This window comes from Pelobates fuscus, chromosome 1, assembly GCF_036172605.1.
Source record: "Pelobates fuscus isolate aPelFus1 chromosome 1, aPelFus1.pri, whole genome shotgun sequence".
NCBI lineage: Eukaryota > Metazoa > Chordata > Amphibia > Anura > Pelobatidae > Pelobates > Pelobates fuscus.
The window spans coordinates 136,935,677-137,007,765 of record NC_086317.1 but is presented as its reverse complement, the minus strand read 5'-3'; the positions used below and the strand labels follow the sequence as shown (position 1 = coordinate 137,007,765).

The 72,089-nt window shown below is 41.6% G+C and overlaps 1 protein-coding gene across 1 annotated transcript; it reads left to right on the top strand.

Annotated features, from left to right (window-relative positions):
• The first annotated feature begins 18,046 nt into the window (after positions 1-18,046).
• On the top strand, positions 18,047-46,592 carry LOC134589275 (ras and Rab interactor 3-like). Its single transcript, XM_063444327.1, has 6 exons — positions 18,047-18,110; positions 22,233-22,502; positions 23,871-24,701; positions 40,912-41,226; positions 44,954-45,082; positions 45,428-46,592. The coding sequence occupies exons 2-6, from the start codon at positions 22,283-22,285 to the stop codon at positions 45,664-45,666; spliced, it is 1,734 nt and encodes a 577-aa protein (XP_063300397.1). The 5' UTR covers positions 18,047-18,110; positions 22,233-22,282; the 3' UTR covers positions 45,667-46,592.
• Positions 46,593-72,089: the final 25,497 nt, after the last annotated feature.

Below are 72,089 nucleotides of genomic sequence, written 5' to 3'. Positions count from 1 at the left end.
TGGAGAATAATTGGTATCAGTTAGAAGATGGAAGAATAGTCATTCCAGCATCACTAGCTGTAGAAATTGTCCAGAATTATCATAACGGGACACATTCTGGAAGAGATAGTATGGAAGAATCTCTCAGGAAACATTTCTACATACCAAGATTGTCCAACTTGACTCAAGCCATTGTACGAAGATGTGTGATATGTGCCAAGAATAACGCAAGGCAAGGACCAGTGAAACCACTGGGAGTCCAGTATATGGGGGGACTCCCTATGTTCGATCTTCAAATAGACTATACGGTAATGCCTAAATCCGGTGGACATCACTACCTACTAGTAGTTGTGTGTACCTACTCAGGTTGGGTAGAAGCATGTCCTACTCGTACAGAGAAAGCAGGAGAAGTTGTGCGATTCCTGTTGCGAGAAATAATACCCCGATATGGACTACCATGCTCTATAGGATCGGATAATGGTCCAGCCTTTGTTCACCAGTGCCTACAACAACTGACTCATATGCTTGGTATTAAGTGGAAGCTTCATACGGCAAATAGACCTCAGAGCTCTGGGAAAGTAGAAAGGATGAACAGAACTATTAAGAACCAATTGGCAAAGATGTGTCAAGAGACTCAGCTTAAGTGGAATGTTCTTTTGCCCATAGCTCTGTTGCGTATTCGTAGTACACCTACCAGAAGGATGGGTCTCTCACCTTTTGAAATCATGTATGGGCGTCCACCTCCTGTACTTGGTAACTTAAGGGGGGATTTGAGTCAGTTGGGAGAAGGAATTACCCGGCAGCAGGTTGTAGAGTTGGGTAAAACTATGGAGGAGGTACAGAAATGGGTACAAGATAGATTACCTGTGAATATTTATCCCCCTGTTCATAGTTATCATCCAGGAGATCAAGTATGGATAAAAGAGTGGAACAGTGTACCGTTGGGGCCTAAGTGGAGGGGTCCTTATGTTGTTATTTTGTCTACCCCTACAGCTATAAAGGTGGCTGAAGTGACTCCGTGGATTCATCACTCCAGGGTTAAACCAGCATCAGTAGATTCTTGGCAAGCTACACCAGATCCAGAGAATCCCTGCAAGATCCGGTTAAAGCGCACAACTCAGTCGGAGTGACGAGGAGATATTGGGGTTTCAAGTGTAATTAAAGAGATCAGCAAGTAAGTGTTTTCACGGCCATAATAAAGCCTGACCACTTACCCACGTGACATAGCCAGAGTGTCTTGAAGGGACCTCTGTGAAGGGAAGAGAGGACTTGAAGAACTCCATTCCTTGCAGCCCTTACATCCTGGAAGCTGAGGTGCCATCGCACGGACGAAGAATGAGGATGAAGACGTCAAGAGAAATGCAATTGATAATGTATATATTTGTGTTTTTTATTATTCAGGAAGGTAGAGGTACCGACACACCTGGCTGTGAGGTTTGCATTAAGGCTACTAAAACAGGTAATCATATTTCCCAGACCCTTATTTGGCATTCACAATATGAGTGTAAAGGATATGTATCTAGGTGTAGATACTTAGGTATAGATTATAGTGTATGCCATTTAGGAGTAGGAGAACCTAAGTGCTTCAATCCAGAGTATCAACCCCATACAATTTGGTTGACCCTCCGGAATGGAGACTCACAGGGGACCCTAATAAATAAGACAGTATTAGAAACCGTACATTCTTCGGGTGTTCTGCTATTTGATGCATGTAAGGCGATATCAAGTGGTAGAAAACCGTGGAATGTCTGTGGGGATCTTAAGTGGGAGAGTACGTATGGGTCTAATGATAAGTATATTTGCCCCAGTAGTAAAAACAAGTATGTAAATCCAAAATGCCCAAATAAGGATTATAATTATTGTCCATATTGGTCTTGTGTAGGGTGGGCAACTTGGGGACAGACAGTAGATAAGGATATGATTGTTACTAAGTTGCCTACCAGACCATATTGTAAGTCTATGGAATGTAATCCAGTCCATATACTTATCAATAATCCTGAACAATTTATAGATAGGTTCGGAAACTTATTTGGGTTCCAGATATATGGGACGGGTTTGGATCCTGGGACAATATTATTTATAGGGATAGAGACCGATACTGTAGCATCCCAAACTCATCAGGTTTTCCATTCTTTTTACGAAGAGATGAGTGTAGAAAATAAGATCCCCCATAATGCTAAGAACCTGTTTATTGATTTAGCTGAAAGTATTGCTGGTAGTCTTAATGTGACCAACTGCTATGTGTGTGGAGGTACTAATATGGGAGACCAATGGCCCTGGGAAGCAAAGGAGGTAATGTATTCTGGTTCTGAGACAATTGAACAAATAATATCTTCTCAAGCCGATTATCAAATGAGTGTTAGAGGTAAATCTGAGTGGCGATTAAAGACCTCCATTATAGGTTATGTTTGCATAGCAAGGAAAGGAATAATGTTTAACACATCTGTAGGAGAATTGACTTGTCTAGGGCAAAAAGCTTATGATGATAATACAAAGAATACAACTTGGTGGTCGGCTTCAAATGTCTCAGAACCACCTAACCCGTTTGCAAGTTATACCAATTTAAAGGACGTGTGGTTTGATCTATCTATTACATCTAGTTGGAAAGCCCCAGCAAGTTTCTACTGGATCTGTGGTAAGAAAGCCTATTCGGAATTACCACAGGACTGGGAAGGGGCATGTGTGTTATGTATGTTCAAACCATCCTTCTTCTTGTTGCCTATTGAAACAGGAGAGACTTTGGGAGTTAAGGTATATGATGTGAATCATAGGAAGAAAAGGGGACCCCTAGAGATAGGTACCTGGGAAGATAATGAATGACCTCCCCAGCGTATTATAGATTACTATGGGCCAGCTACATGGGCAGAGGATGGTACTTTTGGATATAGAACCCCAATATATATGCTCAATCGTATTATAAGGTTACAGGCAGTGGTTGAGATAATTACCAATGAGACATCGCAAGCGCTCAATCTCCTAGCGAAGCATAATACTAGGATGAGGACAGCCGTTTACCAAAATAGATTAGCTTTGGATTACCTATTGGCAGTAGAGGGAGGTGTATGTGGGAAGTTTAACCTAAGCAATTGCTGTCTTCAAATAGATGATAAAGGGCAAGCAATAGCTGAGCTTACTAGCCATATGGTTAAACTAGCGCATGTGCCTACTCAGGTATGGAAAGGGTATAATCCAAGTAGTTGGTTTGGTAACTGGTATGAGCAGTTTGGAGGGCTTAAGGCATTGGTAGGTGGAGTCATGCTAATTTTAATGCTGTGTCTTCTCCTACCATGTCTTGTTCCTTTGGTAGTTAGGTCTGTGCAGGGCATCATAGAAAATATAGCAGAGAGAAAGGCTGCTGCACAGATAATGGCTATATATAGATATGAGGCTCTAAATCAGGGAGAACAAGTACAGGAAGAGGAATGTTGAGGGATTCATGTCTTTAGGGAGTCGCAGGGTCTGGTCTGGTTCATGGCAACCTGAGGTATATGCAAACTATGGTTAAAGGAACACTATAGTCACCTAAATTACTTTAGCTAAATAAAGCAGTTTTAGTGTATAGATCATTCCCCTGCAATTTCACTGCTCAATTCACTGTCATTTAGGAGTTAAATCACCTTGTTTCTGTTTATGCAGCCCTAGGCACACCTCCCCTGGCTATGATTGACAGAGCCTGCATGAAAAAAAAACTGGTTTCACTTTCAAACAGATGTAATTTACCTTTAAATAATTGTATCTCAATCTCTAAATTTAACTTTAATCACATACAGGAGGCTTTTGCAGGGTCTAGCAAGCTATGAACATAGCAGGGGATAAGAACATCTTAATTAAACAGAACTTGCAATAAAGAAAGCCTAAATAGGGCTATCTTTTTACAGGAAGTGTTTATGGAAGGCTGTGCAAGTCACATGCAGGGAGGTGTGACTAGGGTTCATAAATAAAGGCATTTAACTCCTAAATGGCAGAGGATTGAGCAGTGAGGCTGCAGGGGCATGTTCTATACACCAAAACTGCTTCATTAAGCTATAGTTGTTCAGGTGACTATAGTGTCCCTTTAAGTGATGCCTCTGGAATTGTGAAAATATCAGAAGCATCAAAGGGGGGAATGTGGTGGAAATAAATTTAGTAGGCCGAGATTACCACGTGGCATGTGTACGTGCATATACTGGTGTATCGGTCGGTTGGTTGCACGTGGCAAAGATACAATCAGTAGTGTACGGAGCATGTGCGAGAATACAGGATGTAGTATACCCCTCCTCCATTGTGCTGGGCAAGCCATGTGGTCAAACAGGAAGTTAGTTCTTGTTCGATTGATTGGGTAAGAGTATGTGTGGGTGGAGCTTCTTATGGGAGGAGTTACATGCCTATATAAGGAGCCTACACTATTGTTCAGGGCTCAGATCTTGTTGTATTTTGGTGACATTAGTCCCTCTGAGTCCCGGTCGGTGAATCGAATAAAGAATCTCTTCCTTCCTGAACTAACCTGTGTCCATCTCTCTGTGCTTGGCTTCCGTCAGTTTCTCCGGTATCATTATAGGTTGCATGTACGTGCTGCATGTATACAGATTGCATAGGGCTATGTAAACAGCTGCAGGATCAAAATGAAGAAAAGCCCTTTTAAGAATTTTGCTCTTTAAAGCGGCACTGTTGTCCTCCCCCAAATTGCCAAATTCAGATGAAATGTATTAAGCAAGTAAACGAATTAGCCACAAGTTCCTCTTTCTGATAAAGTGTATTGGTCTTTCTGAAATGCATGGACTATCAGGGTTATTCACTGAAGTGAGAAATCAAAGTGATTATTAAGTTTAAGGTCTAAGTACCCAAACTGGAAGAATAGATGAGTGAGATAATTTTTCCAGTTTGCCTATTTAGACCTTTAGTAAATAACCCTGCATATGTTTTAACAAATAGTGCTTTCCCATTGAAGTTGAGCTTTGGTGTGTGTGTGTGGATGATGATAATAATAATAATACCGTAAGAGGGAGAATTATTTAAAGTCAAATAGCCAAAACATAAACGTTCTCTAAGTCAGCTATGCTTATTGCTTCCATTTTGGCCCTGAACTTGAAATTCACCTTGAATGCTTACTTTATTGAATAACCCTGTAAGTGATTCCTAACCTCATGGAATGGACCTCGATAATGGGGGGTTAGTCAGTATAGGGGTGAGTTAATCACTCGCTCATGTAGCAGAGGATTGAGTCATCCCCTGTTCTGAACACATATACATGCTGTGTATATTCTATATACAGGCAGCACATACATTCTATATACAGGCAGCACATTCTATAAGTGGGATTGTGATATTTAAGGACAGGGACGGACTGGGAAAAAAATGAGGCCCGGGCATTTTTCAATCAGAGCGGCCCGTAAGAAGTGGGCAGAGCCCAGAGAGGGTGTGTTTTGTCATCACTGGTGATAAGCACGCCCCCTCTCAAAGTGAGCATGTTGGTTCAATGCGCAGAGCCCCGCTGAAGAGCTCTGACATTAGAAAAAGGCCCTGTATTTGTTCTGCGCAGCGCAAGCAAATGTAATAACATGCTTACGCTGTGTTTGCTTTTAAATTGTCTCTGGTGTCTCCACAAGTGGGATACCAAAGGACAAAAGGGCCAGGAAAGCGTATGGTGCATGTGTTTGGAGCCTGCTTGTGGGATTGCGTGTGTGTAGAGTGTGGTGTGGTATTGTGTAAATAGGTCAATTTCATTCGTGTTTGTGGTGTTATATGTGTGGCTAGGGGCTGTAGAGAGTGTGTGTATAGGGGGCATAGTGTTATAGGGGATGTAGCGAGTGTGTGCATACGGGCTGTAGTGTGTGTGTATAGGTGACGTAGTGTGTGTAGGGGTTGTAGAGAGGGTTTATTTAGAGAATGTTGTATGTGTTTGCTGACAAGGAATGTAGTGTGTGTGTGTGTAGGTGGTGCAGTGTGTGTGTGTGTGTGTGTAGGAGATCTAGTGTGTAAAGGGACCCAGAGTGTGTATAGGAGATTGTGTGTGTGTGTGTGTGTAGGATTAAGAGTGCCTATAGGGTAAGGCATCTAGCGTGTATCTGGAGCGTAATGTGTGTGTGTGTATATATATATATACTGCGCCCCTCACACATACAATATATATATATATATATATATATATATATATTGTATGTGTGAGGGGCGCAGTGTGTGTGTATGTAAGAGCGGTGCTGTGTGTGAGGGTGTTTTTATCTGCCGTCACATTCTAGGTTTCTAATTTTCTTTGTCTGTTAACTCCCCGAGGTTTTTTTTAATATATTTTATATATATATATATATATGTGTGTGTGTGCTGTATATGTGTGTGAGGGTGCTATGTGTGTCTAAAGATGCTGTGTGTGTCTGAGGGTGCTGTGTGTGTCTGGGGGTGCTGTGTGTGTGTGTGAGGGGGCTGTTAGTGTGAATGTATTTTTTATTTAAATAATATTTTTCACTTCAGATTAGAGGCAGTGCTTTTACCAATGGGATTTCTAATCTAAAGGGAAAAAACAGGCAGGCAATTCTCCAAATTTTTAACACCCTCCCCCTAATTAAATCCTTTCCATTAAATAGCATCTCATCTTGAACATACCCAGTTCTTTGCCTGCCTTCGGCAGGGGAGGTTAGACAGGAGGTTCTCCAAGGAAGCAGGTGAGAAGGGCTGAGGCTCGGGAGGCTCTGCTGCCTTTATGGGGTAAGTAGAAATTAAAACGCCAGACGGCGTGGTCTCCCTTCATTTATGCCATCTCGTTCCGTGCCAGGTGCCGGTCTGACGAAGGACGCAGGCGTGCGTAGGCTGGGAGGTCCTGTCGGTGGAACGCACGCACAGGTTGCGTTGTGTTCCACCGGGGGTTTGCAGAGCGCTATGCACATGCGCAATGCAAACCTGGATTCAGGCGCCAAATCTGAACTCTGCATTTTTTGGGTTCAGTGGCTTACAGGACTTAAAGGAGCAACTTACCAGCAGCAACCTCTGTTTGCCAGGAGCTCTCAGAACTGTTGCAAGTGTGTTTCTCACCTGCCCTCAAACACACTGTGAGGCCATTTAAGGTAAGACATCTTAGCTTTTATTTTAAATGGATTCAGCCTGAATCTTAACCCCTTAAGGACCAAACTTCTGGAATAAAAGGGAATCATGACGTGTCACACACGTCATGTGTCCTTAAGGGGTTAAAGGGAAAAAAACATATTATGTAAAAAAAAAAAAAAAAAATTATTTTAATTTTTCCCTTTCTTTTCTTGTCTTTCCTCAGTATGTCTAATCCTGAGATTCTGGATAAATCGTCAGAAAAGGGGAAATGTACATCAAAAGCCAAGCATTTAAGTTGCTCTGTGTGTTGCCAACCTATGCCAGATGGCTATAAAAAGAAGCTTTGCTCACTATGTTCTAAAGAAGCTTCAGAGGAAGCGAAAAGAGCAGAAATGTCCACATTTCTCTGCTGGTTACAACAGAGTATGCGGCAAACTTTTGTGGATATGTAGTCGGCAGCTATGCAGACAGCCCAGGCTTCGGTTGCCCAAGATTCACAGATAGTGAAACATTCAAAGAAAAGACAGAGATCGTGGGAAGATTCAGATACGAGTTCAGGTACTTGTGGTTCTGATTCTGGCGAAGATTCCGTTAGTGACTCATCGGATGAGGAATTTGCATTTCCAGAAGAAGCTATTGGGAAACTTATAAAAGAAGTGCAGTGCATTTTTGAGAATGGGGGATCAGGAAAAAAGTCTAAAGTGTTCCCTTTTCACCCACAGCTTAAGGAGTTGGCTTTAAAAGAATGGAAGTTCCCAAGCCACAAACCTTTTATTTCAAAGCATTTTAAAACACTTTTTTCCATAGAAGCGGACCAGGACTGTAAGCTGGATACGGTCCCTGTAGTGGACGTTCCTATTGCACAAATAGGAAAGAAGACTACATTACCTATTGGGGACTCGAGCGGTCTAAAGGATGTCATGGAAAAATGCATGGACTCATCCTTAAAGAAGATGTTTGTCTCCTCTGCGGCCCAAGCAAGAGCTCTGATTACTGGAACATCCGTGACCAAGGCCCTAAAACTTTGGCTGGAAGAGCTAGAAAAGATCTATACAGGAGAATCAAAGGAAGATCCAGTAAAGCTGTTAAATTTTTTTTTAAATGGCAGCTGATTTTTAGTAGATGCCTCTTCGGAAAGCCTGAAACTATCTGCCAAGAACTTGGGTCTATCAACAGTTACTAGAAGAGCTCTTTGGCTTAGAAACTGGTCAGTTGACGCAGCATCTAAAAATTCATTATGTGAATTTGCCTTTGAACCAGGAAGACTGTTCGGCTCTAAATTGGATGATCTGTTAAAACAGATGAAGGAAGGAAGGAAGGCTTTGCCGGAATCCCATAGGAAGCAGTTTTGGAACCGTAAATCGGAGACTCATGCCTCATTTAGAAGTTCCTTTTGCAGGAACAACTACAGGGGTCAACAAAAAAGGGTTTTCGATTATAGGAAGAAAGAAAGATTCACAGACAAGAGAAATAAAAGATTGTGACGCCAGGCCAGTGGGAGGAAGGTTGAGGCACTTCCTAAATCACTGGAAAAGGACAACATCAGATCGCTGGGTTCTCTCAGTAATAAGGGGCGGGTACGCTCTGAAATTGTCAAATACCCCAAAGAAAATGTTCTTATGTTCCAAGGTTTATTCTCAAGAAATGGAATTTACTCTGATGCAAGAAGTATCAAGTCTCCTACAGAAGAGAGTTGTGGAAGAGGTTCCTCTAAGGGAAAGATATCAAGGCACGTATTCAAGGCTATTTTTGGTGCCAAAACCAGATGACTCGTTCAGACCCATTTTAGACCTAAAAAACGTAAACAGGTGTATTATAAAAAAGAAGTTCCGGATGGAAACAATAAAATCAGCTGCTCTTCTTATTCAACCGAAAAATTGGTTTGCGTCCCTGGATTTAAAAGACGCCTATCTTCATGTGCCCATAGCAGAATCCAGCAAAAGGCTTCTAAGATTTGCGGTGTGCATCCAATCGGTAACCAGACATTACCAATTCAGGGCCCTGCCATTCGGCCTGTCATATGCACCCAGGGTATTCACAAAGCTTCTAGTAGTCATCTCAGCATTTCTAAGAGGTTTGGGGATTTATGTCATCCCTTATTTGGACGACTGGCTGTTGATTGCAGAGTCACAAAATCAGCTAAAAGTAGACCTTTGTACAGCTATACAAACTCTTCAAACGCATGGCTGGCTAATAAATTTCAACAAATCGGAATTAGTGCCGGTTCAAAGGATTCAGTTCTTGGGTCTAATTTTTGACTCAATCACAATGAAGATTTTCCTGCCAGAAGAGAAGAAGCTCAGGGAAAAAGGTGTGTTTTCAATCAGAGAAGCAATGAGTTTACTGGGTCTGTTTACACCTTCAATCCCGGCAGTCGGTTGGGGAAAAGCCAGTATGAGGCCTCTTCAGAGAAACATTCTGCAAGTCTGGAATCGACAGACAGACGGCCTGGAAGGGCTGATGAAGTTCAACAATCTAACATTGAGGAGTCTGCATTGGTGGACCTCGTCTCGATTCCTGCAAGCAGGTCTTTCATTCCAAATGAAGTCCTTCAGAATAATAACTACAGACGCCTCTGCACTAGGCTGGGGGCCCATTTGGGGGACCTAAAGAAGCATGGGTGTTGGCAAGAGAAGGATACGAGAAATTCCTCAAATTTCAAGGAATTGAAGGCCGTATGGATGGTGCTCTTGGCATTTCAGTTCCTCATCAAAGATCAGCATATTCAGATTCATTCAGACAATCGAATGACAGTGGCGTTTTTGAACAAACAAGGAGGTACAAGATCGACAAAGTTGGAAAGTCTATGTTCAAAGATCATGCTGTGGTCAGAAGTTCACCTTCTATCGATCTCAGCGGTTCACATCTTAGGAAAATTCAACGTGTTAGCAGACTCCCTGAGCCGTCATCATTTAAAGCAAACAGATTGGTCCCTGTCATGCAGAATTTTCAAGCTCATTACAGACCACTTCGGTTGTCCGGATATAGACCTGATGGCCTCCAGGACAAACAGGAAGACAAGACGTTTTGCATCTCTGAATCCAGCAGACAATCCGGATATCATAGATGCTCTGTCAGTACCGTGGAAGTTCAGCCTTGCATATATCTTCCCACCAGTAGTTCTTATTCCCAGAATACTTCAAAAGATCAAGTTGGAAAAAGTAAGGATTATCTTAATCAGGGCCGCCATCAGGGGGTGACAACCATGACGGTTGTCACGGGCCCGGCGGCCCTGGGTGGCCCGGACTGCTCTGGCAGTCCTGGGCCCCACTTTCCCTCCCTGCACACATAGATAGCGAATATCGCGATCTATGTGTGCAGCCGCGGGCCCCCGGCTTCCCTGTTACCGCAGAGGGGGCCCAGGCAGCACACAGACTCTTCTCCTCTCGTTTCTGCTAATAACTCTCGCGAGACCCGGTTGCCATGGCAACGCTCCGCGGGTCTCGCGAGAGTTATTGGAGGAGAGAGAAGAGGAGAAGCTGTGTGCTGCCTGGGCCCCCTCTGCGGTAACAGGGAAGCTGGGGGGCCCCACCATGCCACCGGACCACCAGGGATGGAAACTCCCCCCTCCCTAGACACAGGTAAGCAGGGAGGGGGGAGAAACAATTTAAATAAATGTAATTTTTTTTTTATTATTATGTTAAAATGCCCCTCCTCCCCCTCACCCCAGATTGCAAATTTACACACATACACTGACACAACACACACACTGCATACACTGACACAACACACACACTGCATACACTGACACAACACACACACACTGCATACACTGACACAACACATACACTGACACAACACACACACTGCATACACTGACACAACACACACACTGCATACACTGACACAACACACACACACACACACTGCATACACTGACACAACACATACACTGACACAACACACACACACACACTGCATACACTGACACAACACATACACTGACACAACACACACACTGCATACACTGACACAACACACACACACTGCATACACTGACACAACACATACACTGACACAACACACACACTGCATACACTGACACAACACACACACACACACTACATACACTGACACAACAAACACACACTGCATACACTGACACAACACACACACACTACATACACTGACACAACACACACACTGCATACACTGACACAACACACACACTGCATACACTGACACAACACACACTGCATACACTGACACAACACACACACTGCATACACTGACACAACACACACACTGCATACACTGACACTGCATACACTGACACAACACACTCTGCATACACTGACACAACACACACACACACTACATACACTGACACAACACACACTGCATACATTGACACAACACACACACTGCATACACTGACACAACACACACACACTGCATACACTGACACAACACATACACTGACACAACACACACACTGCATACACTGACACAACACACACACTGCATACACTGACACAACACACACACTGCATACACTGACACAACACATACACTGACACAAAACACATACACTGCATACACTGACACAACACACACACACACACTACATACACTGACACAACACACACACTGCATACACTGACACAACACGCACACACACTACATACACTGACACAACACACACACTGCATACACTGACACAACACACACACTGCATACACTGACACAACACACACTGCATACACTGACACAACACACACACTGCATACACGGACACAACACACACACTGCATACACTGACACAACACACACACTGCATACACTGACACTGCATACACTGACACAACACACTCTGCATACACTGACACAACACACACACACACTACATACACTGACACAACACACACACTGCATACACTGACACAACACACACACTGCATACACTGATACAACACACACACTGCATACACTGACACACCACACACACACACTACATACACTGACACAACACACACACTGCATACACTGACACAACACACACACTATACACACACTATATACACTAACACAACACACACACACTATATACACTAACACAACACACACACACTACATACACTGACACAACACACACACTGCATACACTGACACAACACACACACTGCATACACTGACACAACACATACACTGACACAACACACACACTGCATACACTGACACAACACACACACACACACTACATACACTGACACAACACACACACTGCATACACTGACACAACACACACACACACACTGCATATACTGACACAACACACACACACACTATATACAGTAACACAACACACACACACACTACATACACTAACACAACACACACACACACTGCTTACACTGGCACAACACACACACACACACACACTGCTTACACTGGCACAACACACACACACACTACATACACTGACACAACACACACACTGCATACACTGACACAACACACACACACTGCATACACTTACACAACACACACACACTACATACACTGACACAACACACACACTACATACACTGACACAACACACACACTGCATACACTGACACAACACACACTCTGCATACACTGACACAACACACACTCTGCATACACTAACACAACACACACTGCATACACTAACACAACACACACTGCATACACTAACACAACACACACTCTGCATACACTAATACTGCATACACTAATACAACACACACTGCATACACTAACACACACACTGCATACACTAACACAACATACATACTGCATACACTAACACAACACACACACACACACTGCGTACACTAACACACACAGTGCATACACTAATACAATACACACACTGTATTCACTAATACAACATGCACTCTGCATACACTACACACTAACCCACTCACTGCATCCACTATACTGACACACACTCTGCATTCGCTACATATTAACACACTCTGCATTCACTACACTAGCACACTCTCTGCATCCGCTACACACTAACACACTCTCTGCATTCACTACACATTAACACACTGCATCCGCTACACACTAACACACACTCTGCATCCGCTACACACTAACACACTCTCTGCATTCACTACACATTTACACACACTCTGCATTCACTACACATTTACACACACACTCTGCATTCACTACACATTTACACACACTCTGCATTCACTGCACTAACACACACACACTAAATGCATTACACTGACACACTCTGCATTCACTACACACTAACACACACTCTGCATTCACTAAACTATGCACACACTCTGCATTCACTAAACTATGCACACACTCTGCATTCACTATACTGACACACACTATGCATTAACTGTACACACAGCATCCACTACACAAACATCCTGTATTCACAGTACACACACTACATCCACCACAAATTGAAACACTCTGCATTCACTATACACAGACACTGCGTCTAATACACACACTGCATCCACTACAGACACTGCATCCACTAAACACATTTCATCTAGTACATACAAACACACACTACATCACTGTACACACACTACATCCACTACTCAAACACACTTTGCGTTCACTATACACACTGCATCCGCTACACAAACACACCCTCTGCATTCACTACACATTAACACACTGCATCCGCTACACACTAACACACACTCTGCATCCGCTACACACTAACACACTCTCTGCATTAACTACACATTAACACACACTCTGCATTCACTACACATTAACACACACTCTGCATTCACTACACATTTACACACACTCTGCATTCACTACACATTTACACACACTCTGCATTCACTGCACTAACACACACACACACTAAATGCATTACACTGACACACTCTGCATTCATTACACACTAACACACACTCTGCATTCACTAAACTATGCACACACTCTGGATTCACTATACTGACACACACTCTGCATTAACTGTACACACAGCATCCACTACACAAACATCCTGTATTCACAGTACACACACTACATCCACCACAAATTGAAACACTCTGCATTCACTATACACAGACACTGTGTCTAATACACACACTGCATCCACTACAGACACTGCATCCACTAAACACATTTCATCTAGTACATACAAACACTACATCCACTACACAAACACACACTACATCACTGTACACACACTACATCCACTACTCAAACACACTTTGCGTTCACTATACACACTGCATCCGCTACACAAACACACACTCTGCATTCACTGCACAAACAGTATCTAATACACACAAACACTACATCCATTACACACATTCTAATTCACTTCCACTATACACACCACATTCAGTCCCGCATCATTGTCAGCGGACTAGGTAGGGCATGGGCGGGCCCGGGAGGGAGGGGGCGGCCCCAGACCTTGTGCTTTGTCAGGGGCCCCAAAATTTCTGATGGCAGCCCTGATCTTAATCCTTCACTGGTGGCCAAGACGAAGTTGGTTCTCGGTTCTTCTAAATGTTCCAGGGGCCACTTTTTGGAAGCTTCCTCTATCAGAAGAAGTTTTAGAACACGCCATGGTGCCTCTTACAACCTTTCGGAGATACCAGTTGATGGCCTGGTATCTGAACTCCAGATTTTAGAGAGTAAAGGTCTAGATCCTGAGGTTATAAAAATGTTATTAGCTATTAACAAGGAATCTACGTCTAAAATCTACTCTAGGATTTGGAAGAAATTTTGTTGAAATTACAAGTTTCTGCGATCATTTTCTTTTCTTTCAGATGTTTAGCCTCAAACATTCTGATATCAAGGTTCTTCAGAGCTCTGACTCGTTTGGTTCACAATGTTAGGGAAACCTGTCCTCCCTGGGATCCTTTCCGCTCTTTGTGAGCCACCCTTTGAACCAATAGAGAGTGCGTCCCTGAAGATGGTTTAGTTAAAAAACGTTTTTTTGGTGGCAATCACACCAGCCAAGAGAGTGGGTAAGATCCAAGCTCTTCGGGCAAATTTTCCTTTTTTGTTTTTTTATCAAGACAAGGTGGTTTTAAAGCTCGACCCATCGTTCATCCCTAAGGTTTTGACTGCTTCTAACATCAACCAAGAAGTTGTGTTGCCTACTTTTTGTCAGAATCCTTCTAACGCCTTGGAAAGTAAATTTCACTGCCTAGACGTGAAGAGATGTCTTATGCAATATCTTAAAGCTACGGAATCCTTTAGGAAGGATAACAGTCTTTTTGTCTTGTTCAATGGCACAAGGAAGGGTATGAAGGCTTCAAAGAGTTCGCTGGCTAGATGGCTGAAGGATTGTATTCTTTTGGCATATTCCACAAGTGGCGCGGAAATTGCAGGCCCTATAAAGGCCCATTCTACTAGAGCTGTTTCTACGTCTTGGGCTCTGCGAGCAGCAGCTTCACCTTCTCAGATTTGTGCAGCGGCTACTTGGTCCTCACTGCATTCCTTCTCAAGACACTACAGGTTAGACATACTGGCCTCGGAGGATGCAGCTTTTGGGCGTAAGGTGCTTCAAGCAGTGGTGAAATAAAACCCGCCCTCAGGAATTGCTTTGTCATATCCCATTGGTAAAAGCACTGCCTCTAATCTGAAGGGAAAAACATAAATTTTTACTTACCGTAAATTTTTTTTTCCTGAAGATTAGAGGCAGTGCTATATTTCCCCCCCTTTTTTTCTAATAAACTCAGTGTTTTGCAGGTATTTGGCTTGTGTATTTTCTGGGTATGTTCAAGATGAGATGCTATTTAACGGAAAGGATTTAATTAGGGGGAGGGTGTTAAAAATTTGGAGAATTGCCTGCCTGTTTTTATTTCCCTCCAGATTAGAAATCCCATTGGTAAAAGCACTGCCTCTAATCTTCAGGAAAAATAAATTTACGGTAAGTAAAAATTTATGGGTTTTTTTTATTAATAATTAAAAAAAAAATTATATCCCCCCCTCCCCTCTTACCTTTAGCCTGGGAGGGGGGGAGCCGTGATGCCATGGAGGAGGATGCCGTGCTGCCTTCCCTGGTGGTCCAGTGGTGAGTTCATATAGGCTAGAGTTCACTCTCGCGAGATCTGAGCGTTGCCACGGCAACGCTCAGAATCCCGCGAGAGGACCCGGCGGAGCTGCTGGCTAGAGCTCCACCGGTCCTCTCCTCCCTCCCTCCCTCCCCAACCGGCGGCCGCATCTCAATGCCTGTGGGCCGATGAGGGGATCTTTGATCTCCCCACCGGCCCATGAAGGCACACAGCAGGGCCGGCGCTCGGATAGCGCTGGCCCTGCAGGGGTGGCCAGGGAGACCCTGTGATCTCCCCTGCCGGACTCGTCCCACGGCCATCGTGGCCCACCGGGCATTTGCCCGGTATGCCCGATGGCCAGTCCGGGCCTGTTTATCTCAAACGAAGGATGCTATGCTAAACACATCTCCATTTCTTATTTGGTGCCCTTAAATATTGCAATCACATATATGTATATAGAATGTAACACAGATTGTACATTCTGGAAGGTCAGTTGATAGAAATGTATTTCTTTAACAGTTCTGTGAAGGACTTCCTACCCTGTATGTCACCATCACTAATACAGTTATGAGTTATTGTAGCCCTTTAAATGCCCCCTCTTTACTAATAAGGCAGTCTGGCTATAGCCCCCTGCAGGCTGCCATGTGCATTCATTCACTGTGGCACCATCCCAGGGTTATCAAATGCCATTGCCACAAAGATTTGTTAGAGGCAATAGGAGTGCTGATCACGGCTTACACCGGTCAATTGCTGAATGTACAATATGCTGCTAGAGGCTGCCTTGGCATTGGAATGCCGCGACAAGCTGTTGCAGAGTTTTGATGTCCCATCCAGGCCCCTATGTTCTGCCGAAGATCTATGTCTATCCTCTGTTCACACTTGCATCTCTATCGCTGACCTTCAAGACTTCTCTAGAGCTGCAATGTTCCTATGGAACGCTCTTCCCTGCTCCATTAGATTCTCACCCAGTCTCAGTTCCTTCAAAAAAACAATTGAAAACTCACTTCTTCAGGAAAGCATCAATTAAACTGTTAATAGTCTTCCTCGCTTCCTCTTATACAGCTGTCATCCAAAAAACATACACTCTCTGAGTGAAAAAAATTCTAGCATTCTAGAGTGGTCATGGTCCTTGTCGTAACCCTTTAATGGTAACATATAAATGGAGCACTGCATGTTCGCAACCTTCACACACAATTAACATATTAAGAACTGGAACCACTACATGGACATACAAATCTAAACAAAACCATTTTTGCTGTGTCAGATTCATCATACTTCTACCAATTTATATAACACAATGTCATGATTACATATTTTTTCCTCTTTAAAGTGAATCTAGAGGAAATTTGTGCGGCATTTTGAAGAGTCTAATGCATCAAATACAAAAAGTCAAAAATATAATGAAATCAATGTAGCACTTTGCATAATGTACTTTTTATAATGTACACACACACACACACATATATAAGCATATACCAGTATTTCACTGCAGGCCTTATCGTGTAGTAGGAGGAGAAACAAAAAAAAAAACCTCTTGTGTATTTTGTAAACCTCAACCCCACACATTGTAACATAGGAAACAAAAGACACATGTGTCAGTTCCAGTAAATCGTTGAGTTACTTCGTTTCTTCTCTTGTTCATGCCGAACGTCTACTTTGTGGAGGTAAGATGCGACAAGTTACTTTCTAGATAGCAATCTTTTCACCTTTGTTTCAGGTTTATAATTATTCATTTTACATTACTGTAGATATTTAAGCCAAATGTGCCCGACTGATCGTGTATTGCTCTTTTTAATTAGTATAAATCATTAAGATTGATATTGATTAAAATGTGTTTTAAACCATATATTTTTTTTTAGTGTGTGTGTCAGCGTGAATATTACACTATTGCACACCCAGATATCCTTTACATTGAGGGAGAGGCTCGCTGACTGTAAAATGTATTGTTGAAGAGGAAATTGGGAGTGAAAAAGAGGGGGAGAGGTAAACTTATTATTACATTGACCCTTTCCTGTCGACAAAAATTCTAAGGAAGTCTTGCTTAAAAAGAGATGACAGCATGCAATGTTCCCCTTTTGTTAAATAAAGTGAACTGTATTATCACCATTGCTGGACGCACAGGAGTAGAGAACGCACAGAGCAACAGTAAGTCCTAACATTCTATTTTATTTTAATGTTGTAGAAACCAAGGTTGTTTTTTCCCACTGACAAATCCTTAGTGAGCAGAAACATACATTTTGGTGTCAGGGTTATTCATTAAGGTGTGATTTGTAAAGAACTCAAATAGAATGTAATGTATTTATTAAAAAACAAAAAAAGTTTGAAAAACAAAAACATAGTTCACTTGGAGAATATGTATATATCCAGCAGCAAAGAGTCACTGGATAACAAGATTAGCAATAATTGTGCATATTTATCATGACAGCATATTACAGTCAATGCTTGAAGAAATATGTAAAAGAGTAATTTATTATATGGGGTATTTGTTATAGTATGGGGTATAATACTTTATTACACATTTCACTGTATTTGAAACATACATGTCATAACAGGCAGCGATATAACATTTGCTTCACAGCGATTAAACTATCTATCAAATCGAAGGTCCTATGTGTAATAAAACGTATCATGAAAGGAGGTAATAGGCAATATTTTACTCTGTCGCCTTAATTTTCTCATTAGAGATTTTGACTTAAATCTGAGAGCAACAGGGTGAATTGTTAGCATAAGAGGTTTGTCTTGACATTGGCAGATGAGCTTACACTTTAATGGTAATACCACTGATGTGTACTAACACTTTGTAGAACTTCAAAAAAACAAGACAATTTTCTTTCAAAGGATATATAGATTTGGGATAATGCGGAGTTAACAGTTACAATATTTTCTATATAATCATTATTGTTTTCTTCTTCATCATAATCTCATGAAAAGCATAACTATGTTATGTTCATATTTTAAAATGTATTCTGGATGTTTATGCTAGGTATCTGCCAAGGTTTCCCTAAAACAAGAACCCACCCTTTAACTTCAGAACACGTAACCTCATTTTAACTTTCTTTCTTTAGTCTTATTGAATCCATTGCTGTCAGACAATGAACAGAGGTTAGCTAATATATGAGTTTTAAAATATGTACTACTGGCTATTTATATTAAAGATTGGGAATTTAACTCAGTGGTAACGTAATTTATTAACAGGTAGCTGAAAAAAAGGAAGTATGGTAAACAAACTTGCAAATATCACCCATAAAAATCCTCCTTTATCCAACAGGAAAGTAGGCAAATGGGAAGGAGCTCAAGTTATATATATTTAAAATATTTTTTTATTATTGTATAAAAAATATTATTATTTTATATTTTTGTAAAATTTTGAGACCCTAGCAATGGTGGGCTGAGATAGTGATACTGGCAGGAAACACCAACTGTTTGTGATATTTGGGGGAAGGAGAGACATTACTTAAGGGGTTGAAACACTGGGGGAGTTGAGAGTGCAGGATCAAGACGTCTTGAGAAGACCCACAGAAGACGTTTTGAGATTGTGTCGATTGGTCATGTTGAGCAAGAAAATATATTATCATAGTTTGTGTTCTTGGATAAAATTCCTATTTATTAATCTAACACCTAAATGTATGATTTAAACATTATTGTTTTAAAAGTGTGTAGGGCATTACCATGTGCAGTTACTTCCAACCCAATCTTCAAAGCACACTGCAGCCCAGGATTAAGACATTTGCCATTTCTGTTTCAGTGGGGTATACCAAACAACCAGTAACAAGAAACCACCGGTCCCCGATACGAAAGTTGCCCTGCCTTCCCCATGTGTCTCATTCCCCCAGCCCCTCCATATGTCTCATCCTTCCCCCGGCCCCTCCATGTGTCTTGTTTCCCCATTGTACCCTCAGCCCTTTCCTGTGTCTTGTTTCCCCACTGTACCCCCAGTCCCTTCATGTGTATTATTTCCCCATTGCTCCCCACAGCCCCTCCATGTGTCTTACTTCCCCATTGTACTCCCTAGCCCTTCCTTGTGTCTTACTCCCCCATTTTATCCCCATCCCCTCCATGTGTTATATTCTCACTCGCCAAATCTGCCCCACCAGCCTTTTAAAGTATCTGATTGTTTCTTATTTCCCCGATTCTGAACCTCAATGTGTCTTATTCCCCCCCATTCTGCCCACAAATGTGTAATTCCCTATTTATGCCACTGTAAACAACTCTGGACCATTGGTTTATGTTAAAGACTGGGGTGGAAACCACAGATTTAGTGATACCTACTTTAAATAGTATTACATGCATAAAACAGGCAAATACAATATACCGGTATATGTATGTATATTGGAGACAAAAAAGAAAACAAAAAGTAGGAAATTGCATTCCCTTATCTATTTAGATAAGTGAAACAGGGAACTGCATGTATGAGATATATATCTCCTATTTATTTATCATTTAGATTGTTAAAGCCTATGTATTTTTGTTAAACGTGAGCAATAAGAAAATCTCAACAGAGATCTCAAAGTCTAAAACAGAAAAGGAAGTGGCAGGGTGTAAAGGAGGAAAAATGTACTGACTATACACGTTCACAATTAACAATGGTTACCGTCAAAACATAAAGGGGGGGGGGTGTCAAAAACAATATGGACAGACAGACAATGGACAAATTATATCAGGTGTAGTTTGGGAGTAGCAGTCCTGTGTCTGACAATACAGTGATGTGTATGACAAAATCCGTTTACTGTAAATACTGGTGGGCAGGTTATTCTCAAGCCACTGTGTATACAGGCAAGAAATATTTCTTCATTTCAAGCAGAAAAAGTCATTAGAAATCTACAAGGACTCTGGTGATGGTGTGATGGGATGCCATGTATTCATTTTTATTGAAATATGTATTGAGAGCTACGTTTTAGATTTTTCTTTTCTCCAGAGTCTTAAGATAGATTAGACACAGAGTTATACTGAAATTACAGATCAGACAAAAATAAATTAAATACATAGGCAGACAGATTAGATGGACAAGCAGTGAGATAACACAGACAGATTAGACACACACTTGAGTTGAAGAAGGTTTCCATTTTAGCCATTGTGTCCTGCAATGTGAAAATCACTTTAAAGAAACGTAGACTTCATGACAGTTCACACAATAAACAGACAGACATGATAGACTATATACAACATCAAACAAACAAACAAAAAAATGTGGAACCTAACCTGGTGGTTATTCGATTATTACGCTAACACCCTTTACCTTTTGGTTTAATGCTACTTCAGTACAATTTACTTAAAGGACCACTCTAGTGCCAGGAAAACATACTCGTTTTCCTGGCACTAGAGTGCCCTGAGGGTGCCCCCACCCTCAGGGTCACCCTCCCGCCCGGCTCTGGAAAGGGGAAAAGGGTTAAAACTTACCTTTTTCCAGCGCTGGGCGGGGAGCTCTCCTCCTCCTCTCAACCTCCTCTCCGCCCCGTCGGCTGAATGCGCACGCGCGGCAAGAGCTGCGCGCGCATTCAGCCGGTCGCATAGGAAAGCATTTACAATGTGTAGTATTCTGTAAACACCAAGTTGTGTTAATTTGTAAACCAAGATGCAAAATTTAGGCAAACGTGTTGTATATTCAGTCTACAGTGAGAGGAGTTTGGAATTTGATTGATTGCTTTTGTGGACAGGTGTCTTTTATACAAGTAACAAGCTGAGATTAGGAGCACTCCCTTTAAGAGAGTGCTCCTAATCACACCTGGGAGGTAGAAATCTTGCTTATTGATAGGGGATCAAATAATTATTTCAATAACTTTTTTGACATGCATTTTTCTTGCTTGGTTTTTTTTATTTTTATTCTGTCTCTCACTGTTAAAATGCACCTACCCAAAAATTATAGACTGATCATTTCTTTGTCAGTGGGCAAACATTCAAAATCAGCAGGGGATCAAATACTTTTTCCTCTCACTGTATATACACAAACTATATAGCCTCATATTGGCTATATGATATAAAATCTTGCAAATCCTGTTTCGATTTATTGCAATTCTGTGTATAATAAATAAACGTCAATGTGTTTAAGTTGCTGTCTAGGTTATAAGCCTAATTAAGCATACATTTCTTTGTGGGAATAACGTAATTGATGAAATGGTTAAGCATTGTGGAAATGCAACATATCCTGACATCACGATAATCAAGAAATGTACACGTTTGCAACTTCCTGTTCTCTTGAAGTTTGTGCAAGGATGGTATTTTCGTGTAAGCTAACACCATCACACTGAATGAATTCTTATGTGATTACAGGAAATCCGAAGCTCTGTATGCCCTGTCTTCAGAATTAACCCTTTTAGATAATGAAACTGGATCTATCAACAAGGAATAAACAAGGACAGCCCCTGTGTGCTATACACGTAACATCAGAAAATGGCGCTCTCTGCGTCATTAACCCCCTGTTTTTGCATGAGCATGGTGATACATGGCTCACAGAGTATTCACGAAGACAGGTGGACATGAAGAGGAGAAGTGCGCCATGGTGTTATGACCAGGATTCTGGCATTGTCCATGATACTGAAGGTTGGTGTCATTTTATTAATATCCCCCTAAGCTGAGTATAATATGCAAAAGGTTTATTTGTAAACACATCTAACTACAGGCTTTTTATATAGACTGGGAGATACACTACAAGGTAGTAACCGGCAATACCATAAGTACTTGAAACTCTCATTATTGATATGCCAGGAGAGCAGCTGGGGAGACAGATCTGGTTAGATTCTTTTGTGAACAGGAATATTTATATATTTGTTGCATTTGTCCATATTGCATTGCTTTGAAACATTAGTGAGCAAATTGAAGCTTGGTTGGCTTTGAAACAGGCAAGGGCATTGCTAGAGGGGAGGAGCTAACAAGGACAGGAGCCCCAACTGGTGTCCTCAAAAGCCCTGGGTCTTGTTTTGGAACAAGTTCTTTGTGAGACAGAGTCCCTTGTAATACTGAGAGAAAAATAACACATCCAATTATGTAATTTTTTGACAATCCTATTTAAATGCACTACATTTGAAATTGGGTTACTGCTGTGGGGGCATTGTTTTAATGCGGTGGTGTGAAAGATTAACACCAGGTTAATATAGGTTTATGTAATACTCTTAATTTAATCAAAGATTTGGTGTTGCAATAAGATCTATAGACTACATAAGGGTTCAAGGTTAAACTAAGGGCCAGGTATAGATTTAGATTTGGGGAGAGGGCTTAAGTCAGTGTATGTGGGAGAGACCATAACATTTACCATTGGACTGAACCCATGGTCTTTCTGATACATAGCAACATTCCACGATGTAGGATGTAACCCACTTAGAATTAATGGCCAAACTAGATACCCAATGCCGAAGCTGCCATTAATTTAGCTCGTTTCCTATTGGTGTTTTGCCTGAGGAATTCACTATACACTAATATAGTATTTCTGTCTCCCCAACTTCTCTCCCATCATATTAACAATGGGAGAAAAGCGAAATAATCACTTAAAGATGTTTGCTGGACTTTTTTGTTTCACGGTGCCCTAAGATTAACACTCCATAGGTGTAAAAGAAACCCAGTCTTAGGTAGAAATCTAGCCCTAACCCAAACCTTATACTAGCCTTACATGCCTTACTTGTAATCGTAAGAAAATAAGGTGGTAATTTAAAAGATTCCCAACGCATGAGCATGTTTTAAGGTAAAATGTCATCTTGTGGATCTGATATTAGAAGACATTTAAACATTAGACATTAATAAACCTCTCAACTATTTGGCTTGTGGTTTACTATACATTTTACGAGAATCTATCAGTGCCATTAATTTCCCATAATACTTGTTTCAATTTCCTTTATACGATAGTTTACATTTTTTTTATATTAAAATATTCAGTTAAAGAGCTTTGGTTTATCATTCTATCCAATATTTCCTCAGATATTGAACAAGATTATCAGAAGAATACAGAAGAGCAGAAGGACATCACTGTCAGGCTGGGTGAAGGTGAAGAGTCTGAACATAAGACAATGAAGCCCAGTGAAGGCAACCTGGGGTCAAGTGAAGAGACTCAAGGTATGCACTGCTTCATGGATTCCTCTGAAACACAGGGAAATTCTGACATTGTACCAAAAATGAGGAAACAGAGGATATCAAGTAGACAAATGAAGTTGGGTTCCAAGAGATTCCAAGGTAATAAGCAATCAGAACAAGTTAAAATGGAAACGGAGTCCTTACAACAGAAATCAAGCGAGAAAAGATCTTCTCTTCTCCCACACAGAGTATCGTGGATTGAAGTTGTGCAACCAGGAGAGAGTAATTTACAGAAATCAAGCTCAGAAACATCCCTTAATTCCTCGGACAGCTTTCTTCTCCCTCCACTTCCAGAGTTGGACTCTATTTCCATGAGCAGTGTTGAAGAGGATGTAGATTGCCACTCTTTGAACTACAAAAGAAAACACTCACATGGGCTGGGTGACATTGTGAGACATAGCATACTTGCTGTTAGTACTGCTCTCACTGGACTTGTCTCACCAGAGAAATACCTTGGAAACAGGATACAGCAACTTGCAGAAGACCCTGCATCATATTTTGGTGGCACAGTTCAATCTTTTATTTGCAATATGCACAAGGGATCTGCCCACAACCAGTCGAGTATTGAGATGTTGCAGAATATACAACAAATGCTAAGCAATCTCAAATCTTACCTGCTTGAAAACAATGAGATCTGGGAAATTGTGGAACATCAAGAGATAGACGAGTCCAAACTTGGTATGAAACACTGATCGTACACCTGAAAAAAACTATTGTAATACACACAACACCTAATGTAATATAAGTTCAAATACTTAAAAGAACACTCCAAGCACTATGACCACTACAGAGTGCCTTAGTGTCAGGAGTGCCCTGGAACACCCCTACTTTAAGTAGTTAGATCATTTAGCCGTTCTCTGCAGCCTGGTTAGAGCTTCTGTGAGCTTACCTAAACTAAGCTGTGCAGTGCAGGACCAGCTCATTGGCTGAGAACGTCTGATGGTTGATCTCACACTATAAGCTGTACAACTGGACTAGGTCAGGAAGAAGGCTTCCTGCTGCAGGGAGAGACAGGGAGCAGCACATGATACCCAGATAAAAAGTAAAATAACTTGCAAACCCTTGACTACCTACACTTGGGTGTGATAGGACTCTCCTGGCATCATAACCACTACAGTGAGCTATAGTGGTAATGGTTCTTGGCATATTACTTTAATTTAGTCATGAATTATATTCCCTTTGAAAATATATTTCACTTATCCTAACACAACATCAAAGTATCATAATATCATAGCCAAGTTCAAAGGCAAGTAAAAAATGTCAAGATAAAAAATAGAAAATATATACTGTAGTATATAGGGTACAATGTAAAAAGCTAACCATCTCACAATACTTGCATGTATTTGTAAGCTTTTAACCTATTAAGATAAGGGGGGGGGGGGAGGGTTGGAATGGTGCAAAAATGTAAAATGGGCAAAGTTACTAGTGGAATGTGCCTGTTGGTTCCACTGGTTTCCATGGTGACTGCCCCACTTTTACTACTTTAGTACAGAACACTTTGATAAATAACCCTCATAGGCAATTACATACATTATAAATAATTTGACTTATCTGCTTCATAAAAAAAGTAAAAAAAAAATACAAAGTTCATGTTCAATGAAACAGTCGTTATTCAATCATTACCATCACTGGGTGCATTAGCTGTTACTGTAGCTGTTAAGAAGTAATCTGTGACACTAGGTAGAGTTTTGAGAAAGATGTCATGATCAAATAGCGGTTTCTTATCTTCTTATTAACTGTTATTACCTGTTATGGACACTGTTATGGACACTGCATTGTACTGTCCTATGTTTCTTGTAAAACTAAGAATGTTAATGAGATAGATAGTTCAGTAGAAGAAAACTGTGGATTCCATTAGGCCAGAGGTGATCTCTGATTTGAGCAACTTACATGTTCTTTCCTTGATTCTTTCTTGATTATTTTTAGCAATGATGGGTGACTGACGCTTTTGTTGAGGATCACATGTTCCTCAGGATTGTTGTAGTAATTTATATTTAAAGGACCATTAAAGTGGAACTATAGGGTCATTAGGTCCCCCCCACCCTCAGGGCCCCCTCCTGCTGGGCTGAAGGGGTTAAACCCCTTCAGCCACTTACCTTTTTCCAGAGCCAGGCTCCCTCTGTGCTGGGGAACTCTCCACCCCCTGCCGACGTCAGATCTGAATGCGCATGCGCGCGCATTCAAACCGCCCATAGGAAAGCATTACTCAGTGCTTTCCTATGGACGTCCAGCGTCTTCTCACTGTGATTTTCAAAAGTTTGTTTCAGCAGATCTTCCACCGCTTTCCAAAAACTGCATATCTTCGGGCAATCCCACCACATGTGTATGTACGTTCCGCGGGATCCGCAGCCTCTCCAGCAGTCGTCCGTATCCAGTTTATGCATTTTGTATAGTTTTACAGGCGTAGTATACCACCTGAACATAGTCTTCCAAGTCTGTTCCTGGAGTGTGACGCATATGGAAGCATTTTTATTCGCTTCCCATATCTCCTGCCACTCGATTCCTTCCAAGACCTCACCTAGATCCGCTTCCCATTGCTCAGTGTATGTCAAACCCCCCCAATCTTTATTTTCTGTACTAAGGTGAGCATACAAAAGTGTGATCATACCTTTAGGTGCCAATTCGTCCGAACATATTTTCTTGAAAAACGTCAGCTTTTTCAGGGCTGCTGCTCTAATATGTGGTCTTCTAGCAAAACCCCGTATCTGGATAAATCAAAAAAGTCTGCTGGGGTTAAATGGTTGCCTTGTTGTATGTCCTCAAACTGGATGATCTCCCCGTTACGGTATAATTGATGGATCCGCTGTAGACCGACTCTTTCTATGTTTCTAAAGTCCCTTGGAGCAATGCCGGGTTGGAACTCTCTGTTCCTAAGTAGAGGGGTGAGAGGGGAGGGAGTCGACGCCAGCCCGTATTTAGCATTGGTCGTGATATGTTGCATTTTTAAGGCAAATTTTATGCATGTGTTTTCAAGATAATCAACCTCTCCTATATCCATGGTCTATTTATTTAAGAGCAAATCTATAAGCAGCAAGTGTATATAACTATAGTTTGAGAAAATATTAGAAGAACAGTTATATCAGAGGTAAGGGCCCAAGTCAAATCTAGCTTGAAGGGACACTTTACTGCCCACATAAAAATTATTATTATTATTTTTTTAAAATGTTTAGTAGACATACCACAATGAAAACATGCATGCATTTCCTTAAGCATTTTTTTTCATTGGGAGAAAATCTAAAACCAGCAAATGCTGCAGATCTCTGCTGGCATTGCAAGCCCTCCTCTATTTCCCCAGCCCAAACTATCTGTGCAATCACAGACTTCCCACTGCAGCTCAATGAGAAAGCTTTACAATGCAGGTGCTCTGGTCAATTGCTGCATCTTGAGTTTAGCAGCACCAAGCTAACCAAACCAGGAAGTAAAATCTGTCCTTTTTGTAAAATGAAAATAGAGCACATCAAACATTTCAGCAAACTAAAGTGCTTTAGCGGTCTGGAATGTCACTCTAAAGCAGGGGTCCTCAAACTGTGGCCATCCAGATGTTGATGAACTACAACTCCCATGATTCTTTGAATTACATAGCCAGAGAATCATGGGAGTTGTAGTTCAGCAACATCTGGGGGGCCGGAGTTTGAGGACCCCTGCTCTAAAGAAAGCTATTAGTTGCTTTTCTGAACAACTCTTCCTTATTTAAATTTGTATAGAATGCCAAGTTATGCAGGTACAGCCTCTGACCAGACCCAGATTTAACATTTTCCATAACACATGGAGCGTGCACAAAGGATCCTGTGGATAAGATGGCAAGAATACCTACATATAGAGTTTGTCTTATGAAGATAGGGACCATTCATCTGTAAAGTGCAGCGGAGGTGTATGTGTTTTATAAAGCTCTCTCTATACCTTGCACCTCTGTAAACACTTAAATAACATTTACTGTAGTGAGCTAAGGAGGAAATGTCAGCAACAGGAAAGTGTTTTTTTTAACTGAAACCTCGTTTTCACACGTTTTTTACAGAGATCTAATTCTTATGGGGATATGCCTTTTTTATTGTGGCTTCATATAAATACTATTGACTACTCAGTGAGGATTCTAAACAGACAATTTAGTTGATGACGTAGTCCTTTGAAAGGAAACTCTGTGCATCAAAACCACAACTGATTACTTTCTGCGGTTATCCCGATAGGAGGCCACAGGAGAAGCCCCTCCAGGTTTTGTTAAGCTATTTTCAAGTTTGAGATTATGAAATGAATGCAAAAAAATAAAGTAAACTGTTACGTTTTAAAAAGTATTAATAAAAAAAAATATTTTTTTTTATTGCATTAAAACTTTAGAAAATAAAATTCTTTGAAAAATAAAAAGTGAGAGAAACAGTGTGCAAATAAATTAAACTAACCAACTAAAATTAAAATATATATTTTGCACTCACAGAATTAAGAGCAATGATTTAATGACTTAGGATGCCACATATAAAGTCCAATTGGACTTTTTGAATCCTGCTAGATACTCTGCACACTTTTATATGAAATCATGATAGATGTACAGAGAAAAAAAGCCTACAATAATGAAAGCTAAAATGTGATTTATAGATAGATTGATACATATATTAATTAGTGATGTCCCGAATGGTTCGCTGGCGAATAGTTCCTGGCGAACATCGCATGTTCGCGTTTGCCACGGATGGCGAACATATGCGATGTTCGGTCCGCCCCCTATTCGTCATCATTGAGTAAACTTTGACCCTGAACCTCACAGTCAGCAGACACATTCCAGCCAATCAGCAGCAGACCCTCCCTCCCAGACTCTCCCACCTCCTAGACAGCATACAATTTAGATTTATTCTTTTTTTTTTTTTGTCTTTTTTTTTGTGTTTATTATACATTATCCTCCATAGCCAGTAACCTGTGTTTATTATACATTATCCCCCATAGCCAGTAACCTGTGTTTATTATACATTATCCTCCCCATAGCCAATAACCTGTGTTTATTATACATTATCCTCCCATAGCCAGTAACCTGTGTTTATTATACATTATCCTCCCATAGCCAGTAACCTGTGTTTATTATACATTATCGTCCCATAGCCAGTAACCTGTGATTATTATACATTATCCCCCCCCATAGCCAGTAACCTGTGCTTATTATACATTATCTCACCCATAGCCAGTAACCTGTGTTTATTATACATTATCCCCCCCACAACCAGTAACCTGTGTTTATTATACATTATCCCTCCACAACTAGTAACCTGTGTTTATTATACATTATCCCCCCATAGCCAGTAACCTGTGTTTATTATACATTATCCTCCCATAGCCAGTAACCTGTGTTTATTATTCATTATCCCTCCATAGCCAGTAACCTGTGTTTATTATACATTATCCCCCCATAGCCAGTAACCTGTGTTTATTATACATTATCCCCCCATAGCCAGTAACCTGTGTTTATTATACATTATCCTCCCCATAGCCAGTAACCTGTGTTTATTATACAATATCTCCCCATAGCCAGTAACCTGTGTTTATTATACATTATCGTCCCATAGCCAGTAACCTGTGATTATTATACATTATCCCCCCCCATAGCCAGTAACCTGTGCTTATTATACATTATCTCACCCATAGCCAGTAACCTGTGTTTATTATACATTATCCCCCCCACAACCAGTAACCTGTGTTTATTATTCATTATCCCTCCATAGCCAGTAACCTGTGTTTATTATACATTATCCCCCCATAGCCAGTAACCTGTGTTTATTATACATTATCCCCCCATAGCCAGTAACCTGTGTTTATTATACATTATCCTCCCCATAGCCAGTAACCTGTGTTTATTATACATTATCGTCCCATAGCCAGTAACCTGTGATTATTATACATTATCCCCCCCATAGCCAGTAACCTGTGCTTATTATACATTATCTCACCCATAGCCAGTAACCTGTGTTTATTATACATTATCCCCCCCACAACCAGTAACCTGTGTTTATTATACATTATCCCTCCACAACTAGTAACCTGTGTTTATTATACATTATCCCCCCATAGCCAGTAACCTGTGTTTATTATTCATTATCCCTCCATAGCCAGTAACCTGTGTTTATTATACATTATCCCCCCATAGCCAGTAACCTGTGTTTATTATACATTATCCCCCCATAGCCAGTAACCTGTGTTTATTATACATTATCCTCCCCATAGCCAGTAACCTGTGTTTATTATACAATATCTCCCCATAGCCAGTAACCTGTGTTTATTATACATTATCGTCCCATAGCCAGTAACCTGTGATTATTATACATTATCCCCCACCATAGCCAGTAACCTGTGCTTATTATACATTATCTCACCCATAGCCAGTAACCTGTGTTTATTATACATTATCCCCCCCACAACCAGTAACCTGTGTTTATTATACATTATCCCTCCACAACTAGTAATCTGTGTTTATTATACATTATCCCCCCATAGCCAGTAACCTGTGTTTATTATACATTATCCTCCCATAGCCAGTAACCTGTGTTTATTATTCATTATCCCTCCATAGCCAGTAACCTGTGTTTATTATACATTATCCCCCCATAGCCAGTAACCTGTGTTTATTATACATTATCCCCCCATAGCCAGTAACCTGTGTTTATTATACATTATCCTCCCCATAGCCAGTAACCTGTGTTTATTATACAATATCTCCCCATAGCCAGTAACCTGTGTTTATTATACATTATCCCTCCCATAGCCAGTAACCTGTGTTTATTATACATTATCCCCCATAGTCATTTATCGTTGGACCTAGGCAGCATGATGCCTTAGGCCGGCCCAGAGAGTGAATGAGTAAGTGAATAATATAATATATATGTTCAGAAACATATTAGTAATATATGTAAATCGGGTTCATGCAAAGAGGGTGAAAAGGTATTAAAAAAACACACACTTATTGCATCAAATTTACAAAGCCAAACTTTTAAAAGCTTTTAAAAGCTCTCCTCATTTCTTTCTCGGGATGAGGAATATATCGGTTGTAGTATGAGGATTTCCATCTGCCCAATCTTTTAATAATATGTACTGAAGTGTCAGTGTTGAAGGAGACCGAAGCTGCCCCTATTCTAAATGAAAGACCAGAGACATGGATACAACCCAATCTTAGGAGTAGTGTTCTGCTGTAGAAGATGAATTTAGCCGTAGTCAGAGGGATTCAGTGAGAGTAGTGGTGAAATGTGTGTGGCATGACTGAGTGTGGGTAAGTAAGAGTCAAGTATTTTAACTGGGCACTAGTTCTAGGTGGGATAAAGTGGTATAGCGGCTGCATGAGTAGTTTGGTTTGTTTTAGAGGTTTGTAGAGAAAGTATATAGTGATCATGATTTTTAGCGATATCCAATATTTTTAAGGTGGTCCCAGTGCCACCACTCATATCTGGTGTCACAATAGCTTGCATTTAAAAAAACAAACAAGGGGGGCGGGGCCGGGCGGCCATGCCGACAGGCTGCACATCACACGGGCTCCCGAGCCTACGGAGGAAAATGGGGAATATACCCACATTACTAGGCTCTTACAGACCCGGGGGTCCGTGGCACGAAGCTCTAGAGTGTCCCAGTGTAGCTGGGGCGCCCGATGCAGGGCGGCCCTGGGTCCTGGTGTGAGACTCTGGGGCTCAGAGATTGAGGCCTACCCGGGAGGGGAGAGGGGTGGACGGCCGCTGCCTCGCTCTCCACCCTAACTACGGCGAACCAACACCTACCTAGTGCCTTCCTGGTCCCGTTTCCCCCCCCTGTGGGCCGGGGGGGTCATCCCGGTCCCCACCAGGCGGGCTACCACCTAAGAATCCAACTTGGATGGCCCAAAGCCGGAGGAGTGAGACTCCCACGCGGTCTCATTAAAATGGCCGCCGGCCGCACAGCAACTGCTCCAACTGAGACGGTGATCCCTCATAACCTGAGCTGCTATCATGGGTGTCCCTGAGGGCCCTCAAGCCTCCACATAACGACTTGTGAACGCACAAGCTGACAGGCGAGAACCATCACAGCCAGCACATCCTCTACCTGCCCATATCAAAACGGCAACCCCAGCATGGCAATCTGCAGGCAAGCTCCACTAAGGACCAGGGCTGAAAGACCAAGCAGAACAACCAGCTTCACCAACTGACCACACGGTGCTACAACCCTCAACAGCTCACCAAGGCAAGGCAAACTTACCCAGCAACCGGGAAGACACAGTGGGACATTAGGACCCAGTGGAATTCAAGGGGTAATCTCAAGGGACTCTCCCCCCGCATGGGCATGGAACGCGACCCCCCTGCCTCAAGCTTTGCACGGAGATGGAGCTGGCAGTGACCCCAGCCGTTCACAGCAAGAAGCACAATGTATAGCATACCATGAATAGACACACCATATATCACTGTAGTTGCAGTCATTGAATAAGGTGCACATTCTCTGCATATGACCTTGTATATAGTTAATCTTTATTGGAGCTTTATATGTATAGAAGGAAATAGCGGAATGTATACTGCTTTGCCTGGTGGCACCCTGCTTTACTGATAATCTTAGCTAAGCTGGAAACCTTAATAGCATGTTAGACAGCACTGCATAATCTACCATAACCTGAAACGCAAACTTACTGTCTCATCTACTGCATGTCATGACTATTTAGACCAGCGGTTAATGTACTAAATGTATGTCCCTCACTTAAGCATAGTCAAACGTAACCATGTCACTATCTAGATATTGAAGCGATGTCACACGACATAAATATTAACCCTAAGCTACATAGCCTATGATTTACCAATAGTCTACTCTTGTAATTAATACTCAACTAAGCATGACCAGCTCAGATATAAGTGTTTTATATATCTCTAGCTAGCGACTAACAAACGTAAGAAAAATCCCACTGTAATTAATGCTGAAACGTATTCACCGTATAATACAAAAATGTGCATTGACATAATAGCCATGTTTTAAATGCCTACTGAAAAATGTGAACGTGAGCTGTTGTGGCTAAGTTTACAACGTTGTTAACCATGTGCACGCAAAAATAAAGAATTAAAAAAAAAAAAAACAAACAAAACTTTTTTGACTGTAATATAATAGCAGTCAGTTTCCTTCACACGTGGGCGTTTCAGGGCCTGCCAGGGCACAGTGTCACACCAGTGCAACTCATATCTGGTGTAACAGTAGTGTACATAAAAAAAAAAAAAAACTAGAAATTTGACTGTGAAATAATAGCAGTCAGTTTCCTTCACACGTGTGCGTTTCAGGGCCTGCCAGGGCACAGTGTCACACCAGTGCAACTCATATCTGGTGTAACAGTAGTGTACATTTAAAAAAAAAAAAATACAGGGGGCTTGTTGTCACCTTTCGGGGACCCTTGGTGTTGTACGTGGCTGGGTGGAGGAAGAGACCTTCAATGACATCAGTGAGGACAAGGAACGGGACATGGCTAGCTTGGTATCCAACCTTGTGCAAATGGGGAGTTTGTGGTTGTGCAAATGGACTGTTTGCGGTTATTTGCGATGCGTTAAACGGGGAGTTTGGTCTGTCACTGTGAAGCGGGCGTAACCCTTACACTACCTGATCGATACAACATCATACCTGATGTTTTAAAGCACGTTATTCCAAACAATTTAGGAATGTTAGGTGATTTATGCCCTTTATGGATTAAAACCAGACTCTGCATCAACTATGTAATTTTCCATGGGAGTTTTGCCATGGATCCCCCTCCGGCATGCGACAGTCCAGGTGTTAGTCCCCTTGAAACAACTTTTCCATCACTATTGTGAACAGAAAGAGTCCCTGTGGGTTTTAAAATTCGCCTGCCTATTGAAGTCTATGGCGGTTCACGGGGTTCGCCCGTTTGCGAACATTTGTGGAAGTTCACGTTTGCCATTTGCGAATGGAAAATGTCATGTTCGCGACATCACTAATATTAATCACTACGTGTATATTACAGGATACTTCAGCCATATACATGCACCTTTAGTCAGACACTGTTTGGAAATCCGAAGTTTATCTCTATGGTCTCTCTCTGCTTCTGTGTAGGGAACACTCAGTTCTCAAACAATATCTGACCAAAGGTGCATGTCTATGGCTGAAGGATCTTGTTATATACTAAATGAAGGGATTCGTTTTTTTTTCATTTTTACATATACTTTATTTAAAAAAATAAATCCTTGTCCTTTTAAAACTTGATGAAAGGATTATTATATTAAAACTAATTTTGAGGTGACAGTTGTACTTGAATGATACCCATACTAACTATCATAGCTATGTAAATCCTGAAATGCTTAAATTGCTTTTTAAATCTATTTTTATAGTTATCTTTAAAGGTATATTCTATGTTTGATGATATAACCCATCTATTTAGTAGATTTTTCCTTCATTTAAAAATTGTACAATGACTAATTGAAAAGTACACATTTTATTTCTACCAATTTTTTGGTATCGTATTTATTAGTGTAAAATGCAACTTTAAAATACTGCTTTTTGACTGACTTGGTTACACATGTGTTTACAATGAAAATGTTTATATGCTTAAATTGATGGGTCACGCTTGTCACCATGGCAATAAGCCGTTTCGCAGCAATTTCAGTATATCCGTATATCATCTCGCTGCATTGATCAGACTCATAAAGCAGCCCTTGCCAACACCGAGGTTTTTCTCAGAAATAGTATTGATGCTGTGGTTTAGTAACCCGCGCCGTGGTTTCCGTTCACATGAGTCTCTACCTTGTCCTTGTGTACTCTGGTTACATGTATACACATAGTGAAAATAAAAGGCATTCAGTCATATAGGACACAGTGCTAACATCGTCTGTACAGCATTACGTACCGCATTTTATTAACCCCTTAAGGACCAATGACAGTGTATATTGTCACAACAATCTTTTCTTTTCAAGAAAGATTAAAGCGTTAGGAATGCAAACCAGTATTCCTAACGCTTTAGTATCCCTGTCTTTGATTTAGAGGTGTGTGTGACTCCCTCAGCACTGCTTACTTCCCACTCTTCTCATGATGTCACTGAGGAGGCATGGCTACCTCCATTGTTGGTCTAACTGAATGCTCCGCAGAGAGGAACTTTGGGGACCTGATGCACATGCAATGTGATCACGGCATACACAACCAAGTTTCCCGAAAGTTGAATCAATGCTTTCCTATGGGAACCTTTGTGTCATGTGACCGAGTTTTACTTGATCGGTGTCGCGGAAGCGCCTCTAGTGGCTGTCAGGAAGACAATCACTAGAAGTTAGCTTAACCCTGCAATGGGCTTAAAAAAAACCTGCAATATTTTACGATGCATGGTTAAAAAGACTGTACCCAGATCACTTCACTTATAGATTAAGTGGCCTTGGCCTGGCTAACTTTAGTGGTCCTTTAAAGGAGTCCACGGCACATAAATTATTTATTTATTTAAATTTTAATAGATATACCAATGCCTGCATAAACTATGCCTGCATTTTTGTTATGCATCTTTTCATTGGAGGTGTATCAGAAAATAGTTTGCAAAAGCTGCAGATTTCTTGTGTTACGATTTCCCTTCTTCTCCCGGCCCAGATATTCAGGGCTGTATAATTACAGAAGTCTTTGCAAGGCAGGTGCTCTTTGAAATTGCTACCTCTTAACTTAAGCGCCACTGACCTTCGCAACCAGGAAGTAAGAGGGCCGGTTGTTTGATTGACAGCCAGGGGAGATGAGTAATGAGATCAATTTATAAAAGTGCCAATTTCTATTAAAATCTGCTGTTTTTGTAAAATGAAGAAAAGAACACACACTTTTCACACATAAGGCACTTCAGCGAGCTAAAGAGCTTTAGGTATGTAAAGTGTCAATTTAATATCTTATTCAAAAATGGAAAGTCCTGCTCAATTAACAGTAGGTTAGGAATGATCTGCAAACACTAGGTATGTATAGCAGTCCATGCTGGCGTAAGGCATTTTCAGATTCAAACGAGTTAACAGCAAATGTATAATTTATTCCTTAAGAGTTTAAAGGAGCCATCATAAACGTTGCCATCTCAGAAGGTTGCAAACTAAATTTCCCATGAAGATCAGCTATTCTGGAGCCTGGCTAATCCCCAGTACAAATACAGTTCACAAATACAGATTACCGTAATTCACTTGAAATACTGAGGTTAATCAACGTATACATTTAAAATAAATATGAGGTTTCATAGTGTGCAGTTTTAGTACTGTTAAAAATGCAGTGTCCATACATTGTTCTATTTATGAGCGCGACTTTTACCGTTCTGTAGATTCTTAGCGGAATGCGGTCAGTGCTGTAACTGTACAACGGAAGGACATGTGGTATTTACCTGTATATGCAGGCGAGGCTTCCAAAGAAACAGAGATTATGCAGCAAGTTGGACCACAAGACCTGACTAATGTTAACATTTTAAGATGTGCAAGGTCTTACACCACATGCAGAATGTCTGTTACAACTTAATGCAAGAGAATATGGAAGAAATTGAAATATCCTTTAATATGTAATATGTTAGTCACTCCTTGCAGACTAGAGCATGAAATACCTCAGGGGCAAACTAAACTGTTCTCATGAAAATATCATCTCAATAGCCGCTTCTTTGTTTTTTACAGCACTTAGTATGTTCACCTGTCACCTGTCAGTTTGACTTTTACTTGTCTCAAACCAAGGTTGCCATATTTACAATTTTTTTCAGGACACGTTCAATTCAAATTAATGGCATCACATGATAAGTGTCGTCTAGCAGTATGTACAATATATACGCTGCAGTACTCCTCATTGACTTAATTTTAAAAAATGCACATATTACATAGCAGCACTTTGCATCTGCTGCCCATCATTATGTATACATGATAGGCTAAAGCATTATCCCCAACTGTGACTGACAAAGCATCATGGGAGTTGTAGTTCACAAAAGGCTAGGGAGCTGCCTGTTGGCCAGTGCTCTAAAACAGTGCTTTCCAATCCTTTTTGCACCATGGCACGCTGTATTTATAGAGTTATTCACTACAGTGAGAATTCAAAGGGAACTGAAAGTAAATTTCAAATTTAAGGCAAAAGTAATTACATTGGAAACATGGATGACACAGACAGTGTTTCTTTTCCAGCTATTATTACCTTGAATTTTAAATTCACTTTGAATTCTCACTGTTTGTTTAGAATATTCCTGTCAGTCTGTTGTTGCCAAGGCGCAACCGTTAGGCAAAGTAGGCATTTGCCTAGGGCGCCGGCCTGCTGGAGGCGCCCACCGGGATATTTCCTGGTGGACTCCTCCTGTCCTGGGCCCCAGCACCGAGAGGTGCCGAGAGGAGTCCTGTCACAGGGGCCCGGGAGGTGGCCATTTGGCAACCTCAGGGCACCCACAAAGCTGTGCATGGCACGTGCCTGCTGTGTATGGCAGGGCAGGCACTTGCTTACCCTGATGGCAGATGCCTTCTCTGCCAATGAATGCTGGAGGAGAGGAGGCAGGTGACGGCATTATGGGCGGCGAGGGAGGCTCTTCTTGCAGCTCGCCACTACTCCATCGCGCGCACACTGTGATGCTGGGAGCTGGAATATGATGTCATTCCGGCCTTCGGCATACTAAACAGCGCCCTGGAGGAGTGATAAGCTGCCCCACACTGGAACACAGGGAGGCTGGATGTCTGAGCCTGTGTGTCAGTGAGTGTTTGACTGTCAGTGTGTGTGTGTGTGTGTCTGTTAGTGAGTGAGTGTATGTATGTCAGTGAGTGTCTGCCTGTGTGTGTTTGGCAGTGTGTTTGTGTCTGTCAGTGAGTGTCTGCGTGTGTGTGTGTCTGCCAGTGAGTGAGTGTATGTATGTCAGTGAGTGCCTGTCTGTGTGTTTATATCTGTCAGTAAGTGAGTGCATGAATGTCAGTGAGTGTCGGTCAGTGAGTGAGTGTATGTATGTCAGTGAGTGTGTGTGTGTTTCTGTCAGTGAGTGTCTGCCTGTGTGTGTCTGTCAGTGAGTGTATGTATGTATGTCAGTGAGTGTCTGCCTGTGTGTGTCTGTCAGTGAGTGAGTGTATGTATGTCAGTGTGTGTCTGTCAGTGAGTGTCTGCCTGTCTGTGTCTGTCAGTGAGTGAGTGTACGTATGTCAGTGAGTGTCTATCTGTCTGTGAGTGAGTGTATGTGTGTGTGTCAGTGAGTGAGTGTATGTCTGTCAATGAGTGTCTGTGTGTGTGTCAGTGAGTGAGTCTATGCCTGTCCGTGAGTGTATGTGTGTGTCTGTCAGTGAGTGTGTGTATCTGCCAGTGTGTGTCTGTCAGTGAGTGAGTGACATGAGAGGGCGGCAAAATGGATCTTTGCCTAGGGCGGTAGAAATCCTTGCACCGGCCCTGATTGTTGCCACACACAGGCTTCACAGTCTGTTTTCCCTATCTCTCCAAACATATTATCACTTCTACCTCACCTCTACCACATCAAAACCCTGCCTATTTATTCTATTTTATCCTAGATTGTTTTTTTTTCTCTCCAGTCTTTACCTAACAGGTATCTTATCTGCATCTTACTTACTTTTTTTGCCTTTCCTGTAAACATTTGTACTCATTTTCCCATGCCCTGGTTCATTTCTATTTTCTCTAGTTCCCAAATCTATCCACTGTTCTCCCTCACTTAACATTAACACTTATATCTGAACATCTTCAAAACATTATTTGCATGGGTTACTGTTTAAAACATATGAGACTAAAGGAAATAGGGGTAATAATGTTAGGTGGGCCTTATTCACATTTGAACTGGCAATCCTGATGCCCAGATATTCTTGGATGCATTCAGGTTACTGCATACCTCCTAAGTATCCCTATTTAGGAGGGACAGTCCCTCTTTTCCATCCTAATTTTCCTTTTTTTTCTTGGAGCTCCATATTGTTGGTGTGGTTCAGTGTATAACAGAGCTCCACAGCAGTAATACTCACAGTAATGTGTCTTTAAACTACAATTATTGTGTTTAGAATCCAGTCTGTGCTTGCTCTAAATTACATTTTAGTTGCATTATTCGTTATTAGTAAGTCACCTAAAATGTCTTAGAACAGGTCCGCCCCTGGCCACATCGCCACTCACACCCCTAAATTAAAGTGTCCCTCTTTGTTCATTTGAAATCCTGGTCAACCTGCAATATGCACAGTATGCTGAGAGTTTGCAGATGTGAATCAGCTGACCGAGTATTTTAAGTACTTGAATAACTGCAGTTTAGCAAATTATTTAGTTCAGTTTAAAGTCTTAGCTGTTCTAAAATAGAACTTCGTGCTGGAAGATTAAGGGAAGTAGTGGAAGAAGAAAACATTTATCAGAAACTGTGAACATTTGAATAATTCTAAAATTAATAATACATCTAGTTAACAGATGTTGGAGGTGCGGTTTCCCATCAAATTGTTTTGGAAAATGATCGAGAGTAAGATTTAAAAATCTAACCTACACTCCCTTTTCTTTTGGTCCAGAGCTAGCGTTATTACAGCTTAATGTGAAACAAATGTTTGGTATCCTTACCCCTTTAGTAATGCATATATTATTGGCCGCAAAAATTATGATTGCCAGATACTGGAAAGTATCTATTACCCCAATATGGCTCATGGTCAAGGAGCAAATGAAATATCAATTAAAAATGTGAATGGGCTTGAGAAGAGATTTTCAAGACACATTAAAGGGACACTGCAGGCACCCAGACTACTTCTTCCCATTGGAGTGGTCTGGGTGCCAACTCCCACAACCCTTAACCTTGCAACTGTAACTATTGCAGTTTTTATAAAACTCTATCAGACAGCCACTAAAGGGACTTCCGTGTTCTTCCGTCGCTGAAATCCGCTGAAATCCCCATAGGAAAGCATTGTATAATGCTTTCCTATGGAGAGGTCTAATGCGTGTGCGCGGCCATTGCTGCGCATGTGCATTAGGTCTCCCCGGGAGGAGAGTACGTGGAGCCAGACCCAGCGCCGAGGGACATTGGCGCTGGACTCCGGTAAGTCACTGAAGGGGTGGGTGGGAGGGAGAAGGGAACTGCAGGATCCTGTAGTGCCAGGAAAACGAATATGTTTTCCTGGCACTGGAGAGTCACTTTAAATACATGGTTAACTCAAATCGAATATGTCTAGGGAGTTTTTGTTTTTTTGCTTTTTAAGAAAATATAGGTGGTTTTGTAGTAATCCAATGAGCAGTTATGGAAAGACCGTAAACGTTCTCCACAGGTTCCGTAATGGGGAAAAGCCCAAGTCCACAAAAATAAATAGATGATAAGGATTGGCCATTGTGTATTGTGTAATGTTTTGTATGTCTTATGTTAGTTGGATGCTATGAACTGTTTATTGTTTATAAAATAACACATTTGTAGGAATTGTTGTGTGTAGTGAATGTAAATATTTTGATATGATGAAAGAATATGGAAAATGGAAAAAATATATATTAAAAAAAAATACATCTAGTTACCTAGTATTATTCTGTATTTGTAACATCATTTTGACGTTTGAATTTACTTCTACACCTTGCATAGGTACCATAATTTCCGATTTTGTCAGGACAGTCCTGTATTTTGAGGTACCGTACCTGCAAAAATAGGACCTGAGCATCTGATTTGAATTCTAGCCAGCATTTCAAATATTTCAAAAAGGAACTGGGCCTTAAGACTAGGTCTAACGTGCTGCAATTGCACTCTACGGATAGTCTGACTTAAGGGGTAGGGGGAGCCTGAAAGTCAACCTTTTCACCCTTTTCACAGATTGATTAAATCTTCTTATATCTGCTATTTAATGTTACATATCTATAAAGACTTCTAGAAATGTAATTAATACCATCACTTTGGAAACCACTATATTAAAAAAGTAAGATCTGAATGAAAATACATTTATAGAAACGCTGGAATTAGTTTGTCTGAATAAAAGATGTTGATACTTTTAGTTTTAAATATTTCTTTTTATTTCCTTATTTCAAGCTGCAATTATCGAGGCTACTCTGTACAAGTGTGTCCTGAAACCGGTTCGCAATATCATTTACACTCAGCTGCTGGACCTGCACACAAAAGATGGATCTCTGTCAAAGCTACTAAATAGCCAGGAAAAGATGAAGGCCGGAGACTTAAATGAACAAAAAACACGTGCTGGCCTGCCAGGAGCCTCTACTATGGAGAAGATAAAGGAAAAATTATCCCTTATGCATATGGCGTACTCCCCAAAGAAAATGACCACTCTTCTGTTGAAAGTCTGCAAGCTCATATATGAGTCGATGGAGGCATCAAGTGAAAAGAAAGGTTCGTATTAATGCGTTTACTGTGTTTATTTCTATACTCTTTGAGATAGACAGGTATAGAGGATGTATTTTTACTTATAATACATTTAGGGTATAATATAAATGTTTACTTTGAGGAGCAACTAAACTACTTTGGGGCGTTGATAGGTGGGAAAAGATCAGGGGGCTTGATTCCAAAGTAAAATTATTTGGAATCCCCCACATATTGGCTTTAGCCTCTCCTATCACCCTGTGAATCATATTGTGACGCAAAATCTATGAATGAATTCAGAGTGTTATATAAATCTGTATTTATACACTTGTAACATTAACCCCTTAAGGACCAAACTTCTGGAATAAAAGGGAATCATGACATGTCATGTGTCCTTAAGGGGTTAAACCTGCAGTCACTGCATTTGCAGCAATACTCCAACACTGTGCTGTATATATATATTTTTTTTTTATTTCTTTATTTTTAGTAGTGCAGATAAACACAATATTTCAACAAGTGCCACAACAGTGTATTTCAAGTTTCATACATGGTAGACAGTGGCATGATAATTTGCACAATTTTTATATTAAACAGCTTAACTAAACAGTTGATTTGTCCAAAGAAGAATGAGTGAGATAAAATTAAGTGATGATGCTGGTTGCTTAGCTAGGTCGCCTATGTTACACGTGCACCATGTTATGTTTATTAAATTCTTTGTATTGTATGTGAGTAGACAGTAGTGTGGTACATGTGCTGTATATTTAACACCAAATTTGATGAAAAGTTAGGATTTTTTATTTTTTTTTTAAATCCAGGTCTAGATTTTCAATTATTTGGGTACGGATTTTAGATGTTTGGTTTGGCTGCATTCCAGACCAAATTCAAGCCATTTCGGTATCTGAATTGCAATGTTTGGATTTTGCAATGCGAGTGGCCCCGTACGCAGCCGCATGGTTTTGCCCCATTTAGACTTTAGTAAATAACCCTAAAAGGTAAAAAAAACAATAGATAGATATATGTGAAAATAGTGAGATAAAACCAAGTAAAACACATTTTTAAGCTAATGGGAATTGCATAGATAAACTACAGACAGTACCAATTAGTGCAGTTAATTTGGCTTATGTTGTAATGACATGTAGAGTCATGTCCCTTAATATGAGCCACAGAGGAGCTGTGCTGTTTGAACTTGACCTAAGATTTAGAAGGAAAACATATATTTCACCTATGTTACAAGCATCAGAAATATGGAGGAATGTTTTTCCCTATGTAAACTGCATAAAAAGTCCCAGTTCTTCCACATTATACATTGTTTTAAAAGGACACTATAATCACCAGAACAACTACAGCTTATTGAATTTGTTCTGGTGAGTAGAATCATTACCTTCAGGCTTTTTGTTGTAAACACTGTTGTAACGAACCCTGAAGTGGTAGCTATGGGTTCGTATGATTTGAGCCGAACGGCTGAGAGCAAGGGTGATTATAGCTCGCCGTTCGGTACTTCTGGTCAGTAGTTAAATTCCCAAGAAACGAAATCCTCTAGTGCAGCTTTCCCCAAGTAGCAATCAGGTACCCAAACACCATCCGAAACATGATGAAGGGTGTAACAAGACTGAAGTTTAATGAGACCACACAGGCTTTTATGGAGGTCCCCTTGCAGGAGGACCTCCCACAGTACACAAACCAAATAGCCAATCATAAGGTATAGTTACACTTAACCCCTTAATGACCAAACTTCTGGAATAAAAGGGAATCATGACATGTCACACATGTCACGTGTCCTTAAGGGGTTAAACACTCCCTGTCTCCGCCTGTGAGATAATGAGATAAGTTAAGGAATAACCCAATTATCTCCAGGCGAAGTGCACACATTTCCCCCAAAACTCAGAACACCCCTTTATGCTTAAGGTATCCCCACAAATGTTACATCCCCTGATAGCCCCGATCTGGGGGAGCAACATATTCAAATTTCACCCAGATCGGTTCAGGTTTTTTTTAAAAGTGTGGAAGTCTTAAGTTACCGACCGCACACGAAGCTCTTTCCCAAAATAGTTCCACAAATTCAACGTGTGCGGTCGGTCAATTCTGAAAATGTTAAATAACTCTAAAATCCACGAATGGAGCCTCCTGGCTCATAGGAGCGATTGTTCCCCTCCTGTGAATACATCAAAATACCGAAAAGCGCTCTCCTAGCTGTTCGGGAAGTACAGTTCCATCGTTCGTATGCTTGAGACCGGTGTTCGGGAAGTCGAGTGTCCGATTTTAGTTCCAGACACTCGACAAACAAGTCCCGCTGCCTTTGTCCCGGACAAACAAGATGGCCGCCGTTTTCTCCGCCACGTGGCATTCGTAAATACCTGAGAGAGCGCTTAATTGACGAGCTCTTTTGAAGTCAATAAGCCAGGAGGGTGGTCTGTGTTCGGTAGTTTCAATCTACCGAACCAATGTGGCATAAACTAGCCGAATGCTAAACAGATGAATATTCAGAGAAAACCCCGAACTCCCGGTGGGCTTTCTCACAACTGTCTTTTCAGAGAAAATGCAGTGTTTACATTACAGCCTAGTGATAACTTCACTGACCACTCCACAAATGGCTGTTAGAGATCCTCTCTGGGTCTTGGCTGCCTAAAATGCATCCAAACATTCAGTATCTCCTCCTTCTGCATGCAGACACTGAACTTTCCTCATAGAGATTCATTGATTCAATTCATCTCTATGAGGAGATGCTGATTGGCCAGGGCTGTGTTTGAATCATGCTGGCTCTGTCTCTGATCTGCCTGTTTGTCAGTCTCAGCCAATCCTTTGGGGAAGCATTGTGATTGGATCAGGCCACCACTTCTGATGATGTCAGCAGACTGCTTGTTTTTCTGAGTCAAACAGCATGCAGAGTTACAGCTTCAGGCTAATAGAGGCTAATTGATAGAATTATATGAACAGTAGCAATGCTGAAAATATTGTCCGTTTCTATTTTTATTTTATGCTTTAATAGCCAATAAAGTAATAATTGTGTAATGAATCACGCCCAGATGGGTGGTATAAAAAGACTGCTAGGATAGGAAAGAGGCAGATCTGAAGAAGCCGACCTCTCGGCGAAAGGCGTTATCTGATTGGCTACGTGACGTCATCACGTACGCCACACCTCCCGGAAGTATCCTGTGGACTTTGCCGATCGTGAGGGCATACGGACTGACTATCTAGCCAGCGGATGTAAGAACCCACAACAGGACAGTCTTTTACAGGGATCCGGAATGAATGCTGTGTTTTAATCTGTGAAAATGAATCGTTTTACTTTATTGGCTGCAGTGGATTTTTCTGCACTTGCAGCTGTCAATAGTAGAGCAGGCTCATCTGCTCTCTGCTTGTGAGTGGAACTTTTACATATATGCTGTGTTAATTATAAATAGCAATATTTCACTATATATGTTTTGTATTTTTTTTCATGTTACATCATTTGAAACCAAGGAACCAAGCATATAATTTTAGTAAGTGTACCAAATTTGGTTTGAATACTCTAGGTCACTTTACTAACTTGGTACTAAGGAATTTTCTCATATTACACTGATAAAGAGTGTTATAAGTTTTTTGTATGTAGCACTTGTATATTTGCACTAAACTGCTTGCACTATCTCACTTTTGATATAGTGAGTTAAATTTGCACTTTATAAATATTCAGCGCACTTATTTTTTTTGGTTTGGATTTTAATGTATACCTTAAGCAACTATGATTCTAATGAACTATTTTGTTTTGGTTTGCTCCCAGAACCCTTTGGTGCTGATGACTTCCTGCCCGTGTTGATCCATGTCTTGATTTGCTGTGATCTTACATCTGTCCAGCTGGATGTGGAGTATATGATGGAGCTCGCAGATCCATCTGAACTTCAAGGAGAAGGTAAAAAAAGTTGCTTTCTCAGAGTTAACCAAAATATGCCAATACCAAAGCCGCATGGAACTTGCAATGTATTAAGCTTAAACCGCATTATTAATCCATAAATACAGGTTTAAAGGGTCACTGTAAGCAACATCACTCTATGGAGCCGGATCTTACTCTTCATTCTGAATGTGGCTTGTAAAAACTACTGTCTCATAGTTATTAGTTAGGCAACCTGGAATGACGCATTAAATATAGTGAGTCGCGTTTACCCAATACTTTCCCTTAATGTATACATGGATTAATAACTTGATCTAGTTATATAGGTCATCTGTGTCAAATCTTTAATGCTCTGTTTTATTTCAGGTGGTTACTATCTGACTACAATGTTCGGAGCACTGTATCACATCAGCAGTTTTAACACGGTATCAAGACAACTTAGCACGGAGGCTCAGAACTCTATTCGCCAATGGCAAAGGAGACGAACAATTCACCATAGGCATCCCACGCAAAGACGTCTCCAACGCAGCAGTAAAGAGATGCCTGGCCCCAGAAATCTCACCGTATTTCACAGTAATAGCACAGAAGATTACTACAATGTCTGAGGCTATTTGAATTGACACTGATCAGAAACTGCTAAATCTTTGTAAATCCACAAGAGACTCTCACATTCTAAGGACTGTCTAGAGAAAAATAATTATTAACTATTAGCAAGTGTACAGATGCAAGTCTGTTTTTCAAACAATCAAATAATACGTAATTGTAAAGAGAAATATTATATTATAACTTTTCTTAATTTTAACAATTGTATTGTTTTATAAATGAAAGCTTGTATTGAAAAAAGAACACATTTTAATGTGATGTGTGACCTTAACCACATATACTGCTAATATCTGTCTGTCTCATCATGGAATCAATCACCTAATCAGGCATATGTTTGATATATATATATATGAACATACATTATACAACACATTGTATATAGAGCTGTATAAAACCTTTCGTATTGAGAGGGCTAAGTAATGTATTACTTACATTGGAGATCAATTTCCCAAAGTTCTATGTATATTTTTTAGCATGGTTAGGTGGGACATAATACCTTAACACTTATAATTTATAATACATAGAAAAAAATAGCTCCAGTCCATACACAGTTTATTTGCACACACATAAAAATACACAGCCATCCAAAAATAATTTGCGTAGGCCATTCTAAGAACCATAACCTCTACAGCTTAGTTTAATGGTTATGGTACTGTGTGTCTACCTGTACTGTTCACCAACTGTTTAAGAACAATGGAACAAGTTAGCTCTGAGCTCTCAATCTGTAATTTATGTCCACGGTTGAATAGATAAACACTGATAATGTAGAAATCGAAAATGTAATAATTCATGAATCTGCAGTGAAGGAGGGTTCTGTGTTGGTCAAAAATAAAACCAGGAGATGGCACTCATAGACTCATAGAACAATCAATACTCTAATGAGCTTTAGGGTTATGGTACTTAGAGCCTCCCTTTAATGCATATATATTGACTTTCAAACTAGATCCAAGGCCTGATTTTTCTGATGAACCCACCTAATGTCAGTCTCTGTTGGTTGGGTTACATAGCTGAAAACAGACATGCCTCCATCAAGTTCAGCCTTTCTCACATTTATTTTTGCTGTGGATCCAAAAGAAGGCAAAAAAACCAACCAAAAAACAGTTTGAAGCCTGTCCAATTTTGCAACAAGCCAGGAACAAATTCCTTCTTGACCCCAGAATGGCAGTCCGATATCTCCTTGGATCAAGAAGCTAGTACCCCACTAATTAAAAATTATATCCCTCAATATTATGTTTTTGCACGTATTTATCCAATTGCTGCTTAACCCCTTCAGGACCGGCCTGTTTTTGCGATGTTTGTACGTTAAGGACCAGAGCAGTTTTAACACTTTTGTGGTGTTTGTGTTTAGCTGTAATTTTCCGCTCTCTCATTTACGGTTCCCATACAAGTTATATATTGTTTTTTTCAGGACAAAAGGGGCTTTCTTTACATACCATTATTTGTATTATGTCCAATATTGTATTTAAAAAAAATAATAAAATATGGTGAAAAATTAAAAAAAAAAACATGTTTTTGGAATTTTACTTGAAAAATCTTTTACTTATCTACAAAAGCTAATGAAAAAAACTGCTAAATAGATTCAAAATTTTGTCCCGAGTTTAAAAACATCCAGTGTTTACATGCTTTATTGCTTTTTTTTGCAAGTTATAGGCCTATAAATACAAGTAGGAAATTGCTGTTTCAATATATATATATTTTAAATGTATCAATAGTGACCTTGTAACACCGTTATCTGTCATAAATCCCTGAAACACACCTAACATGTACATATTTTTTTAAAGTAGACAACCCAGGGTATTCAAAATTGGGTATGTCCAGTTTTTTTTAGTAGCCACTTAGTCACAAACACTGGCCAAAGTTAGCATTTATATTTGTTTGTGTGTTAAAAATGCAAGAAACGCTAACTTTGGCCGGTGTTTGTGACTAAGTGGCTACTAAAAAAGGCTGAACATACCCCATTTGCAATACCTTGGGTTGTCTTCTTTTGCAAATGGTATGCCATCATGGGGCTAATTCTCATTCCTTGGCTACCATACGCTCTCAAAGGCAACCTAACCAATCCGACAAATTTCAATTAAAAAAAAAGTAAAATCAAGCCTTATATTTGACCCTGTAACTTTCACAAACACTATAAAACCTCTACATGTGGGGTACTGTTATACTCAGGAGACTTCGCTGAACACAAATATTAGTGTATCAGAACAGTAAAATGTATCACAGCAATAATATCCTCAGTGAAAGTGCTGTTTGTGTGTGAAAAATGCAAAAAACTTCACTTTCACTGACAATATCATCGCTGTGATATGTTTTACTGTTTTGAAACACTAATATTTGTGTTCAGCGAAGTCTCCCGAGTAAAACAGTACCCCCATGTACAGGTTTTAGGGTGTCATAGAAAGTTACAGGGTTAAACACAGTGCTAGCAAATTAAATTATCTGGACTTTCGGCCTGGGTTGGCAGGCAGGTCCCTCAAATTGCAATCATTAAAATTACTTAATTAGGTAAAAATATTACATAAATACACATGTAGAATTTTAATATATATACATATTTATATATTTGACGTCTACGTGTATATTTATGAAATTATTTATGTAATTATGTATATGGACATATGTATATTTCGTATTGTTTTTATTTATTTATTTATACATAGATATATATATCATTACATTCTAAGTATATTTTGATATAAATATATATATATATATATCAAAATACTGTTAGAATAAAATTGCATATATAAATATTTTTTTATAATTATTAAAAATTATTTTTATTTTTTGTTATTTATTTTTATTAACATATTATTTGTATTTTATAATAATATATATATACCATATATATAGCAATTATATATATTGTATATATTCGTGTGTAATTTAAATATAAGTGTATTTTTATATTAATATACGTATATATAAATATAAAAATACACTTAATATGACATTATATATATGATACATATACATATATTATATATAGATATAATACATGTATATATATCATATATATATATACACATATTATTATTATTTTTTTTATACTGATTTTACACTGTTTTTTTTTTACTTTATTTTTTTGATTTTTCACTTGCAGGGAGACTGCCTGTCAGCACAGACAGTCCCCCTGCAGGCAGATACACAGACACCTATTGCGGTCATGTGATCGAGTGATCACATGGCCGCAGGGTCCTGATCTGCCGAGGGGGGACTGCCCGGGCAGACAGGCAACCCCCCTGGACCGGGTGGAGCACTGATCGCCGCCGTGGGACCGACGGCGATCAGGTAAGTAGCCCCAGACCGTTATGACGGTTCAGGACCGTCAGCGGTCCAAACGCATGTTTTACCGCTGACGGTCCTGAACCGTCAGCGGTCCTGAAAGGGTTAAACATCTGTAAAGACTCTGATAAAACCACCTCTTCAGGCAGATCATTCCCTATTCTTATTGTTCTTACTGTAAGAAAACCCTTTCCTTTGCCTTAGACAAAATCTCCTTTCTTCCAGTTAAAATGTGTGACCTTGTGTCCTATGTTTACATCATATTTTTCTTCCTCAACACTTCTGTCCAATGAATTTTACCCTCCCCCCAAAAAACAAATAAATAAATAATGAGACAGAAAGCAAACATAAAAATTGCAACTGATCTAATTTCCTCATTTTTGGAATAGTAAACAACCGCTAGTAATGAAGAAATGACACAGCACAGAAAAGCCAAAAGAGTTCAACTTATTTATTTAACTAATTCATAATACAAAGAGAATTATTATTGTATATAGTCACTAATTAATGTATAATTAATAATTATTCTATATATGTACTTTCTAAAATGTATGACTCATTACTGTTAATTATATCTCCATGACATCATGTGGTAAAAACAGGAAGTCCAAGGAAGGAAAGTGAGATGTAGGTCCTACAAATTACCACTTGGTAGATAATCAGACTATATTCAGTAAAACACAATTTTCAGCACAATTCAACCCCCTCCCTTCTTCCAAATATATTATTTATTGTTTTCAGGAAATGGTTGAAATTGTAAAAATTTGTAAATTTTAATAAAATGCAAACCTAATACATGTGTATTAGTGTGGATTTAATAAATCCCACCCCCAAAAAGTTCTACAATTGTGTAAACAGTTTAGTAAATTCTACAGCCATAGAAGAGGAAGCTAACACATCATAAATCACCAATATTATCGTCTTGAGGCACTCTTGTTAGGAGTATAGATGATTACCATAGTACCTCTCATCATCTGATGCTCATCATTTAATGAAAATATTTATAACCTAACCAAAGAATTAGATAGAAATCTCCAGAGACATTGCTTAAAATATGGTGATCTTTCATGTAAAAGAGTTTTGTAGTGAACACCTGATTATATGCACAAATCTACTTCTTAATATGTAAACCTCTTATCCTACTTAAAGAAACACTATACGGTCAAGAACACAAACATGTATTCCTAAACCTATAGTGTTAAAATAACTATTTAGAGCCCACGGTGCCCCTTTCCTCTTAAGTATATTAAAATCTTACCTTATTTCCACTGCTGCACGAGTCCACTGGCACTGACTCTGACCCTAACCCACCTTTTTGGCTGACAGTATTAGAAGTGATGATTTCAGCCACTCACAATGCTTTCACATAGAAGATTGTCAATACTGATGATCTCAGCCAAGGAGGCGGGTTGGGGAGAAAAGCCAAACAGCGCCCTGGCCAATCAGCTCTGATAATAGAGATGCATTAAATCAATGCATCTGTATGAGGTAGTTCAGCGTCTCCATGTAGAGTGTGGCCACTAGAGGTTTTCCTAGGCAGAGTACTCAGAATACTAGAGTATAAGCCAGGGGTGTATTTGCCGCGAGGCAAACAAGGCATTTGCCTTGGGCGGCATTTTTCAGGGGGCGGCAAAAAAAGCCGCCCCCAAATGCCCAGGGCAAATGCCTTGTTAGCCTTGCGGCTAACAAGGCATGCTGGGCGGCCGGCGGGCTGCTGGGAAGTGCGGGTAGGTGGGCGGCCGGCGAGGGAGCACTTCCTCTGAGCGGTCTGCTCAGCTCCCTCGCGCGCCGCAGAGTGAGGCTGGGAGCCGGAATATGACGTCATATTCCGGCTCCGCCTCCCAGCATCACTCTGCGGCGCGCGAGGGAGCTGAGCAGACCGCTCAGAGGAAGTGCTCCCTCGCCGGCCGCCCACCTACCCGCACTTCCCAGCAGCCACTGGACCACCAGGGAGACAGATATCCCCCCCCCCCAGCTTTCCCAAAGGTAAGGAGGCTGGGGGGGTTAAATTTAAAAAAAAAAAAAATGTATTAAATATGTGAGTGATTGAGTGTGTTTGTATGTCTGTGTATGTCTGTTAGTGTGTGTGTGTATGTCTGTTAGTGTGTGTGTGTGTGTGTATGTCTGTAAGTGTATGTCTGTAAGTGTGTGTATGTCTGTTAGTGGGTCTGTGTGTGTGTCTGTTAGTTTGTGTGTGTGTTTGTGTGTGTGTATGTCTGTTAGTGTGTGTATGTCTGTTAGTGTGTCTGTGTGTGTGTCTGTTAGTGTGTGTGTGTATGTCTGTATGTGTGTGTGTGTGTGTGTATGTCTGTATGTGTGTGTGTGTATGTCTGTATGTGTGTGGGTCTGTGTGTGTGTGTGTTAGTGTGTGTGTATGTCAGTGTGTGTGTCTGTAAGTGTGTGTCTGTTAGACTGTGTGTGTGTCTGTTAGACTGTGTGTGTGTCTGTTAGACTGTGTGTGTGTCTGCTAGTGAGTGTGTTTCTGTTACCTAGTGTATGCGTATTTGTCAGTGAATGTGTGTGTGTGTGTATTTAGAAGGCGGGACGGGGGAAGGGTTCAGTGGGGGTGGCGCGGGTGGGGGGGGGGGAGGGTTGGGTGAGGGTGGCGTGGGTGGGAGGGGGGCGCCTGAGTTTTGTCCTGCCTAGGGCAGCACAAAACCAGGATACACCACTGGTATAAGCAGTGTTTACAACAAAAATCTTGCAGTGATTGACTATACTCACCAGAACAGCTACATTGAGCTGTAGTTTTTCTGGTGCCTATAGTATCCATTTAAATATCCCTAAAGCATACCTCCCAACAGGGCCAGAGAAAGAGCCCATTAGGCCTGGTGCTGACAAATGTGATGGGCTTAATTACAGAATCTTATTGATAGAAAACACAAGATGCATTTATAAGAAAACACATACCCTATGCTAATCTCCAACTTTTATCTCCCAACCAAATCCCTACCACCCAACATCGCCGCCCTGTGAAGCAAGACATTGGTGGTCAGGCTAAAAGGAGGTAGACCAATGACACAAATCAAGTCACTGCAGGACAGATCCTAGAGTCACAGATACATGGGTGCAGAATTTTTTTTGTTGCTACAGGTGTTAAGATTATGTTAAGATTAAATTGCACACATATCTTCCAGCGATAGGTTGAAGAACTCTTGCAACCCCCATCTTGTGAGAGAGACCTGGCAGAGGTCCTGCTCTCTGCTGCCAGGTCTCCTCCATGATCGCCTCTGTAGTCAGGGCCGTATTTAAAATTGATTTGGCCCTGGGCAAGAATTTGATGGGACCCCCTGACCCCCACTCCCTGACATGCAATCACGCTCTCCACTTCCCAACGCTGTAGCAGAACCATTTTCTCATGCTTGCAGAGTCGTATTTAGCACTGAGTTGTGTTTGTGTGTTTGAATGGAAGCATGTTTGTGTATGGAGTATGTTTGTGTAAATGTAGGGGTGTGTTTGTATGTGGTGTTGGTGTTTGAATGCAAGTATGCATCTATGTGTAGTTTTTTTTGTTTGTTTTTTTAAATGCTGGGGTGTGTTTATATATATTTTTGGTGTTTATGTATTGTTGACGTTTCAATGCAGGACTGTGTTTGTATGTAGTGTTGAAGGTTGAATGCAGGGGTGTACTTGTGTGTAGTGTTGGCGATTTGAATGATGAGATGTATGCACATGTACACATAGATTGCCACACACACACACACACACTGAAACAAATGCAGATACACAGACATAAACACTGACACTCACACTAACACACATGCAGATACAGACTGACACAGATACACACACTAACACATACAGACACACAGATACACAACCTGACACACATACATAGACATATATACAAACACTGACACATATGGATACTCCGACACACTGATGCATATACTGACACAGATAAAAACACTGACTATATACAGATGCACACACATATATACACACGCAGGTACAAACACTGACAACATACAAATACATACAATGATAACATACAGATACACACACTGACACACATACAGACACGCAGATACACAACCGGACACACATGTAGATACACACAGACCACATAGAGAAACATATATATACTAAATACAGATACACCGATATACATACTGACAACAGAGATACACACTGACAGACATACTGACACACACACAGACACCCTGACAGACATACTCACACACATGCAAAGTTTACACTTTTACACACTGACAGACATACTGACACACACACACAGACACCCTGACAGACATACTCACACACATGCAAAGTTTACACTTTTACACACTGACAGACATACTGACACACACAGAGGCCCTGACAGACATACTGACACACGCACATACATACTGACACACACAGAGACATAGGGACACACACACAGACACCCTAACTGACATACTGACACACACAGACACCCTGACAGACATACTCACACACACAGATATACTGACACACACAGACAGACATACTAAGACACACACACACAGAAATGGTGACACACAGACACCCTGACAGACATACTCACACACAGACACACATAGTAAGACACACACACATGCAAACTTTACATTTATAAAGCCAGCCTCCAGCCCTACCTTATGGGTTCCCTGGGGTCCAGTGGCAGGCTGAGGTGATTGGGAGTGTGAGGCTCTGGCATTCAAGCTCCCTCCTGACGGCCTCCTCCTCCATCCTCCCGCGCGGCTTCATTCTATCTGGGAGGAAGTGACTCACGGCAGTCACTTCCTCCCAGCCTGCTGCAGTAACACAAGGGGGCCCGGTCGCGCTGTTAAAGGGCCACAGCGCACGACCGGGCCCTCTTAGTGTGTGGGCTCCCGGTGCAGCCGCAGCACCGGCGGGCCCAGGGGGCAAAAAAATAAAAAAAATTGGCGGACAGCGGGGCCCACGGGGTAGCTGCTTTGGGCCCCCCAGGATTAAGTGGGCCCGGGGCAGCTGCCCCGTTTGCCCCGCTTTAAAGACAGCCATGTCTGTAGTGCTCTGTGTGAGGGGAATAGGCGTTGTAGGGTTGCCATCTGTTTTGGAAAAAAATATCGGCATGTCAATTTGCATAATTAATTATATATGCATGACATCACAGGACACAACATACATAAGAGAATGAGAACATTTAGAAAAGGAAAATCCCCTAAATCACTAATAAACTACTTACAATGTGTTTACTTTGTCTGACTGTGTGTATAGCATTGTGTATGTGAGGCAGTGTGTGTATATACTGGCTGAATGAGTATGTGTATAAGTATGTATAGCAGTGTATTATTGTCTAATTGTGTATAAAAGCGGTTCCCAAACTGTGTTCCGCCGCCGTGGTGCCCCAGGGCACACATGGGAGCCGCAAGATATTTTCCTGGTGCTATGATCATAGCACCGGAACTGTGCATCTATCTCACCTGCCTCTCTGGCCTACTAGCAATGTAATGCTGGCAGCCGGCAAGGGAGGGAGAGAGGACCCGGGGGAGCTCTAACCTGCAGCTTCGCCGGCTTCTCTTCTCGCGAGCTCGGAGCATGACTCCGAATCTCGCAGGAGTAAACTCTAGCAGCTTCTGAGGCTGCTAGAGTTCACTCTCACCACTGGGACTACCAGGGATTGCAGAGGGGATATGAAAATAATTATTTTTAATAAAAAAATAATTATATATTCATGAATTTGCCCTTCCACCCCCACAGACACCACACAATAACTCTACCCACACACACATCCACTACTCTCCCACACACACACACACACTGCCCCCCATATGCACAACTACCATTCCATACACACAATTGCCCCCATACACATACACACACACACACACACTGCCCCTCCATACACTCAAACTGCACCCCTTACACACACTGTACCCCTAACATACTGCCCCACACACACTGTACCCCTCATACAACCTGCCCCCACACACATACTGCCCCCACACTGTATCCCTCACCCACAAGCTGCCCCACATACACACACGCACTGCACCCAGGGGCGGGCTGGGAAGGGGGGCAGGGAGGCAATTGCCCCCCAGGCCGCCCTAAACCCAGGGCTGCCCACACCCAGCAAAAAAAGGAACAATCTGAATCCCCTGCTTCTGGCTGAGGACTCAGATTTTTCAACTTCCCTCACTCTTCCTGCAGTCTGCAGTCAGTGGAGTCGGCCGGCCTCTCACTGCTCTTCTCACAGGACCGCTGGGGAGTCTGGGAGAAGAGCAGAGGAAGTCACGGCCCCTCCTCCTGACATCATCAGGAGAGGACGACTTCACTGGCTGCTGCTGGTTGCTGCTCCTGTTGGCTGCTGTCCACCCCTCCCTGGCCTAAGGTAAGACTCAGGGAGGGGGAAATACACTTTAGTGTTTTTTTTTTTATTCCCCTCCCCCCTCCTCAGCCCTGTCCACTTAGTCAGCCCCTGCCCCCTCCCCTCCTCAGCCCCTGTCCTCTCCTCAGCCCCTGTCACCCTTCCTCAGCCCTGTCCCCCCTCCTCAGCCCCTGTCCCCCCTCCTCAGCCCCTGTCCCCCCTCCTCAGCCCCTGTCCCCCCTGAGCCCCTGTTCCCTCCTCAGCCCCTGTCCCCTCCTCAGCCCCTGTCCCCTCATCAGCCCCTGTCCCCATCTCAGCCCCTGTCCCCATCTCAGCCCCTGTCCCCGTCCCCTCCTCACCCCTGTCCCCATCTCAGCCCCTGTCCCCACCTCAGCCTTAGTCAGACCCTGTCCCCACCTCAGCCCCTGTCCACACCTCAGCCCCTGTCCACACCTCACCTTAGTCAGCCCCTGTCCCATTAGTCAGCTCCTACCTCAGCCCCTGTCCCCTACCTCAGCCCCTGTCCCCCCTCCTCAGCCCCTGTCCCCCTAGTCAGCCCCTGTCCCCCTAGTCAGCCCCTGTCCCCCTAGTCAGCCCCTGTCCCCTACCTCAGTCCATGTCCCACCCTTTCCCTGCTCCTTTCCCCCCTCTCAGCTCCTGCCCCCTTCCTCAGCCCCATGCCCCCCACCACAGCCCCATAACATCCCCACTACAGCTCCTCTCCCCCAATTGCAACCCATATTACCCACACCACAGCTCCTTTCCCAAATTGTAGCCATCAACTTGCTTCAGCCCCTATCCCCCCGTACATTTCCTAAACCCCCAATTACAGCTTATACCCTCCACTACCACCCCCTGTCCCCCACTACAGCCCTGTCCCCTTACTCAGGCCTGTCCACTGGTTTTAAAAGTGTAAAGTTTGGGGGGGGGTGTATGAGTATGTCTGTGCGTGTCAGTATGTCTGTGTCAGTCAGTATGTCTGTGTGTGTGTGTGTGCGTCAGTATGTCAGTATGTCTGTGTGTGCGTTATTATGTCAGTATGTCTGTGTGTGTGCATCAGTATGTCTGTCTATGTGTGTGCCAGTGTGTCTGTCTGTGTGTGTGTCAGTATGTCTGTCTGTGTGTGCAAGTATGTCTGTCTATGTGTGTGCAAGTATGTCTGTGTGTGTGTGCCAGTTTGTCTGTGTGTGTGTCAGCCAGTATGCCTGTGTGTGTGTGTGTGTGTGTCAGTATGTCTGTCTGTCTGAGTCAGTATGCCTGTAACAGTGTGTCTTTCTGTGTGAGTACCAGTATGTATCTGTGTGTGTGTCAGTATGTCTGTGTGCAAGTATGTCTCTGTGTGTGTGCCAATTTGTCTGTCAGCCAGTATGCCTGTGTGTGTCAGTATGTCTGTATGTCTGAGTCAGTATGCCTGTAACAATGTGTCTTTCTGTGTGTGTCTGTGTGCCTGTCAGTGAGTGTGTGTTTTTTAGTGTGTGCCAAATCAGCAAGTGTGTGTGCCTGTCATTGATTCTCTGTTTAGGTGACTGCTCCCCCCCCCCCCCCCCCCCCCCACACACACACTTTCAATCACATGGGAAAGGTGTTTTTACTCTCCTCTTGGTGCAATGGGCCACTTGACTGGATTTGCCCCCCAGGCCTAAGGCTGCCAGCCCTCCCCTGACTGCACCCTTCACACACACTGCACCCCCACCACCATACACACTGCCCCATACACACAATTACCTTTAAATTTGTGTATCAATCAGCCTGTGTAAATAAGTTACATCATCGTTGTTTGAAATTACATGTTTAGTCCCATAAAATGTTGTAAATAAGTGAACTAAAATTTCTCAGAACTCCACTCGTCCTTCTAAAATTAAAGTGTCTGTTTTTGTCCGTTTGAAATGTTGGGAGATTTGCTAAAACTTCTTTCCAGGGCACTTACTGCTATGCCTGTGTAAGATTTGTGTCTGATAATGGCAAAACCCCATAAAATATATTAGTATGAAATAATTTTTACTTTCAGACCTGCCCTTTTCCAAATGTAATTTGTGTCTCTAGTGCTTATCCTCACACTGTTATGGACTGTTAGAGTTTTGCCAATAGTACTGTAGCCCCAAAGAACTTGAACAGCATAAGTGGAATAGGGCCCTGACAGGGCTTGGGGCAGGCTTGGGGGGAGAATAGGGGGTGGGATTTGACCTTATGATAAGAGGGGCGGCCTAGTATAAATATGTCGGCCATTTTAGCTCCTGTCTCCATTAATTTCCTTACCCGTTCGAGTTGGTCCCTCCCTCCCTTGGGTTGAGTTCTCAGTGTCCCCGTTCTGTCACAGCGGTGGGGTTAGTTATGGGAAAATATAGGGATAAAAGGGTCCCTGGTGGAGTTATAGAGGAGTTAAAGACGTTTTGGCCGAGTGGTTCCAGTTGGTTAATTATAATGTTGATGTAAGGTTGGTGGGTTCAAGCCCTTGGCAGGCAATGACTTTAAAAATGTTTAATTGTAGATATATGCACAATGTTCAATAAAGCTGTGGAGATATTGACCCTTAACTCAGAGTGGTTGGAATTTTTGGGTAAATGGTGGGGGTTCGGGTGGTAAAGGGTCTCTCTACTCCTGCCCAGATGGCGACAATGCTCCTGTCATGCACATGTTCTAATTCTCATTAGATTGAAGATTCACCAGACAAAGCCTTCACACTAGGGAAGGAAACAGCTCTACCCACTGAAGGGGTTAAATAATAATAACTATACAAACACTCTATGCAAACAGTCTATAAAAACTAAATATTAATTTCCAACTGCATGTTTTAATGCAATATATGCATGTTTCCCTCAAAGAATTAAAAGGTATGGTTGATTATTAACAAATTCTCATTTTGCTTTATTGCATTTCATGATGTTATTTTTAATTCAGTTTTGCTGGTACAAATTATAATAAAAACACACACAACTTCTATTATTTACGTAACTTAATTGTTATTATCTACTCTTATAATAATCATTCTTAAAAAGACATAACACCAGCCAATTGCTAATTTTTATTTCTATAATAAATATTTTTTTTTAAAGCATTAAAGAAACAGTTAAGGCACCAAAACAACTTCATCAAAAGCCAATCAATAGCTTCTTATTCATAAATATTGCTGGAAAAGGGTATGTATACCTGATTTCATGGCAATTAGAAAAGGAAGGACACATATATTGTACACCACAGGGTAACTAAGAAGAATTTTCCAGGATATTGTGCAATTCTAGGTCATAATAGTACTGAACTGGAAACATATTTAAAGGGATACTATAGTTATCACCACAACAACAGCATAATGTAGTTGTTCTGGTGAGTATAATAGCTCCCTTCGGGCATTTTTATGCAAACACTGCCTTTTCAGAAAAAAGGCAGTGTTTACCTTGCCCCTAGGGACACCTCCAAGTGGCCACTCCTCAGATGGCCACTGGAGGTGCTTCCTGGCTCAGTGCTGCACAGTAGGCAGCAGTGCCGTTCAGCGTCTCCACGCTCTGCATGGGGACGCTGAATTTTCCCCCATACAGATGAATTGATTCAATGCATCTCTATAAGGAGGTGCTGATTGGCTAAAATGGCATTTGGCCCCGCCCGTTGCCGATTTCAGCCAATCCAATGCTTTCCCCATGGGAAAATATTGGATTGGCTAAAAATCGGCAATTCTGATGATGTCACAAGGGGCTGAGCTAGTGCTGACCCTATAGTGTTCCTTTAAGCAGTAATTAATTTTTTCCAATTTTGCTATTTTGAACACATTTTGCTATTCCCTGTTTATTGACTAATCCTGCAAACTGTGTCAAACGTGTAATTTAAATGTCAATATTGCCAAAGATACCGGAAAAGTAAAAGAAAAATATTTATATTGCAAAGTAATTTATATTCAAATAAAAATAGGATAGATAAATGCTGGGTTAGCCACTAAATTATTTAGTCTTTGACTTACTATTTTGGAATAAGCTTTTCAAATTATTTAAAATTTTAGGATAGACTTTTAAAATACTTTTTTAAAAAAATATTAAAATATAAAAAAAAAAATCATATGTAAACATATATCGATACATAAAAAAAATCGAAATATAAAATTATTGGGTGCCTGACTCTCAAGATGGCTGAATTTGTTTTTCACCAGCTTTAGCCACTATAAGCACTTGTATTTTGCTGAAAAAAAACAAAAAACACACAGAGCCAAATGCATATTGCTACTCCAATGGAGTGAACGCTAAGAATCGCACCGCCGGCCTTGTGACCTGCCGAGATTGCCGACCCGTCAGCTGGGAGAGGAGGTTGATCTCCCGCCTGGGACCACAGGTCTCAAAGTGAATCTTGGATAACTGAACTAGTCAGCACACTATTACATCTATCTATTAACACTACAGTAATTCTTGTTTCATGTTATTGAGCTTAGCCCCTTAACGCCGTTATGGCGTTCTATGCTGTCCCGCATTAAATGGGCTTTAAAGCCATTGCGGTGGCACAGAACGCCGTAACGGCTTAAGCACCCAGGAGCTCGGAGGTACTTACCTCCGCCGCGATCCTCTTTGGGAGGACTGCCCACGGCAAATGAGGCCCCCGGGGGCCATATGATCGCTCTCAAAGAGTGATCACATGGCCCCCTATAGCTGGCTGTGGATCTGCCAGCAGGGGGACTGTCTGGAGTGTCAGACAGTCCCCCTGCTGGTGGGTAGTGTAAAAAAATAATGATTAAACATGTTTAAAATAAATTACAAGTATTTATATATATATATATATATATATATATAAAATGTATATATATATATTATATATAATATATATACATCTTATATATATGTAACGTCATACATAGTGTATTTTAATGTTAATAGAAGTACACATATTAGTATTAAAATACACTTAGAATGTTACATATATATAAGATATATATTATATATAATACATCTATATATATTTTATATTTATATATACACTTATAATTACAATAATAAATAAATAAATAAATAAAATAAAAAAATAAATACAATATTTTTAAACAATATATATATATAATTTATTCATACATATGTACTCTCATTCTAACTGTATTTTGTTATTAATATTTATATATGTTGGTAACAAAATACACTTAGAATGACATTCTATATGTATCTATCTATATATAAAATACAAATAACTGCAAATATTTATATATAGATAAATATATATAATTACATAAATAACTACATAAGTATACACGTAGAATTTAAATACATATATATGTATATATATTAAAATTCTACGTGTATATTTAAGTAATCTTTTAACATAATTATGTGATTAAATTAATGAAAATGTGATTGACGTGCCTGAAAACCCATGCAGAAAGTGCAGAGAATTTAATTTGCACGCACTATATTTAAACCCTGTATCTTTCCAAGACACCATAAAACCTGTACATGGGGGGTACTGTTTTACTCGGGAGACTTTGCTGAACACAAATATTAGTGTTTCAAAATGGTAACTTGTATTGCAACGATGATATATTTAGTAAAAGTTAAGTTTTTTGCATTTTTCACACATGAACGGCACTTTTACTGACGATATTGTTGTAATATGTTTTACTGTTTTGCAACACTTATGTTTGTGTTCAGTGAAGTCTCCCAAGTATAACAGTACCCCCTATGTACAGGTTTTATGGAGTTTGGGAAAGTTAGAGTCAAATATAAGGCTTGCATTTAATTTTTTTCATATTGAAATTTGCCAGATTGGTTACGTTGCCTTTGAGACCGGAATGAGAATTACTCCCATGATGGCATACCATTTGCAAAAGTAGACAACCCAAGGTATTGCAAAAGGGGTATGTCCAGTCATTTTTAGTAGCCACTTAGTCACAAACACTGGCCAAATATTTGTTTTTTGCTTTTTTCATACAAAAACAAATATGAACGCCAACTTTGGCCAGTGTTTGTGACTAAGTGGCTACTTAAAAAGACTGGACATACCCCACTTGCAATACCTTGGGTTGTCTACTTTTGCAAATAGTATGCCATCATGGGGGTAATTCTCATTCCCGGGCTACCACACGGTCTCAAAGGTAACATTACTAATCTAGCAAATTTCAATTTGAAAAAACTGAATCATGGAATGTGCTATATTTGACCCTGTAACTTTCTAAAATACCGTAAAAACTGTTAATGGGGGGTACTGTTGTACTTGTGAGATTTGCTAAATCCAAATTTGTGTTGTTTTTTTTGCAGTTAAAGCTAACAGTATTATGACATTTACAGCTAAAATGTCTACAAATTTTTTTTAAATCTTAATTTCTCACAGTTTTTTTAAAATTTATTCATAGTAAATTATGATTCAATTATGAATAGTTAATGAGAAATTAAAGCCCAGTTTCTCCTGAACAAAATGATATATAATAAGTGTGGGTGCACTATGAAAGAGGTGAATTACGGTTGAATAGTGATGTCACGAACATAAAATTTTCCGTTCGCGAACGGCGAACGCGAACTTCCACAAATGTTCGCGAACGGGCGAACCGGGACAGATCCGACCACCCGACAAAACAAGCTTCCAACACCTCAAGCCGCGAACCCGGCACTCAGCCAGAGACTTGCCTTTGTTGTTGTCAGGATCGGGACAGGGATCCAACACGCAGAGTACAAACAGTAGCCAGATACGTATACCGGACCTTAGAATGGCCGGACTAACGTAAGTAGTACAGTAAAGAATGGTCAAAGACAAGCCGAGGTCGAGGGTAACAGAAGACAGGTAAGCGAGAGACAAGCCGAATCAAGGGTAACAGAGATAAGCAGAGTAAGGTAAACAAGCCGGGTCAAAACCAAAAGGGATAATAGAATACACAAGCACTGAGTGACTAGAACAAGCTAGAACCACGACAGGGCAATGAGCTAATGAAAGAAGCTCTGTTAAATACCCTGTTCAGAGCAGTAACCACGCCTCCGAGGCGTCCTGATTGGACCTGCAGCAATTGACTGACAGGTCGTTCCGGGGGAGTGTCCTGATGACTACTTCCTGCCTAGATGCTGTAAAAGGCAGTCACTCCCTCGCGGCCGGCCTAGCATGACCGGATAGACCGCGGGGAAGGGAGCCATCAGACCGTCTGGATGGAGGAACAGCTAAGTCTCTACCTCTTTCGGAGGTAGAGACCACAGGTACCCTGACAGTACCCCCCCTCTCAGATACGCCCACCGGGCGGAATGAACCGGGACGAGATGGGAAGCGAGAGTGATACGCCCTGCGGAGACGGGGAGCATGAACATCCTCCTGAGGTACCCAACTCCTCTCCTCAGGACCATATCCCTTCCAATCAACCAGATATTGTACTCTCCCCCGGGAGATTCGAGAATCAATAATAGAGTTAACCTCATACTCCTCCTGACCCTCCACCTGAACGGAGCGAGGAGGGGCTATTGTGGAGGAAAATCTGTTACATATGCGTGGTTTCAGCAATGAAACGTGAAACGAGTTCGGGATGCGTATGGTATTAGGAAGAGCTAAACGATACGCAACTGGATTGATACGGGTCAGCACCCTGTAGGGTCCAATATAACGAGGAGCGAACTTCATGGAGGGCACTTTTAAACGGATGTTCCTCGTGCTCAGCCATACCCTATCACCTGGAACAAAGACCGGAGCCGCCCTTCTACGTTTATCAGCGTGTTTCTTGACCAACATAGAGTTGTGCACAAGGATTTGTCGAGTTTGATCCCACAACTTCCTCAAATTGGCAAAATGAACATCAACCGACGGCACCCCCTGGGAAGGAGAATCCGAAGGAAGAATAGACGGATGAAAACCATAATTCATGAACAAGGGGCTTGAATGAGTAGAATCGCAAACGAGATTGTTGTGTGCAAACTCCGCCCAAGGAATCAAACCGACCCAATCATCCTGGTGTTCAGAAACAAAGCATCGTAAATATTGTTCAATTTTCTGGTTGGTACGTTCAGCAGCTCCGTTAGACTGAGGATGATAGGCAGAAGAAAAGTTTAATTTAATACCAAGTTGAGAGCAGAAGGACCTCCAAAAGCGGGAAACAAATTGGGAGCCTCTGTCCGATACAATTTGAGAGGGTATCCCATGTAGGCGAAAAATCTCCTTAGCGAATATCTCTGCCAATTCGGGAGAAGACGGGAGTTTAGGCAGGGGAATGAAGTGTGCCATCTTAGTAAACCTGTCAACCACGGTGAGGATAACAGTCTGTCTTTTAGAGATAGGTAGATCGACAATAAAGTCCATGGCCAAACAGGACCATGGTTTTTCTGGAACCTCCAAGGGTTGCAGGAATCCACATGGAAGCGTATGGGGTTGTTTGGTTTTAGTACAAACTTCACATGCAGCGATGAACTCCTCAATATCCCTCCGTAAAGCAGGCCACCAGAAGTCCTTAGAGATCAACGCGTAAGTTTTGCGAATACCAGGATGTCCCGCCATCTTGCTATTATGTAAACACTGTAAAAGTTCCAGTTGAAGAGCAGGAGGAACGAAATGACGGCCCGCAGGAGTCTGTTTAGGTGCTAGATGTTGCAACTTAATGATCTCGGCCAATAATGGAGAATGAATCCTGAGATTCGTATTAGCAATGATATTGCATTTCGGAACTATAGAAGAAAGAACTGGTTCAGGTACAGTAGAAGGTTCATATTGGCGAGATAATGCATCGGCTTTAGAGTTTTTAGAACCAGGTCTGTAAGTCAGTACATAATTGAAGTGAGTCAGGAATAAGGACCAACGAGCTTGTCTAGAGGATAAGCGCTTAGCCTCCCCAATATAGGACAAGTTTTTGTGGTCCGTCAAAATCGTAATAGGGTGTAGGGTCCCCTCCAACAAATGTCTCCACTCCTTTAAGGCTTTAATGACTGCTAACAGTTCCCTTTCCCCGATGTCATATCTGCTCTCAGGCCCGGAAAATTTCTTAGAGAAGAAACCACAAGGGTGTAACGGTTTATCCACCCCTAACCTTTGAGACAGAACAGCCCCAACTGCTGTCTCAGAGGCATCGACCTCGAGCAAGAAAGGCAGAGTCGTATCAGGATGGACTAGAATGGGAGCCGAGGCAAAAAGTTCCTTGAGAGTCTTGAAAGCACCCAGAGCTTCCTTAGACCAGAACTTAGTATCAGCCCCTTGTTTGGTCATATTGGTAATAGGCGCAATGATAGAGGAGTATCCTTTAATGAAGCGCCTATAGTAGTTGGAAAAACCAATAAACCTTTGGATAGCCTTGAGTCCTTTGGGCAAGGGCCAGTCTAAAATAGATTGAAGTTTTACAGGATCCATTTTAAAACCTTCCCCAGAAATCACGTATCCAAGAAAGTCTACCTGAGACTGATCAAAACTGCACTTCTCCAATTTGCAATATAGACCATGTTGCAGCAGCTTGTGTAATACCTTTCTGACCTGTCTATGGTGAGTCTCAATCTCCTTAGAGTGTATTAGTATGTCGTCCAGGTAAACAATAACACAATCATGCTGAAACTCCCTAAGTACCTCATTAATCAAATCTTGAAATACAGCAGGAGCATTGCATAGTCCAAATGGCATAACAGTGTATTCGTAATGGCCATACCGGGTATTGAATGCCGTCATCCACTCGTGACCTTGCTGGATTCTCACCAAATTGTAAGCCCCTCTGAGATCTAACTTGGTGAAGATTTTGGAGCCCTTAAGACGATCAAATAACTCGGTAATCAGTGGGATAGGATAGGCATTTCTGACAGTTATTTTATTCAAGCCTCGGTAATCGATACAAGGTCTCAGCGTGCCATCCTTCTTCTTAATGAAAAAGAACCCAGCCCCGGCCGGAGAAGAAGACCTCCTGATGAATCCCTTTTCTAAATTCTCCCGAATATACTCCTCTAGAACCGAGTTTTCCTGAACAGACAAAGGATATACATGGCCCCTCGGAGGCATAGTGCAGGGTAGAAGCTTAATCTTACAGTCAAATGACCTGTGTGGAGGCAAAGAATCTGCATTCTTCTTGTCAAACACTGCCCTTAAGTCTAGGTAAAGGTCTGGTATTTGTCTTTCTGTGGACTGAGTAGGATTCTCCGGTATGTTAATATTAGCTAATGGAGAAACCTTGCACAAACACCGATCCTGGCAGCCCTGGCCCCACGAGAGTATCTCTCCTAACTCCCAATCGATAATAGGGTTATGTTTTTTCAACCATGGGTACCCCAGAACTATGGGAACGGAAGGAGACGAAATGAGCATAAGAGATAAATTCTCCACGTGTAGGATACCAACATTTAAATTAATGGGTATGGTCTCACGAAAGATAACAGGGTCTAGTAGTGGTCTACCATCTATGACCTCAACGGCCAAAGGTGTCTCCCTTAGCTGGGATGGGAAATTGTTCTTACTAGCAAAGGCTTGGTCGATAAAATTCTCAGCAGCACCGGAATCTATCAATGCCATAGCCTTTACTACTTCCTTCCCCCAAGTTAAGGAAACTGGTAGCAGAAGCCTGTGATCTTTATAATCAGGAGTAGAGGACAAAATAGAAACACCCAAGGCCTGTCCTCTAGAGCAGGGCCGGACTGGGAACTAAAATCAGCCCTGGAAAAAAATTCTATACCAGCCCAATAATGCGTCGCGACAGCATAGTGTGCTGATATAGAGGGTGAAAAAATAACTTGAAATTGAAAACTCTTACTCCAACGAAGGAACGCATATAGGGCTTCAAAATAAACAAAAGAGCGCCTTTATTTTAAGTAGACGTACATTTGCATGTAATCAATGTTTCAGTACAACTACTTTGGCCTATTAAGGACATTTTAGTAATGGTACTGAAATGCTGAATGTCTGCAGTTGCACAACTAAAAAAATGAAGGGATCTGGTTAATTTTGAAGTTCTATGGGTGCGCTCTTCACTTTGAATATGTTATTGTGCATGAGTATGCAACTAGCAACAAGACTGGGCCAATACGTGCTCATTACACACACACACACACACATATATATTAATGACATTTATGTGTGTATTATGCATATATAAATGTATATTACTATATGTGTAAATATTATAGGCTTAATTATGTTACTAATACACACATTAATATACATGCATATTTATGTGTGTATTACTGTCAGGATCACATCAATTTACTTCTATTACCTTTTCCTCGTTTAGTGTATCTTGTCTCCAATTGTCTCCTTTTTTTTCTCTTACAGCGACCCTTGTGCATCTTTTACTTTATCCCAGTCCCTGGGTGTTTCTTTTTACTGTTCTCCAGCCTCTGTATTTCTCTTTCCCCCAGCCCCTTTTGTGTTGTTCTTAGCCCCAGACACTTTGTCTCTTTCTCCCCTTCCAAATCTCATCTGTGTGTCTCTTTCTAACCCCATACTCTGTGTGCCTCTTTCTCTTCTCCCAGCTACTCTCTGTCTCTTTTTCCCCAGCCCAGCGTTGCCTCCCACAAATCTTGTGTCACTTTGTCCCCCTTCCCTACTGTATGTCTCTTTGTCACCCCAACAAACCTTCTATGTGTCTCTCTTCCCCATCTCCTCCCTGTGTCTCTCTCTTACCCCTCTGTCTCTTTGTACCCCCATCCCCTGTGTCTCTCTATTACCCCATCTGTCTCTGTGTCCCCCTTCTCCTGTGTCTCTCTATTACCCCTCTATTTGTCCCCCCATCCCCTGTTTCTCTATTACCCCTCTGTCTCTTTGTCCCCCCTTGCCCTATGTCTCTATTACCCCTCAGTCTCTGTGTCCCCCCTCTCCCTGTGTTTCTATTATTCCTCTATTTGTCTCCCCCCTTCCCCTCTATTTGCCTACCCCATCTCCTCTATTTGCCTCTCCCCTTGCCCTCTATTTGCCCCCTTCCCCTCTATTTGTCTCCCCCCTTCCCCTCTATTTGTCCCCCCCTTCTCCTCTATTTACCCCCTTCCCCTCTATTTGTCTCCCCCTTCTGTTCTATTTACCCCCCTTCCCCTCTATTTGTCTCCCCCTTCCCCTCTATTTGCCTCTCCCCTTACCCTCTATTTGCCTCTCCCCTTCTCCCCTATTTACCTCCCTTCCCCTCTATTTAACTCCCTTCCCCTCTATGTGTCTCCCCCCCTTCCCCTCTATTTGTCTCCCCCTTCTCCTCTATTTGCCCCCCTTCCCCTCTATTTGTCTCCCCCTTCTCTTCTATTTACCCCCCCTTCTCCTCTATTTGCCCCCCCTTCCCCTCTATTTATCTTCCCCTCTATTTGCCCCCCCTCCTTCCCCTCTATTTGCCCCCCTTCCCCTCTATTTATCTTCCCCTCTATTTGCCCCCCCCTCCTCCCCCTCTATTTCCCCCCCTTCCCCCCCTCCTTCCCCTCTATTTCCCCCCCTTCCCCCCCTCCTTCCCCTCTATTTGCCCCCCCTTCCCCTCTATTTATCTTCCCCTCTATTTGCCCCCCCTCCTTCCCCTCTATTTGCCCCCCCTTCCCCTCTATTTATCTTCCCCTCTATTTGCCCCCCCTTCCCCTCTATTTATCTTCCCCTCTATTTGCCCCCCCTCCTCACCCTCTATTTGCCCCCCCTTCCCCTCTATTTGCCCCCCCCTTCCCCTCTATTTATCTTCCCCTCTATTTGCCCCCCCTCCTTCCCCTCTATTTGCCCCCCCTCCTTCCCCTCTATTTGCCCCCCCTCCTTCCCCTCTATTTGCCCCCCCTTCCCCTCTATTTATCTTCCCCTCTATTTGCCCCCCCCCCTCCTTCCCCTCTATTTGCCCCCCCCTTCCTTCCCCTCTATTTGACCCCCCTTCCGTGTGCCTGCTTAACTTGTCACAGGAGGACTGAGGGAGGGGGCGGAGCTAACGACCATGCTCCCTCGCGGTCCCCATAATTCCAAGCATCTATACATCATAGAGTAGTGATTACTCTATGATGTGGCTGAGCTGGGGATTATGGGAACCGCGAGGGAGCTTGGTAGTTAGCTCCGCCCCCTCCCTCAGTCCTCCTGTGCTGACAGCTATGCTGCTGTCAGTATCAGTGAGTGTGCTGCTGGACTGGTTAGGCAGCCGCCCGGCTCACTCACTGATACTGACAGCAGCATAGCTGTCAGCACAGGAGATGGGGCCGCCGGCTGCAAGTATAAATCCTCAGAGTGTGCCGCCGGACCGGCCACCCGGCGGCACCGACAATGCAGCCGGCGGCCGCAATATTATTCAAATATAGGGAGCAGGGCTCCCTCTCTCCCTCCAGCCCCCCAGGTGCCGCGGCCCACCGGGAAATTTCCCGGTATCCCGGTGGGCCAGTCCGGCCCTGCTCTAGAGAGACTTAGGTGCGAGCGTTTCCCGGGCGGTTAGAACAGTTCGAGAGTAAATGACCCTTGGCTCCACAATACATACACAAACCCTCTCTTCTCCTGTGCTGTCTTTCCTCCTCAGAGAGGCGGGTATACCCTATCTGCATAGGTTTAGTAAGCAAAGATATCGTGGAGTCAGGACTTGGAACAGCGGGAGCTAACCTAAAAGAAGGTCTCTGGTTCCTCTCTCGAGTGTTCTGTCTCTCTCTTAGACGTTCATCTATACGAGAGATGAACGAAATTAAATCCTCTAAATTCTCAGGGAGTTCTCTGGTAGCAACCTCATCAAGGATTACATCAGATAGGCCATTCAAAAATACATCCATATACGCCTGCTCATTCCACTTGATTTCTGCCGCCAGAGACCTGAACTCTAGTGCATAATCCACCAGTATTTGGTTCTCCTGTCTCAGGCGCAACAGTAATCTGGCTGCATTAACCTTTCTACCTGGAGGGTCAAATGTTCTTCTAAAAGCAGCTACAAATGCGTTATAGTTATAAACTAATGGATTATCGTTCTCCCATAGTGGGTTGGCCCATCTCAGAGCTTTCTCAATGAGTAGGGTGATAATAAATCCTACTTTTGCCCTATCTGTAGGATAAGAGCGAGGTTGCAATTCAAAGTGGATACTAATTTGGTTTAAAAAACCACGACACTTCTCAGGAGCCCCACCATAGCGTACTGGGGGGGTAATGTGAGAAGAAGCACCCACTGTGGCTACCTCTAGACCTGAACCGACAGGAGAAACAGGGGTATTACGTATCTCCTCTGGTGGGTTATTGGCACAAGCTCATAGAGCCTGTAGCGCAAGCGCCATCTGATCCATTCTGTGATCCATGGCTTCAAACCTAAGATCAGGAGCAGCCAGCTGACTGTTTGTACTTGCAGGATCCATTGGCCCTGTCGTAATGTCAGGATCGGGACAGGGATCCAACACGCAGAGTACAAACAGTAGCCAGATACGTATACCGGACCTTAGAATGGCCGGACTAACGTAAGTAGTACAGTATAGAATGGTCAAAGACAAGCCGAGGTCGAGGGTAACAGAAGACAGGTAAGCGAGAGACAAGCCGAATCAAGGGTAACAGAGATAAGCAGAGTAAGGTAAACAAGCCGGGTCAAAACCAAAAGGGATAATAGAATACACAAGCACTGAGTGACTAGAACAAGCTAGAACCACGACAGGGCAATGAGCTAATGAAAGAAGCTCTGTTAAATACCCTGTTCAGAGCAGTAACCACGCCTCCGAGGCGTCCTGATTGGACCTGCAGCAATTGACTGACAGGTCGTTCCGGGGGAGTGTCCTGATGACTACTTCCTGCCTAGATGCTGTAAAAGGCAGTCACTCCCTCGCGGCCGGCCTAGCATGACCGGATAGACCGCGGGGAAGGGAGCCATCAGACCGTCTGGATGGAGGAACAGCTAAGTCTCTACCTCTTTCGGAGGTAGAGACCACAGGTACCCTGACAGTTGTTCCAGGTATCAGGGACTCCCAGGGTCTGCACCTGGCGCCCAGAAGGGATCGGATGAGCACAAGCAGTAAACAGCAGCCTGCCAAGCATGTCCCACTATAGCCGATCCTCCACACCATGCCTTTGATCACATGAACTGCTCTCTGCACATTAACTAATTGTAAAGTAGCAAGCGTTTAAACATGTCATTATTTCACCTCCTAAAGAGTTTATTGTCGTAGTTCCTTACATGCCTTTACCTTAACCGTGGTGGAGCTGCTGATAACGTGCAAGCTACACCCTAAACATGACAGCCATCTTTCACAACAATGTACTGCTATATACTCATACCCTCAGTGCAACTAGCCATGATATACGCACGTTCAGCCTAGCATGCTCAAATATAACACACTTCTGTCTAAAATAAAAAATAAATAAATAATAATAATAAAAAAAATACAAAAAAAAAATGCAGCTTCAGAATTAAGCTAAATTGTATGCTGTCTAGGAGGTGGGAGGTTCTGGGAGGGAGGGTCTGCTGCTGATTGGCTGGAATGTGTCTGCTGACTGTGAGGTACAGGGTCAAAGTTTACTCAATGATGACGAATAGGGGGCGGACTGAACATCGCATATGTTCGCCATCCGTGGCGAACGTGAACAAGCTATTTTCGCCAGGAACTATCTGCCGGCGAACCATTCGGGACATCACTACAGTTGAACAGACATATAGCGCAAATTCCAGTTTTTGTTTACATTTTGTTTTGATCCAAACATGTACTATTGACTCCGTCCTGAAGGGGTTAATAGTTAGTCGCTCTAACATTATTCTCACTGTTTGCTTTCACACCCTGCGAGGTGTCTAGGCAACCCAGTGGTTAACTTGAGTTTAACCATTACTAGCTAACATTTTCTTATAAAAAGGAGGTGTCCCTATTCACCAGTACCTAGCACGGACTGATTGTCACTAACGCATACCATGCTGATAACACGTGATAAGTTTACTAATCTTAAACACTATGTTTACCGACTGAGCGACTCTTTATGGTTTTTAACAGATGCTACTTTTCATTTTTTTATTGTTGTATTCTGCTTTATTCCTATGTCCTGTACCTCATTTACAGTTTAATAAAATATGATTTACGAAAAAAATATATATATGTGTTTTTCAAAATGTTAAATTATTTTAAAAGTTTATCCAAAATTATTACATTATTTGTAAAGTGTATGCAAAAATATTAATTTAAAACTTTAGAAAAATAAACCAAAATTGCAAGAGTGTAAAATGTATGCCAAAATAGCCATGCTGAGATAAGAGCTGTGTTGTCAAGTTTTTGTCAGGCCAGATGTTTTGCCTAAATTTTACTATTTTGACTTAAATTGGCCAATGTTCAAAGTTCATTGTTATAGTATTTGGAGTACCATCCGCACAACTTATATTAATCAATGAATTGTGTTTTTCATATCCTACTTAAATATTATATATTTCAGACAAACTCCATTGGTTAGGTTAAAAAAAAAAAGACATTAAAAGAACATGCTATGAAACAGCAAATATATAGAACAGATAGTAACAATACAACCAATTCAAATTGTTGATTAAAAACTAAAGTATGTTTTAGATGTTTAACACTTATCTCAAACAGCCTAATTTGAGATTGAAATCAAATAACTATTCACTAGGTAATTCAGTTTCACTTGCTATTCTTGTAACACAATGAAAAAAGAGAGAACAATATCAAATTGTGTAGCAACTCTATTATTTACCAGGTAACATCCTTCAAGTACATACTATTAACTCTTAAAGGGACATAAATATTAGTTTACTTTGTAGTAGAACAGTTCTGTTGATTTACTACTTTTCCCAACATCACAATACTTTTCTCACATATGAATGAAAAAAATAATAATTATATATACAGGACTTAAAAATCCTTTAAAAGCCCTACACTACTAGCCAGGACTTATTACTCCAGCCCAAGTGTGGGTATCTTTGGTCCAGAATATTTTTGCCTGATCTGCGGGGCAGACTGAGTCCTTTTTTGTGACTATGGGTTTGTTCCTCACTCTTTTGGCTCAGCACTCTGTGTGAAGGCATGAGAGGTGATTACTGCAGATTACTTCAAATAACCTGCTCTC

Bases quoted from the DNA above. Each gene is read 5' to 3' on its own strand.
- LOC134589275 (XM_063444327.1), top strand. From the start codon at position 22,283: ATGAAACTGGATCTATCAACAAGGAATAAACAAGGACAGCCCCTGTGT. The intron at 22,503-23,870 runs GTTGGTGTCATT...ATATTTCCTCAG, and splicing joins CATTGTCCATGATACTGAAG to ATATTGAACAAGATTATCAG. The intron at 41,227-44,953 runs GTTCGTATTAAT...GTTTGCTCCCAG, and splicing joins GGCATCAAGTGAAAAGAAAG to AACCCTTTGGTGCTGATGAC.